The sequence below is a fragment of the Nicotiana sylvestris genome, chromosome 9 (assembly GCF_000393655.2).
Source record: "Nicotiana sylvestris chromosome 9, ASM39365v2, whole genome shotgun sequence".
Taxonomy (NCBI): domain Eukaryota; kingdom Viridiplantae; phylum Streptophyta; class Magnoliopsida; order Solanales; family Solanaceae; genus Nicotiana; species Nicotiana sylvestris.
The window spans coordinates 37892268-37964356 of NC_091065.1; the positions used below are offsets into that span (position 1 = coordinate 37892268).

Sequence of the window (72089 nt, forward strand, 5' to 3'; positions counted from 1 at the left end):
CAGAAAGATGGTTATTAAACTCGAAATAATGAAAAATAAAACTTACTTGTTTAAGAAGATTCTCAGCTTCTTCAAGAAAAATGAGGAATCGGGATCGGGATCTTCTTCGATTCCCGCGAGACACTCCTGAAAAATATCATTCTCTTCGTGAGTCGCTGCCATATCTGGAGTCTCCATGTCCTGGGCATCTCGGAGTTGCCCTTCAAAAAACATCGGGCCCTGCGGCGAGCCATTTATGTTGATTACCCCAAGTGACTCACTTGGGGTGGTATCCTATCTTTGGCAAGCCTAGAAGTTAGGATCTTTGAGCTCATTCACCAAACGTTCCCCGAGGCAAGGTGCACCTTTTCTGCCTGACAGTTCGGGGACTTTGCTCGAGCTCCCCTCTGAAATTTCTTCGGTTCGGGATTGAACCACCTCTGTCACTGTCGGTTCATTAGTCTTCAAAGCATCAGGGCTTCCTCTTTCCTGAGCTACCAGGAAGCAGTCGTCATCCTCTTCCTCTTCCTCCTGATCCCGAAGGCATTGAGCCGTTTTCGGAGATAGGGCCATGATGTCAGCCTTGGGCTTTCGAGCTGTGCTTTTCTTTTGCCTTGGGGTATTTGCAGACGACCCCCTCTTCTTCTTCTTTTCTTTGAAAAGGTTTGAGATCTCTTCTTCACCAGGTGGGGGCAACCGCATTTTGACAGATTCCCCGAGACCTGCATAAAAGATGAAGTAAGTATTGCATTGAGAAACACGAGTAAGCAAACAAGAAAGCTCACCATGGTTGTTTGCCTCCCATCAACCCTTGGCTAAATCGCACCAGCAATGCTCCGCATATGAAGAAGTATAGGCCAGTTGGCGGACCCAACCCTCGAGGTCTTGGACCGCTCCGGGAAACCAAGCGACAACTACACCATTAGAAAGGGATTATATTGATAAAAATACAAAACTAGGAAAGAAAAAGGCAAGCAAAGTATGAAGTTATTTACGCTTCATATTCCATTCCTCGGGGAACAGCATCCTCTCAGCAAGAATCAGGTCAGAGGTCTTGAATCAGAAAAAATGGCTCATCCACCCTTGGTCTTTGTCCTCGTTGATGCTGGAGAAAAGAGATTACAAGGATTGGCATTGCAGTTTTATCAAACAACCCCGGTACAGTCGAGGTCTGTACATCGTGATTAAGTGATCGAGGGTGAAAGGCATCACCTCGACCTAGCTTAAAAACAATCTAATCAGATGAACAATCCGCCAGAACGAAGGGTAGATTTGGCCAAGCGTCACTTGGTATCATTGGCAGAAGTCAAGAATAATCGGGTCTATGGGACCCAGAGCTGGATTTGTCGGGCCCAGCGTGAATGGGTAGGTGTACACGCCTACATACCCTGCTTTATGGGTATTGGTGTCCTCTTCTGAGGAAGGAATCACTACATCTTTGTCACCCCAGTTGCAATCCTTCTTTACTTGCACGAGATCGTCCTTGGTTATCAAAATGACATATCGAGACATGGGCTCACATCGGCCTAGCATCGATACAGGTTTCTCGATCTTGAAATCCGATGTAATTTCACATGGTGGGGGAATGCACTCCTCAATGCGAGGGGCACTATTGATTTACCCTTGGTCGATCGAGAAGATGAAGAAGCATTTTCCATTTGGGGAACCGATTCAGAGGTCTTAGCCATTATAATATGGATGTTCAAGAAAATGGAGAGTGTTGACAGTGAAGAGAAGGGGGAATTCAGAGAAACTAAAAGAGCTAATGAGACTTTGGAAACTATATGAGAATAAAGTTTTCAAGAATGTGAAGTTTATCTATTTATAAAGGTCATTTAAACGTACTAAGGAAGCTGAAAAGCCGACCTTCAGTTGCCTCCAATTAATAATTTTGGGAACCGCACGAAAAGCAGCCTTTCGGTCACTTCAGCCGCTGACGTCACGAGATAGGCATCAAGATCGAGGCATCGAAGATTAATTCATTTTTTATCGATCTATTTCGAGTTCGAGCAAAGTGTTCACTCGACTACTAAGCCCAAGGGCTACCTGAGTTTGAGAAAATTCTCACTCGGGGACAATAAAAAAAGCCTAAGGGCTAACTCTATTTCGAGTTCGAGCAGGTGGTCGTTCGATTACTAAGCCCAAGGGCTACCCAAATTTGGGAAAATTCTCACTCGGTGATTATCTACGAAACCTAAAGGCAAACTTTATTTCGAAGTCGAGACCTTGCTATCACTCAACTCGGACTCAGGAGTCCCGATGTCCCGAGCTCACATCAAATCAATTTAAGCTTATCTCGAAGATTAACAAGAACCTTAAGAGGTGTTATATTGATCAATTAAAAATCTAAGGGTTTATTATGTCCTGAGTCCGGTATTTGGACTAGTCGCTAAAAGTTATACAATTAGAGTTTCCACGAGTAAAGACGGAATGAAATTCAACACGAATTGATATGTAGACAAAAGGATCCTTTTATATTTACAAGAGACGGTTACAAAATATAACCACAACATCCACGAAGGGTAATTACATAGGAATAAAGAAGCGAAAAACAAAAGCCAAGAATCTAATCTACTTTTAAGACCATGTCCTCGAAAGCGTCTTCTTCAGGAATCTCCTTCCTGGGAACCCCATTTTGATCTTTGGAAACATTTGTGTGCCTGAAGAGATTTAGGGAAAAAAGCCCTCGATAAGTGTAACTATATCTCTAGCAGCCAGGATAGAGAATTCCGTTGAAATTTTGGGCCAAAATCCGTTAAAAAAGAACAACAAAAGAAAAACACCAGAAGATGTAGCTTCACCTTCTATCACAAGAAAAACCAAAAGGGTTGCAAGATTCACGAGCAACGATCCAAGAGTGTATATCCTTGGAACATTTTTCCGGTGTGGGATGCAAAAGTTAGTAGATGATAGTGCCACCTCATTCCATGGAAAACAAAAGGAATGAAGTGCCATACCAGGTTGAAGTTAAGAGAGATGAGCAGCAGTGTAAAGTTCACATATTTTTTTATGCGGGAAGGATTCGACGCCCTTCTCTCGTTCTCTCAAATCGAAGCTTCGAAAAAGGGAGCCTTGGCATAACTGGTAAAGTTGCTGCCACGTGACCTTGTGAACACAGATTCGAACCATGGAAATAGATGATTAAAGAAGGAAGTAAAGAAGGGAAAAGATCAAAAGTAGATGAAGATGGGATAAGTAAAGTTTTTTGTTTAGCAAAGTAGCCTCCTATTTATAGAAAGGTAATGACGGAATCGACGGCGCAAGTGGCCGACCAGTGCTGGAACACATTTGATGTTTTGGGGAAGCGTGTTGACATGAAATTTCCGATCATTTCAAGCACCTACATCACGGTCATGACATCATCATGAGAGGTTTGGGAAAATCAAGGTCCAAATCGTTTCTTATCATCTTATTCTAAGAAACGCGAGGACTATCTATATACGGTTGAAATCATAATCCTCCGATTTATAAGCTCGGGGTATCGTCCTGAGTCCGAAGTCCGAGCAAGATCAAGTTCGAGTTTGAGGAACCAGACCAGAGTTCAAAGGCGAAGCACGATGCATACTGAGGTCAAGTGTGTTCGACCACAAAATAGCACCGTTATGAATTTGTACCGAAACGAGTTAGATTCCTGCTACGTCCCCAAAGTCATGGCACGGATCCTAAAATATGATTGTACTATTCCGTACTAGGCGGTTAGATAGCTGTACCAAGAATATTCCTTACTGTAAATAGAAATGTTCCTTATTTAGGGTTCCCCTATTATAGAAGGGGACCCCAATCATTTGTAAGATCATCTTATCATCACTAAGCAAAGAATATACTCTCTACCTTTTTACCTACTATTCATCACCATTGTTCTTTAGCTCCATTGTTCTTGCTTCATTTTGATTACTTGACTGTTCTTACTGCCCTAAGCCACCTCGAGGTCATTAAGCTCGAAGTCACGGTTGCTAAGTAACATTGGTTGAATTCACTTCTATTTTACATTCCTACTTCATATTTCATGATTATTAATTGGTATTGAACTAAATCACGTATCTTTAAAACCACTAATCAAGTTTAATTGTTACTCGTATTTTCGAGGTATAAAAAAGTAAAAATGTATATAGAACTACTTCTTATTGAAACGCTAATCAGAATTAGTAGCAGACTAAAATCTAATCATAGCTATATCTTAAAAAAAGTATCAAAATTGCTTCATCTAAGAAAATTAATCCGTTTACCCTTAAAATCGGATAATAATTAAACTTATAAGTGATTTTAAGGATATGTGAATTCACTTGGCACAAACTTATAAATGTAACAATTAATGATAGAAATTATAGAAAAAATAAGCAAACCATGTGATGAACAATTATGGCCTTTGAGCTAATTGCCCTCGAACTAGCCAAATGAACTATTAAAAATATGAACTGAACAACGGAGCTTGCAAGAGTTAAAAATGTGATATATTGCTTTGATATGCGTTAATGTAAGATGGTTACAAAATGATTAGAACCCTTTCTATATAGTAGAGGAATCCTATTTATGGTACAGTTCTAACTACAGAAGGAAATCCCATAATTAGCTAAACTACCGCCCTTGATTTGATCTGTTCTGAGATCTCCTCCATGATCTTCGACCAGTCACGGATATCTCACATTTTCATTATTCAGTCTTGCTCGACGCCTATCCTGTTCGACCTTGATCATTACTGGTTTCAATTAAACAAGTACCTCGAATTCGAAATCGGCACTCTATACTTATGTCTCGGTTTGATATGTTAAGGGGCTAATCCTCGATCCATCCCCCTAGTCTCAGTTAATCAGTGAAATCGGGTGGGTCAGGTTTTAACCGTATACAGATAGTCTCCTCATTCTTTGGAGTAAAAGGACAAGAGATGAATTGAGTCCTCGATCTTTAACCCGATTCGTCATGATGTAAGTGACAGAGGTGACCGAAACGTCTCGTTCGTATAGTTCTCTAGGAATTTAATGCTTGTCAGTTGATGGTCGGCCATTACTGGTTCTAAACTGTAGCCTTCAACCTATAAATGTACCGTTCTTCATCTTTAAAACTTTACCTTTAACTCTTTCTTATTCCAACTTTCTCAGTTTCTTCACCTTCCTTAGATCTTTGTGTTCCCAATTCCTGTGGTTTCTTTATTCGTTCCGTTGCAAAATACCAAGTATTTCTCCTCATCTTTCTCTTTTCTTCATCTATTACATGGCTAAAACTTTGAAAACCGTTCCTCAAAAGGAAAAAGCATGCTTATTGAGGCCCGCCGGCGAAGAACCAGCAGTGGAGCCATGCCTTGAAGAATTCTTTCCTCCGCGTGCGTCTAGGTTGAAAGACCCCCTCGGTTCCAGGCCGATGCAAGCCAATGTCAAGGTACATATGGAAAATCACTGGTGGCCTTCTAAACTAAACTAAAAAGGATTGCAACTAGGTAAACAAGCACGTGGTGGTGCCCTCGCCTAAGGAGTCAATCACTACGTATGTGGAAGGGTTCCTAAGTGTCTACACCTAGCCATTCACATTGGGCCCACTGGACCCTATTATCGTGGACTTCTACAAGAAGTAAGAGGTCACCCTTGGCCAAATATACCCCTCCTTTTGGAGGATAGTGATACTGCTCTGCTTTTTTGTTAGCCAAGTCGATAGGATTTCTTTCACCCTTGACCATCTCATACGCTTATATAGCCCCCGACTTTATCGAGTGGGGATATTAAAGCTTCAATGTCGGGCCTCCAAGGAGGCTTTCCTGAGGACAAGGACCGGGGTTGGATGGGCCAATTTTTCTGAGTGAAGACCTCAGACTTGATCCCGCCGAAAGTATGCCATTTCCAGAAAATGGAATATGAAACGTAAGTATGACTCCCTTTTTAACTTCTGCTCATTTTTTCATCCTTTCTTACCGACACTTTATTTGATGCAACCGTTGCCTGGATGTCGGGTGAGATCCCCTAGCTCGAGGTGTCGAAATAGACACATGTTGAGAGCGCATGACGTAAATTGTCGAGAGGCCGATGGGAGGCCCAAAACCATGGTAAATTTTCGTATAATCCGATAATTCTGACCAGTGACCAAACTTCTTTTTTTATCTCATTTACCCTTCTTCTGCAGGTCTTGGGAAGGATGTGCCTATGAGGCCCCCATCAGGTAATGAATAACATCTTCCCAACCGTCTGCTCCTAAACAAAACAAGGAGCGGAAAAGGAAAGAGACTTCGAGCTCTATGAAGTTGGATGAGCAAAAGCCCAAAAAGAGGCGAACCTGTAGAGCAGTAGAGGGAGTGTCATCCCTTTAACAACGGACTCAGTCCTCAGGCTACGAGACAAGCTCGAGGAGGGAGAATAAGAAGAAGAAAATGAAGATGATTTCGGGCTGATAGCCCGTGCACGAGCTAGCACCGGGGCTCGAAAAGCTTCAGAACCAGTGGAGATCGTCGTTGATCAGCCTGGGTCTGATGAGGTCAAGGAGGAGACTTCGACCCAAGTCCCCGAGTCGAGAGGAATCGAAGATGTTTTGCCTCGGGGTAAAGAGGAGGTGATGGAAGCCGGCACAGTAAACGAGCTCAGGGCTCCCTAAGATGGAGACAGTGCTTCAAAAGACCCTCAAGGAACAATAGAGATTGGGGATTCTCCCTTGTTTCCTTCTGTCTCCAATTCTTTGATACATGATGCTCAAGCCATGCAAACTTGTCGTGGGGAAGGAGCCCACAGAGAGGAGGATCTCTTCCATGGTTTATTTGCCGAGATAGAAGACGTCATCGGTTCGGGTGACCTAGAGGTTCCGAGAAAAAGCTCGGGTAAGGCTGCCTCGAGTTCCAAACTGACCGATCAATTCTTGGATCCCAGTGTCGATCCCAGGCACAAGAGAACTATCATGATCACGATCCCATAAGATGCTCGTGTTCTTGGTGCCCCCGTAGGGTGGCCAACTACCTCCGAGGTTTGGTCAGAGAGGAAGATTGAGCCTAGATGAACGTGGTAGGAGCGCCTTGTATTTTCAACGAAGCCCAACATGTTTTAAACCGGGTAATCCTATATTCTTCTATCTTTTTATTACTTAGGTTTTTCTCCCTTAATATAAATTTTTCCCTTATATGTTTACAGGCTTCGGCGCTTTATCATGAAGCTTTCCTCCAATTCCAAGGGGAACTGAGCCGTTATGAAGCTGATATCCAGGGGCTCTCCGAGCAGAAGAATGCTTTTAAACTTTTCAATGAGTAGAAAAAAGAAGAAATCAAGGGCCTCCGAGCTGAACTAGCCATGACTCAGAAAGAACAGAGCGAATTGACCAAGCAGGTAATCAAAGTCTTAGATGCTCATGGAATCAGTTTGGGAGTGGTGGCTAATAATTCGATCTCACAAGTCCAGCAACTACACGAGACGATCGGCCAACTCCGTAGAGAGGTAGATGCCTTGAAGGCAAAATCCATAGCGTGGAAGCAAAATATGGACTACCTTGCCTCAGAGAAAGAGGCTGCTCGAGCTCAGTTATCCTCGGTTGAAAGCCAGCTCCAAGGCATGAAAGAGAAGAACTTGGCACAAGCCAAGAAAATTGAGGAGCTCCAGGCTAGGTTAGTCATAGAATTTGCAACGGCGAAATCAAAGGCTGAGACGGCCAAGGCCGATGCCGAGGCAATCGTGGTTGTCTACCGGTCTGACGCTGAAGCCACTCAAGCTTGAGTAAAGGAAGTTAGCGATGCTGCTTAGACTCGAGCATACTGGGTTGTCGATCATGCCAAGTGCCAGTCTCGAAGGGAGACTCTCGAGGAGATTCACACTCGATTCTTTGACCTTGCTGTCGAGATCAAAAATGCAAAAGAGCTTGAAGCCGAAGCCAAAGCATTGGTCTCTTCTGATGATGATGATTCCGGGAGCATGAGTGGGTCCAAAAGCAAAGAATACCCCAAAGGTAAAGGCGTTGCCTCTGGAGAAGATTAAGTACTTAGGATATTTTTTGGACTTTTTGCATAGACTTCCAATCAGGCCATGTTGCTTTTGTAAATTACTTCAACATATATAAAGATCTTTCTTGTGAAATTTCATCACTTCTGCCTTATGAAATTTGCACTTTATTTATTCTCTATGAAATTATTATTCATAGGTTCGAGGTTCAGGTAATTTGGACCGAAACCGAACTAGTGTCGAGTGAGTACTTGCTCGAACTCGAAGTAGGGTAACCCTTAGGTTTTAATTGAGTGAGGATGATACCCCGGACTCAAAACAAAAGATGGCCCTTAGGCTCTTGCATTAGGCCGATGCGGCCTTAGCAAAAAGATTGGCATTTTTCCCCTTTTCGGCTTAAAAAGTTCATACAAAATTTGTTATGCCATAAAACGAAATTAGGAATTGTTTGAGAGTTCAAAAAATTTTGCATTCATTAAGGTTTTTGAGGCTTGATATTATCGAAGCCCTCTGTCATTTTGCTGAGGGTAGCCTTTTTAATCATTTTTTAATAATATTTGAAGGCCTGTTTTATTATGGAATTCGGACGTCTCCGAACCGTGTTAATTCGGCCGTAGCCTTTTTATTTGGGATTTTTCCTTTGAGCTTATTTTCCCGTTTTACTTCGAGCTTGCCCAAAGTGTCAGTCCCTGAGTGGGGTGGTCGTGGCCTGTAAAAATCGAGGGTCGCCTTTTAAGGTCTTATGGTCTCGAAGTTTATAATTAATCTCGTTTGTTTTTTGGATGGCAGTCCCTGAGCGTGGGGTTCTGTTATGATTGGCCCATAAGCCTATTTACACAATAGATCAAGAGTATGAAATTGTAAATTAAAAAAAAATTCTATGGAATGAGATATCGGCAAGGGAAATTACTTCTTTCAATAGATGATTATACATACGTACATGTTTGATGTTAGGGCTCGAGTGACCTATATGGGCATGGTTCATTCTGCTGTTTGGCCCTTACAAATTTTACCTATCGAGACCCCGCTGTTACGAAGTAATTGCCTTGCAACAAAGTTGACATTTGAGGGTAATGCCCCCTAGTATTCGAGGTTGATCGTAAAGAAGCCTCGGGTACTATTGAATTGTTCTAAGTTAGCACGATCAATGGTTGCCTCGTTAAAAACCTCGCCGAAAAACCCAATTGAGACAAAACCGATCTAAGGGAAAAAAGTGCAACGCGTGCTTTTAGACTTAAAGACTTTGTGTTGAAGGATCCACCGTCGTTCCTGATCGAACACCTACAATTGGTTAGCTTAAAATATAAATGAAAATGGAGAAGGTCGTACCTTAGCAGTAGTATCGCTTTAGAAGCGATAAGTTCCAATTGTTTGGTAGTTGCTCGTCGTTCATCATACCGAACTTGTAGGATCCCTTTCCGATAATATTGAGGACTTGATATGGTCCTTCCTAGTTTGGACCCAATTATCCTTCATTTGGGTTTCGAGTATTGAGGGTGACTTTTATTAGCACCAAGTCCCCTATTTTAAAGTGTCCAAGACTGGTTCTTCAGTTGTAGTACCTTTTGATCCGCAGTTTTTGTGCGGCCAATGGAACGAGGGCGGCCTTGCGTCTTTCATCCAACAATTCTAGGCTCGTGTTCATAGCCTCGTTATTTTATTCTTCTATCGCATATTGAAACCTGGGGCTAGGTTCCCTGACCTCGACTAGGATAAGAGCTTTGGCACCATAGACCAAAGAGAACGGTGTTGCCCCCGTACTAGATTTCAACATCGTGTGGTACACCCAAAGAACCTCGGGCAATATTTCTCTCCATTTTCCCTTAGCGTCGTTCAATCTTTTCTTAAGATTTTGAATGATGGTTTTGTTAGTCGATTCGGCTTGTCCGTTACCGCTGGGATGGTATGGCGTCGATAGAATCCTTTTAATCTTGTGATCCTCGACAAATTTTGTCATTTTGCTTCCGATGAATTGCTTTCCGTTGTCACATACGATCTCGGCAGGCATCTCGAATCGGCATATAATGTTATCCCAAATGAAGTCTATGACTTCTTTTTCTCTAACTTTCTCGAAAGCTTATGCTTCAACCCACTTAGAAAAATAATCAGTAATAAAAAAATAAACTGAGCTTTACCAGGGCCGATGGTAGAGGGCCGACAATGTCCATTTCCTAATTCATGAATGGCTATGGGGATAAGACCGAATGGAGCTGCTCCCCAGGCTGGTGAATCATCGGCGCATACCTTTGGCATTTATCGCATTTTTGAACGAACTCTTTCATATTTTTTCCATATCAGCCCAGTAGTACCTTGCTCTGATAACTTTATGAACCAGTGATTCGGCACTGGAGTGGTTCCCACAAGTGCCTTCATGAATTTCCTGTAGGACGTAGTCGGTGTCTCCTGGTCCCAAACATATCACCAATGACCCATCCAACGTCCTCCTGAATAAAGTTCCATCCTCAGCCAAAGTAAACCGTGCTCCTTTGGTGCGTAGAGTCCTCGACTCCTTCGGAACTGTCGGGAGTTTCTCGTTCTTTAGGTATTCAAGTACTTGTTCCTCCAATCCCAGGTCAAACTCGTATATTTTATTTCGGCGTGGCCTTCTTCGATTACCGATCTTTGTATGACAGTCTCCGAGTTGAGTTCGTCATCCTCGATCGATGACCCCAAGTTTGCAAGGGCATCGGCCTCAATGTTCTGTTCTCGAGGTATGTGTTGTAAGGTCCATTCTTTAAATCGATGTAAAGTTACCAGTAGTTTGTCCAAGTATCTCTACATTCAATCTTCTCGGACTTCGAAAGTTTCATTGACTAGGTTTACCACAAGTAGGGAATCACATTTGGCCTTGATGACCTCTGCTCCCAAACTTTTACCCAGCTCGAGACATGCAATCATGGCCTCATACTCGGCCTCATTGTTAGTTAACTTTGAAGTTTTGATAGATTGTCTAATTATGCAACCCGTGGGCGGCTTCAGAATGATCCCCAGCCTGGACCCTTTCACGTTCGAAGCGCCATCCGTGAAGAGGGTCCATACCCGATGATGTACCCGATTTTAATAACATTTCCTTTTCGACCTCGGGTACGAGGGCTGGCGTGAAGTTAGCCACGAAGTCTGCCAAGATTTGAGACTTGATAGTTGTTCGGGGTTGATACTCAATATCATACCCGCTGAGTTCTATGGCCCATTTGGCCAATCGACCCGAAAGTTTGGCTTTATGCAAAACATTTCGAAGGGGATAGGTAGTTATAATACATATTGGGTGACATTCGAAATATGGTTTTAGTTTTCTTGAGGCGCTTATTAAAGCAAGCGCTAATTTTTCTAAGTGAGGATACCTAGTTTCGGCCTCGCCTAAGGTCCAACTGACATAGTAAACAGGGAATTGTGTACCTTGTTCTTTTCGGACTAGGACCTCACTTACCGTTATTTTTGAGATTGCCAAGTATAAGTAGAGTTGCTCGTCCGCTTTCGGGGCGTGAAGCAGTAGAGGGCTTGACAGGTATTGTTTTAGTTCTTCTAAGGCTTGTTGGAATTCTAGGGTCCATGCAAAATTGCGCTTCTTTTTGAGTAGTGAGAAGAACCGGTGACTTCTATCTGAGGACCTCGAGATGAATCGCCCTAGGGCGGCAATGCACCCGGTCAGTCTCTATACGGCCTTCATATTATCTACGACTTTGTATCTTTCATAGCTTTGATTTTATCGGGGTTGATTTTGATCCCCCGATTGGACACCATGAAGCCGAGAAACTTGCCCGAGCCGACCCCGAATGCACACTTTTCTGGGTTGAGCTTCATGTTATACCTCCTTAGTATATCGAAAGTCTCCTAGAAATGTTTCAAATGGTCTTCTGCTCGCGGGGACTTAACAAGGATGTCATCATATAAACTTCCATAGATTTCCCTATTTGTTCTTCGAACATTCGATTTACTAGGACATTGATAAGTTGCACCAGCATTTTTTAGTCCGAATAGTATTATGTTATAGTAATAGGTACCATATTTAGTGATAAATAAAGTCTTTTTCTAGTCTTTCGGGTTCATCTGTATTATATTTTACCCGGAGTAGGCATCGAGAAACTGAGAATCTCGTGGTCGGTCGTGGCATCGATCACGTGATCCATTTTCGGCAAAGGAAAATAATCCTTAGGGAAGATCTTGTTCAAGTCCTTATAGTCTATGCACATTCTAAGTTTATTTCCCTTCTTAGGGACTACCACTATGTTTTCTAACCAATCGGGATATGTGACTTCTTGAATGGACCCTATTTTGAGAAATTTGGTTACCTCATCCTTGATGAATTTATGCTTAACCTCGGACTGGGGTCTTCTCTTTTGCTTTACTGGATGGAACTTCAGGTCCAAGCTTAGTCGGTGGGTGGTGATCTCTGGTGGATCGTTGTGAGGTTTTTGATCCCTTATGCATCCTCGTCGTTGAAAGACAAATTCTCTTCCGGTAAGTACTCCCGAGTCCGTTTTTCTCTTGTGATCGTAACCTTGGTGCATTTGAATACCGGTCCTTGAGGAACATCGACCCCTCGAACGATTATGTGAATCACATGTTGTGTCTCTTCTTGCTCATTTTGCCTGTTTAAATCTCTATTTTTTTGAAATGGTTCTTGGCACAATCACTTAAGAATTCTCGAAGGTGCCCCTCATTGAACAACTGGGCTACTTCCTCTCTTAATTGTCTGCAATCTTCTGTTTTGTGCCCATGGGTACCATGATACTTGCATATTTGATTTGGGTTTCGCTGGGCCAGATCGGTCTATAGAGGTCGAAGCCATCTGGTATCTTTGATATGCCTAATGGCTGATACAATGGCGAAAGAATCTGCGCTAAAGTTATATTCTGAAAGTCGAGGTGCTTCTTTGGACTCGGCATCCCTATCAAAACCACTTTTGCTCATGAGCCTCCGGGAGCTTTGTCCCCGATCATTCCTTCTATCATTTCGAACAGGGTTGTGTCAGACCTGCTATTTCTCCAATCTCTCCCATATGGTTGATATCGGTCTCTATTCGATCGTGGTTCCCGATCGACGTCCCTTTTAACTCTGTCCACGGGCCTGTTGGGATAAATCAAACCAATTGGAGCCCCCAATTGATTGTCTTCAACCCTAATCTTCGACTGATATCGATTATGTACATCAGACCAAGTGACAACTGGATATTCGATTAAATTCTGCTTTAATTGTTGGGAAGCTATGGAACTCCGTTTGTTGAAACCTTGAGTGAAGGCTTGAACTGCCCAATCGTCGGTGACGGGTGGCAAATCCATCTGTTCCATTTGAAATAGAGATATGAATTCCCTAAGCATCTCGTTTTCTTTTTGACTTACCTTGAATAGGTCCGACTTTCTAGTTGCACCCTTAATGGCTCCAACGTGCGCCTTTACAAAGGAATCTGCAAGTATAGCAAATGGATCAATAGAGTTAGGTGGCAAATTATTATACCATATCATAGCACCCTTTGATAGAGTTTCTCCGAATTTCTTCAGCAACACAGATTCGATCTCATCATCTTCCAAGTCAATCCCTTAATAGTGCATGTATAAGAGGTGACGTGTTCGTTTGGATCTATCATTCCATTATACTTTAGAATCTCGGGCATACAGAACTTCTTCGGGATTGGCTTCGAAGCCGCACTTGTGGGGAAAGGTTTTTGACAAACTTTTTGGAATCAAGTCCTTTCAATATCGGTAGTGCCCCCGGGATTTGGTCGACCCTAGAGTTATAAGTCTCCACCTTCTTATCATTTTCCTCGTTCTACTTTTCCCTTGTCTCGATCCACTTCATCATTTCCTCGATCATTTTAATGATAGCGGGCTAGTCTCCGATTCTCCTTCATTCGATCTCTTTGGCACCGATTTGGATATGTGAACAACTTCTAGTGATGGCTCGAGCTCGATCCTACTTGGTGCACGATTTTGATTTTAGAGTTGTGCTATCGCAGCTTATTGAGTCTGCAACATCTCGAATATCATTCAATGGCTAATTCCACCTTCTTCACCTCTCTGTGCATTCTGATCGGCTGCTCGAGTGTCTCTACAGATGCTATTTTCAAGGTCGACGCCTAAATTCCTGTTAATGGAAATATGGGAGCTGATGTCGACTGGGTCTATGGCTGGCAGTCCATCGGGGTTGACTGGAGGTACTCCGTTTCCCAGGGCGGCTATGTTTTCTTTCTTGCCATGAAGACCAAGGCTGTTGTCTCTGTGTGCTGTTGCTACTTGAGAGTTTGATATGTTGATCCTGAAATCAAAAGTACGATAAAAAGCGTAAAGCAATGTGTGTTATGAGAATTAATAGAAAGAATCACTATTATCCTTAGCCCCATAGTGGGAGCCAAACTGTTTACCCTTAAAATCGGATAAAAAATAAACTTATAAGTGGTTTTAAGGATATGTGATTTCACTTGGTACAAACTGATAAATGTAAGAATTAATGATAGAAATTACAGAAAAAATAACCAAACTAGTATGATGAACAATTATGGCCTTTGAGCTAATTGCCCTCGAACTGACCGAATGAACTATTAAAACTATGAACTAAACAACGGAGCTTGCAAGAGATAAAAATCTGATATATTGCTTTGATATACGTCAATGTAAGATGGTTACAAAATGATTAGAACCCTCTTTATATAGTAGAGAAATTCTATTTATGGTACAATTCTAACTACATAAGAAAATCCCATAATTAGCTAAACTACCGCCCTTGATTTGATCTGTTCTGAGATCTCTGGCATGATCTTCGACAAGTCACGGATATCTCGCCTTTCTGTTATTCAGTCTTGCTAGACGCCTATCCCGTATGACCTCGATCATTACTGGTCTCGATCTCAACAAGTACCTCGGATCCCTAACTCAACACTCTATCCTTATGTCTCAGTTTGCTATGCTAGGGGCTGATCCTCAATCCATCCCCCTAGTCTCGGTTAATCAGTAAAATTGGGTGGGTCCAATTTTAACTGTATACATAATCAAACTTTATGAAAAAAAAGTTGAGTAAAAATCTAAAGACTAACACGAAAGATCAACAAAACTTAACAAGAAAGAAAAGCGAGACTACAATCATCAATAATGATCTTTTACTCATGATACTTGATTTTTTGCAGGTACTGAATTATCAAAGGAATTTACACATACATGCCTTGTACTCATACCTAAGGTGGGGTGCCCACAGCAGTTTAGTGAACTCAGACCAATAAGTCTGAGTAACTTCACCTGTAAGATCATCTCAAAGTTGTTGAATCAAAGACTGGCCCCATTGATGCAGAAGCTGATCTCTCCTAACCAAACAAGCTTTATGAAAGGGAGATCAATCACAGAAAATATTATTTTGACTCAGGAGATGGTACATAGCATCAGAAAACCTAAGCAGCATGGAAATGTAGTACTAAAACTTGACATGACAAAGACTTATGACAAAGTTGAATAGGACTATCCATGCCAAGTACTTAGACAGCTTAGATTCAATGAACTATGGATAGACAGAGCATGGAGGACCCTATCAAATGTATGATACTCAATGAACATAAATGGGGGTAGATATGATTTCTTTAAGTCAACCAGAGGAATCAAGCAGGGAGACCCCTTATCACCCTCATTATTTGTCATAGGAGCTGAACTTCTTTCAAGATTGATGGATAGTTTAGTAAATGGTGGATTTATTCCTTATGTTGTTGATAAGAAAGGGACTATTATTACTTATTTATCCTCTGGATGACACTGTTTTGTTCTCCTCTAATGATCCAGAATCTTTGAAGATGATGATGGATAATTTGAAAACCTATGAACAATGTTTAGGCTAATTGGTAAATAAGAAGAGGTCAGGTTTCTTTATGCATCCAAATTCTCCGGATGATACAATTGCAGAGGTGGGAAGAATCACTAGTGTCAGTGCTTCAGAATTTCGTATGCAATATTTTGGGTGTCCTATTTATGTTGGAAGGAAAAAGGTTGTGTACTTTAATAATATGGGGGCAAAGGTAGCTGCAAGATTACAAGGCTGGAAAGGGAAAATGCTTTCTTGTGGAGGGAAAGCTACTCTTGTCAAATATGTGTTGCAAGCACTACCGTTTCATCAGATGTCAGTGCTATCTCCACCTAAAACAATCATTAAACAAATAGAGAAAATTGTGGCTAATTTTTCCTGGGAAAACTGAAGGACAAACACAAATTTCATTGGATAAAGTGGTCTGATTTATGCTACCCAACTTCTGAAGGAGGGATAGGATTTAGATCCATCCATGATTTTTGTAATGCTTTTGCTGCCAAGATGTGGTGGAATTTCAGAACTAACAACTCCTTGTTGAGTAAAATTTTGACTGTCAAATATTGTAAAAGGGGTCACCCTATGTCAAAAAAGTGGAGATATGGCCAATCATATATCTGGAGAAGGTCGATAGAGATCAAAGATGCAGTGGAACCTTCCATTCTCTAGAAAATAGGCGATGGTGATTCCTCATTCTGGTGGAACAACTGGACTGGATTGGGACCATTGGCCAAGATAACAGATGGCAGGCCAACTCCAATAAATATCAAAGTCAAAGATTTCATATCAAATGGTAGTTGGAGATGGGATTTTCTAAGTCTTTTATTACCTGCACGTGTTGTTAACAAGATACAAAATGTTGAAGTGGCTCAAAGCAGGAAATATTGGGCCTACTGGACTTTGAAAAACTCAGGTAGTTTCTCTACAAAATCAGCTTAGCAACAATTAAGGATAGCTAGAAGTGAAACCTTCATTGGCAAGTTCTTGTGGCACAAAAGAATGCCTTTTAAGGTGTCTTTTCTGATGATGAGACTTCTAAAGAACAAAGTCTCAATAGATGAAGGGATTCGAAGAGTTGGTATCATGATTCTCTCAAAATGTAGTTGTTGTACCAAACATCAACAAGAGACAAGCTCACATCTATTTGGTGATAGTAACATTGCTAGACAGGTTTGGAATTATTTCTCCAGTACATGTGGCATAAGGCATACGACAAGATCAGTTAGGAGTTTGGCGATGTAGTAGTGGCTGACTATACCAAAGAACGAAGTGCACAGGGTTCTATTACAATGTCTTCCATTTATAATTTGTTGGAAAATATGAAAGAGCAGGTGTGCAGCAAGGTTTGAGAATTTACATATGTCTAGTAGGTAAATCATCTGGCAAGTGTGTCACTTAATGTCATTGATTCTGCAATGTCAATTCTCTAAGTTAAATTTACTTGTAACATGGGAGGACAAGTGTGCTTATGTGGAGAAATTACAATAAGTTATCCAGAGTCAATCGGTGATATGGTCCAGACCTGAGGATAGGTGGATGAAAATGAATGTAGTTGGTTGTAGCAAGGGTAATCCTAGAAGTACTGGAGGGAATGACATAATAAGGGATCACCGTGTACATATGATTTTAGCATCTGCCAATTACTTGGTCTTTGTAGTAATAATGTGGCTGAAGCTATGACAATTCTACAAAGGTGTAGTATATGTATTGAGAGAGGTTTTTTTAAGATTATTGTTGAATCTGATTCTTTTATGTTGGTTAATATAATCAATAAGAAAGTCAGACCTCCATGGCAGATTCACAGCATCATGGCACAAATAGGGTAGTTGATACATAAGGGATCCTTCCTTTTTGTTCATATTTTTAGGGAAGGAAATGTGATTGCAGACCAAATGGCAACTTTGGGTGAGAAAGTCAGGAACCAGATTGTCTTCACTGAAGATCTTTCCTTGCCTAGGCAAGTTAGAGCTTACTTGAAGCAAGAACAAGATGGCTTCTCAAATTTCAGATTTAGACCAAAGAAGAATCTCTTCTCTGTTACTAATGGCTGAGATGAACAATCTTATCTATGTTATACACTTAAACTGTTTAGCTTTGTGCTTTATAGTTGGCTCTTCAAATATTGTAATGGAGGAGTCCTCCCATATCTTAGTTACAACTCTTTTGCATTTTTGCATAGGAATGTCTAGCAGCACTGTTCATCATGCTCTGGAGGCTATGGTTTATGTCTTCCTCCATGTACTTCTGTTATTTGATTTATATACAGCTTTGGGCTACCCCTAACTCACACCAATCTGGTGGATTTGAAGAAAAAAATACCTACAATCATAAGCGTTCAACCAGAGCAAGTGATGGAGTATGTTCTGTTTTTGCTTTGTAGTTTATAAATTAATCATTTTTTTCCTTTATAAACGACAAGAGAATAAAAATTAGGGTTAACAAAAATTCAGTTTTTAGTTTTTTTTTTACTTATTAGAACTTATTAACAAGCTGACTTCAATGATTTTTGGTATTAAATTAAGAACTAGTTTAGGAATTTTAATTTAAATTTGGATATATTTTCTACGCTTATGCCAAAAAAAAAAAATACTCGTCCAACGCTTAAGTATATTCCCAGAACAATTCGGTTTACGCCACGTGATACTTTAAACCTCCTAGATCGCATCGATGAATTTTTACTATGCCTTGCCCCTAGACTCGCCCCAAAAAACCCATTAACACTGATAAAAAAGTAAATTCTATGAATTTTTTCTGATGTATATATTGCACATCTTTTACTCCAAGAATTTTTGAATTTCACTATGCTGATGTTTCACATGTAAAAGTTTCGAAGTCAAGCACGCTATGCTAGAACTTTTCGCGTTTTAGCGAAAGATATTTTTGTTCAAATTGTGTTTCTGTGCTAAGACGCTAAAATTTGACTAGTTTTTATACATCGACGAATTCTTGATTAGCCGTCAGAAAAGTGACTATTTGTCCATCTTTTTCATCATTTTCTCTAATCAGTAAACATTTTCTTTTGATAGGTATAGGGTGTGTTTGGTATTGAAAATATTTCCTAACAAATGAGTGATTTTATCACATATTTTCTAATGTTTGGTTGATGAGTCAAAATAAATTGTCGAAATTATTTTTTAGAAAATATAATTTAGACAAATACTATGGGGTGTGGATGGGGTGGGAATGGAGGTGGGAGGGACCAAGGGTGTGGGGGAGGGGGTAGAGATGGGGAGTTGGATGGGGTGCGTGGGGGACAGGGGCGGGTATGAGTGGATGGGGTGGTGGGTGGGTGGGGCTTTGGGGGTGGGATGGGTGAGGTGGTGGGTGAGGGTGGAAAATAAGGTGGGGATGATTGAAGAAGAGTCTTAGAAAATGCTCTCTATCAATTTGAGAAAAATATTTTCTAAATATTTAAGTCAATCAAACATAAAAAATTTAAAAGATATTTTCCAAAAATATTTTTCTTCCTATCAAACACACCCATAATTTTGTTACCCAAGATTAAACCAGAATACAGTAATTTAGGGATGAGATTTGGCTGGAAAAATTTAGAATTCAAGAACCAAGATACGTAAGTACCTCATAGACGTCAGCAACACACTTCAACATAAGAGTCATTAGCAGATCTTAAGAGATGACATCGCACACTGAAGAGGCAAGTTTTAAGCTGTTCTATAACCTGACTGATATTTCACTAAACTACTGTACTATATATTTTATAACATCGTTTGAAAAAATTTCAACAGGAAAGAAAGAATTAAAGGATTAAAAACAGGCAACCCAAACATACTTATATTCGGGAGAAATTCAAAAATAGCCAGATTTACAACTGGTCGTTCAAAAATAGCCCAGTTTCAAAAGTAATCGAAATTTAGCCACTTTTCATGTAAAGATAAATTTGAGCGAAAATACTATTCAAAACCCAGAAAATACGCCAGTATATTATGCTGGAGTTCTAGCATAAGTATACTTGAACTCCAGCATATTATACAGAAGTTCCAGGCTATGTATGCTAGAACTCCAGCATAAGTACACTAGAACTCCAGCATAATATACTGGAGTTCCAGTAAGTATACCGATCCGGCATAATATACTGGAGTTTGGAGCACCGGTGCTCTAGTCTCCAGTATACTATACTGGAGCCAGCAAAGTATACCGAACCGAACTCCAGTATATTATGCTGGACCGGACTCTGTTGCAGCAAAATAGTGGCTATTTTTCATTGACTTAGTAAACGCTGAGAGACGGACCCAGGATTTGAGCGCAACGGGGGCACCATAAATTTATATATGCAAATTACTAGCGACAAAAGGCAACTCATTGAAAACGTAAATGATTACGATAACATACCAACAAAATACAAATTTAATATTATCGAATATCATTAATTTGGTATTAATATAATAAAAGTACATGGGTTCATACTTGACTCTGTCAATTTTCATATGCAAAGGGAAAAGGTTTAAATTTTAATATGTAAATGTTTATATAGAATGTCCTGGTGTGATTGTAGCTAATAAAATATGAGCTACATGTTTAGGTATCACTAACTAGAATTGAGAAAATATATATCTTGCTAACGCATAAAAAATCACAACCCAGATAAATCTTTCAAAAAGGAGAAAGTTCTAAGCAAAGAGTGGGTGAAGAATTTGGAAAAAAATAAAATAAATTGACTATTATGAACTAATAATAAACTAATATTTAAAAGATAAAAGAAAAAACTAGTAAGGGAGTAGTAGAAAGTTTAAAAGAGGGGGGGGGGGGACGGAAGCACCGGAAAAGGAATAACTAAATTGACAATTACGTAATAAAAATAAACTAATTCAGAAAAAGATTATAGAAAAAATTATAAATCAATTAACTAGTAAATAAGAAGTGGTACGTATCCATGATTTTTTTTATAAGAAAACGTTACCAAAAAAACAATTTAGAAAACAAACAATCAAGTTGTAGAGTGGGTTTCGAACCCAGGTATACAGGTAAGGAAAGGATCCAGAAACCAGCCTCGCCATTCAACTTTAATGTTCAAGGGGGCCAAGGAAAATATATAAGGGGTCCTCCGTATACATAGAGTCATATATATACATGGTTTTTACCGAGGCTATTTTTGAATGACCAGTCCGAAAACTGGCTATACCGTGCTATTTTTACCTTATATTCTTCATCGACCAGAGGACCAAAGTGTACACAGAATATTTAACAATAGATAAGACTAAAACTATTGACCTCATCACGCTATTCCTCTTTTCACAAGCAGATGACAATCTGAGAAATGAGAATACACAAATCATAGCATTCTTTAAAGCAAGGATTGTAAATGAACATTCACATGGGCTGGGTACATTTGAGCTGAGTTCATCCAGGGTGCTTTGAGTAAATTCTTAAGGAACTTTCTGTTGAAAACAGTGATCAAATAGCAGTCCTGTTTGAACTCCATTTATCACGCTATTCCTCTTTTCCTTATTACTTTTCCTATGTAAAAGGGTATAGTAAACTGACGAAATCATCTTTCTTTATTGTCCTATCATAAGAAAAGGGTTTACAAAGAAACATAATGTAGCTACTTTGCATATACACCGAGTCCTTCACTTGCCCAAGGTAACGGGATTCCTATCATTCCGTTACCGCCTGCAATTGATCAGAAACTAAACAGAGCCCTCTTCAGGGCCTTCAACTGTTTTGAGTTAAAATCTAAAGCCTTGATGTTTGGTACGTTTAGTACAGAGCTTACTGCAAAGAATTTGAATTCTCAATTCTGCTCTCCTGAATGGAAATTTGTTGTGGACATTGGTTTAGAAGGCTGGGTGGAGCGAAGCATCCACCATTATGATTCGCTAAAGTTGCCTCGGGATTCACCCAAACGTCTGATCTAGGTAGCTTAGATGACTGACACTGCATACTACTCTGTCCACCAAAGTAAACACCACAATGGTTCCTGAATGTTGCTTCCGGTTTCAACAATACATTTGATTTTGGGTCTTCCGAAGACTGGCATTGTTGTTGCATGGCACTGTCTGCCATTTCCGATCTTCCATCCTCAGCTATTGTTAGAGTTTTCTTTTGCCTCTGCTTGCGCTTCCTCCATCTTGATCTGCGGATCTTTTTGGGAGCAACTTCAGAGCCTAAGACGTCACTGCTCACCTGGTGTCACGTCATGCATTTTCAAAACCAATAAGATTCCACTCAAGCATTAAGCCAAGTATACAAGGTACTAGGTAACTCTGTACAACAAGGCTTGGATAGATGAAAGAAATCACCTCGTATTTTTAGCATTTATTCACATCCACATAATGTACATGTTTACATTACAATTTTGCAAGTTATTTTACCATCCATCCCTCTTGGGACACATGCAAAGGAAAGGAACTGATTTTTAATCTTTTTTTTTTCTTTCTTTCCTTTTTTATAAGTATGATATTTATTCATATCAAAACATAAAGTGGCGCTGGCCGTATATGGAGAAAAAATGCTAGAAAGGATCACTCACCCTTTTAGCTATGCATGGAGCTAAGTGAATTCATCATAGCATGTACATCATTTATGGTCTCAAGGTTTTAAAATACACCAACGAGCTGATAATTGTAAACATATGTATTTCTAGCAGTGTAAAGCCCTAAATCTACCTTCATTGCGTTTCATGTTCCTTTCTTTCCATACTGCGCAAAAACAAGCTGGAACTTTATTCTGGGTGTCTAACCTCTCTTTGGTGCTTTCTTGTTCCAGATTAATAGGGTGTCTTTTGGTGTATCAGACAAGCTTCATGCATAGCAATCTGAGAAAAAAAACATGCCTTTTCAAGATATGCGTTGTTCTTTCAAAGAATTTGCCAAGACCACTGTGTGACATTACTGCCAGGTTAGAGAGTGTAATGCAGCATGCCTCAGAAGTAAGGGTTCTCCTTTTGTCAGATCTCATCTCATATGGCTAAGTAGTGAGCTTCTTCTTCTCAAATTTTCTGATCAGATGCACCTTACTATCAAGCATAGCCCTTGATAGGAAGGTCTGGAGGTCAAGCATTAGGGTTGTAGGTTAGGGGGTAGTAGAGCTTTCCTTACTTCATACCGGGGGTGAGGCGGGGTTGGATTAGGGTTGATCTTAGATGACTTGCAGTTTATGTTGAATCCACACTATCCTTGCTGTTTATTTTAGCCCCGGACCTTAGATTCTGGTTACTGTTATTGCATGTCATTCATCTTTTGGTTGTTATGCTTTTGTTACTATTACGGTTTCTATTGGAAATACTAATGAATTGTTTTTTCTTGTTTTTTATTTCCGTCTTTATGAGCCGAGGGTCTATCGGAAACAGCCTCTCTGCCCTATCGGGGTAGGGGTAAGGTCTGCGTACACATTACCCTCCCCAGACCCCACTTTGTGGGATTTTACTGGGTAGTTGTTGTTGTTATGCACCTTACTATCAACTTCCTAATTCTGGTAATTTCTCTTGAACCTGATGTCCTAAAAATCACTTGAATAGATTAAAGCTACGGTTGCCTCAGAGAGGAAAAGCTTCACTCTTTAGGATGACGAGTGCTAACATGCATCTTGCTGAGAAAATTGATGGAAATTTATGAGGATGAAGGGTCTTGACATAAAATATAATTGGTCAGGAGAAAGCGTATGACGAAGTGCCAAAACGAATTTTGGTCGATGTTGGGATTCACATTTAAGTATATAAATGTGATAAAAGACATGCATGAAATACCTGTCACAAGTGTGAGCACAATGGTATGACATACAAAAGAGTGTTCGTAAACGTGAGTTAACACCAGGATCTGCATTGAACCCGTGTTTGTTAATTACAGGTGAGCTAACAAATAGTATGCAAGATGAAGTCCGATGGCATATGCTATTGCAGACGATTGTGATAATAATGACGCTAGCTAAAGTGTGAACCAAAACCTTGCACCATATAGAAGCACTCTAAAGAATAAGGGTTTTAGGATAAACAAAAGAAATAATATATGCACTAAAAGTTTAGCCAGCATACGAAGAGTGAGATAGAGGTGAGATTAGGTAGAGGTGAGGTACCTAAATGCAAACAATCCAAATATTTTGGCATGATGTTCCAGGAAAATAGTATGATACATGAAGATTTGAAACATACAACTAAAAAAGATGGTTGAAATGAAGAAGTATTACCAGTATGTCATGCAATTCGAAGATATCCATCAACGCGAAAGGCAAGTCCTATAAAATGAAGGTAAAGCTGACAATGTTATATGAGATTGAATGTTGGCCCCCTATGGTCTCTCCTAAGGTTCAAAATGACAACGTTCGAGGACGAATGCTCCTAAGTGGGAGTGAATGTAAAGCCCCATAGGTTTTGGACATTAACTCGGGTCAATTAAAACTTTAAAGATGTACTAATGCGATCCTCATGTACGGGGGCCCGTACAAGGAATACATGGACATGTTCTTGGTACAAGTTGAAAGTGATTCGGAGGGTGGAAAGACCAAAGGAATCAAAGCATGGAAGTTGGAAGTACAAAACCCCAAGCTCCCTGCAATCCTTTGGCTATGCACCACATGGCTGGAGCATTGGAGACTCAGAAAGATTGCATGCCAACTTCGGATGGAACAGGGGACTTAAGAGTCTGCTGCATACCCATCACATTAGACCTTCGAAAACTTGGCACCCTTGTGCAATGGCTATATGCTGCATAAGTGAGCTCCCAGGAACTTAGGTAATGAAATATCTATGTGTGGCATAGACAGCGTATAAGGCCTGCTCCACAAATACCCGGGGAGAGAGAAAATGAGATGAAATTAAAAGAGGGGATTTGGAGACTTTGAAGAGGGCTTGGCCGAAGGCATTCAATACCCATCAAGGTGAATGTCTTTGGGTGATTTTGAGTTGATTTCAAGTATTAATTTCCATTATTAACACCAAAATATCACAGGAATCAAGATTAGTAAAGAAAAAACTCAAGAACACAAGAAGGAGAAGAAGCTAGGGTTCTTCAAGGTAATCCGACTACACAAAACTCATTATTCATGCGCGAATACACTTATAGAAGATGTTGAGTAGAATTTGTGATATAAAAGTGGTATTAAAGTAGCCCTAAAAGTGAATTTGTTTTTAAGAAGAAGAATGGTAGTTAGGGCCTATGTTGCACAAACTTTTCAAAATCTTTGCAGCACCCGTGTTAACACAACATGGGTGGGGGTGGGGGATCTACACCGGATTTGGTCAACTTACCTTCGGTGCTCTGACTACATCTATGATCGAGAAGCATAGATTGATTGGATATTTGATTCGATTTTGTGCATCTATGTCATATACATATACATATACATATACATATATGTATATGTATACGTATACATATATGTATACATATACATATACATATACATATATACATATATACATATATACATATACATATACATATACATATACATATACATATACATACATACAGATACATACATACATACATACATACATACATACATACATACATACATACATACATATATACATACATACATACATATATATATACATACATATATATATATATATATATATATATATATATATATATATATATATATATAGTTATATAAAGTATGAGAATACTTTGCTATTACACAAGATAACTTATGAATAAAATATTAGGTGTTTATAAAGAATTAAATTTTATTATCTTTAGTTTAATAACTTTAATTAATCGGATATATACTTGCAAATATTTAATATACATTTAGTGGTTGTATCCCAACAGCCGTATGCGCACCCGGATCCATACTCCCGAATCTTAAAAATCATATGATGGAGAATCCAACCTCTAGATTTGCACCCCCACTAGATACCCGCACTGGAATCCGAGTAACATAGGATGGGGCTAGGGAATGATTTGGATAATTGTTCTAATAGCTCTAATTGATTATAAATATAATGGTTGGGTAACAAATGGAGTGGCTAATTATGGGAGTAATCGAGATTAACGGATTCAGATGGCATTGAGCCAATGCCCTATTTGGGTAAAATTAAATTGTTTAAGTTGTTAACGACGGAATCAATGTCAAATATTCTAGATTGATATATTGAATGTATTGAGCATTGTTGAGCTATTTGGAAGGCCATCACAAGGTAAGCTAAGATGTAGCTTCTTATAAGGCTCTTCTGAGACAAATGCATGTTCCTGACGATTTCAATATATAATTTGAATGTAAGCATGGGTTCGTTGGAGCAATAGAGCCATATTTTCCATGTTTTATGAATAAAAAGAACAATATTGATTCATGACCTGATTTATACATGTCATACGATTTTTGGCTAAGTATTGCCTTATGTTTTAAAGTTAATATTTTATGAAAGTTTAAATTATGTTTATGATAAAGTTTAAGCTTATGAATCATGTTGAAATGTTATCACTAGATTTCAAACCAGTGAATTATTTTCAAGTGTGAATGTATTGAGGCATTGATTGTCAACTTCACTTGAGATTGATTTATGAGCCATATGGGCTAGATGTAGATAACGTAAAAGGACCTAAGAGCCACAATGTTCAACGTTAAATGTTTTGGGAAAACCATAGGGATTGTCGACCATGTATCACCCTAGTGGTGCGAGTTTTATTGTTTGCCCATAACGAAATTTTATCGTTCTAGCAAACAGCGTCAATATCCCACATCATTAGGTGAGATGCCTAGGTTGATCGGGAAATGATCAACACATAGCTATGTTTTGGGCACGACTTATTGGAACTCCCCATGGAAGATATATTTTAGGCATGACTTATTGGAACTCCCCATGGTAGACTTATATTTTCTTAAAACTGTTAAAGCTTTTGGTATGGTTAATGCTCATGAAACGTTTGAAATTTTTATCGTTTTTCCACTCATATTTCCTATGAAATGTATGACTTTACGTCTCATGTATTTTTATGTATCGCTAAGTATCACTTCAATCTTATCGACGGAGTCAATGGTACTTACAAGGTACAATTGTATTATTGAACTCAACCCCTTTTCCTTGTAGCCATCATGTATTATATAGATACCATAGCTAGGTTGTTATCAGTTTGATCTCTATCTTTTGATTGGTGCACCACTTCTTTTACTGTGGCTATTCAGTTATAGGACTCAAGATATTTTTGGACAAGCCGAGAACTTCATGTATCGTGTCGTCACTTATGTACATTTTTAGAGGTTTCATGATACATAATGTGGGATAGCTACGTGCATGAGACTTCATTTATATTATTGGTTTTGAGTTATGTATTAAACTCTTGTGGTTCCGCATAATGTTTGATGATATGGAAACTATGTTCATGTTTATTGCAATGTTTTAAAGATTCTAATGATTTATCTAAATGTGTCATGCATGGAATGGGAAGAATAGTGTTATGGTCCGTTTGATGCTTGTTAACAGCATTGGGTGCCGGTCGCATAGTTACCACGAAATTAGGGGGTGACATGAAGTTAAGTTAAATGCGTGGTTATACAAGATTAGAAATTATAATATTTGACAGAAAATGCAAGTAGTACATATAGAGGACAAAATGAGATATTGCTTGATATGGTTTGATCATGTCCCACATAGAAGTCCAAATGCACGATCCATAAGTATGAGACCATAATGATTAAAATTGTTAAACTGGACGGGGTAGACCAAAAATGGCATGACAAAAAATGTCTCGAAAGACCAACAACCTTTTAGAATCATGCAAATTTAGTGAAAAATAGAACAGAATAAAAGGAGAAAAAATATATATAAGCAATACTGACTACTCTATATTAAGGCTTGGTAAGATCACTTTAGCCGATATCTGCCAGGAAAACTTTTTAGGTCAAGTACATTGACAGCCCGTTGAACTTGGCATGATTTTTCATTTCAACACCTCAACTTAGATCTTACCTATTGAACACCTTATGTTGTCACCTTAAACTCAAATCTTACAATTCCAAACTTAGTGCGTGAACATCACTCTCTTTTGACTTGGCAAACAAAAGCAATAAAAAAATGCATGTCAGAAAAAAAAGATAAAAAGAATATGATCAATATCATATCAAACAAATCGGGAAAGAGGAAGTGCTCAGAGGACGAGGAGAAAGTAATGGTGGTAAAGGTGAAGGTAAGATAGGAAGGACGAGTTCTCAATCGTCCTAAAAGTATTGCGGGTGAAGTCCCCCGTTAGCTCCTCCTTTTTTTGGTGGCCTCCCCTTTTTCTCATTGAATCCCCCCATAAGGCCATGACTAATACTGAAATAGCCCTTTTTCTTTTCTGGCTTTCTTATGTAGAAAATTTACATCAAAGATGGAGAAGAAAAGGTGGCTTTTCACCTTTTCTGTCATGGGAAAGAATAAATTAGTTTAGTAGGAATATCAAAAAATGGAGAAGTTCGAATAGTGTTGATGGTGGCGGCAGTAGCGATGGTGGAGGCCATATCTAAGAAAGAGGAGGTGGTGGTGGTGGTGGTTGAATCTGAAGGAGGGAGTGATGGTGGTGGTGGTAGGTACCCAAGTCTAAAGAAAGTGGTGGTGGTGATGGAGGCATGATCTGAAGGAGGAAGAGGAAATGATGGCAGCAGAAGTGGCCGAATCTGAAGAAGAAGGTGGTGTAGTGTTGAAGAAGAAGAAGAATGAGGACAACGAAGTGGAGGTGCCGGAGAAGAAGAAAATAGGTTTAACAGGCATTGCCATAGCTGGATGGTCTAAGAACTAGCATTGTGCGACAGATTAACGCTACAGTTTACCGGTCTCCCAAACAAAAATTCTCGGAATCATCCACAGACATTCTTGGAGATCACCAATGCTTATATTAGGCCAAAGGCCAAACATCCCAGCTGATTATGTTAGGATGCCTTTGTTTCTGCTCTCTCTGTTGGGGCAAGCCAGGAACTGGTTGAAATTTGAACCTCCCTAATCTTGTACAAGTTGGAATGATTTAGCTCGGATATTTTGCAGCTGAGTATTATGCACCGTCCAAGACAGCTGGCATCATATCAGAAACCATGTCTTTTAAAGAGAATAATGGGGAAGAATTGTACACAGCATCGGAGATATCAAGGACCTCATGAGAAATTGTCTGCACGAAAACATTCCAGAGGAAGTTTTGCTACACAAGTTTATTAGTGGGTTGAACGCGCAAACACCGATTGGTGGATGCTGCAGCTGGAGGAATGTACTTTCCAAGAATTTTCAGGATGTGTACACAGTAATGAATAAAATGTCATCAAGCAATCTAGATTGGCAAGGAGATCATAGACAAACAATTCATGAAGCTATCGGAGCTTATGAACTCGATCCAATCACTACATTGACAGCTCAAGTGTCAGCTCTAGCCAACCAAATAAGCAAGACGCACGTTGCAAATGCATCTCCTCAGCCGGTACACCGAGTTAAAAGCAAGCCCATGTAATGTGATGTATGTGGAGAGGGACACTTAAGAGAAGTTTGCTGATTGTATCCTCAGTCAATATATTATGTTGGGAATGTGAATCGTGGTCAAACGAATCAGTATAACAATATTTATTATCCCAACTGGAAGAACAATCCAGACTACTCTTGGGATAGCAATCAAGGATTGTAAATTCAAATTAGGCCTCAGGCACCTTGGAATTACAAAGCACCTCAAAACTTCCAACCACAACAACCAGCTGCTCAACAGAACCAGATGGGAGCGATTGAGTAGATGCTGAAAAAGATAACGGTGGATAAGAAGAATAATGCTACAGCCATCAGAAACATAGAGGCAAATGGGCAAGATTGCTAGCACTCAAAATACCAAGCCCACAGGCTCACTACCTAGCGATACTAAGCCTAACCCTAAGGGCCCAAGTTCAGGCTGTCACACTTACACCTAGAAATGGGAGAGACCCAGAAGATAGTCAGCCGAATAAAAGAAAGCAAGCAGAAGAGCATGAGAAAGCAGAGCTTGAAAAGAAAGTAGAAGAGGAAGTGGTTGAGCAAACCTAGACCATAGTCACAAAACATCACCTCCTTTTCCTCAGAGGTTACAAAATCAAAATGAAGATGTCAGGTTCAAGAAATTCCTGGAGATACTAAAATAGTTAAACATCAACATACCACGGGTAGACGTGTTACAGTAGATGCCTAAGTATGTTAAATATTTGAAGGATATTTTGGCCTAGAAATGGCGGTTATTGGAGTTTGAGACTGTTTCACTTACTGAGGAGTGAGGAGTGCAGTGCCAGAGTTCAAATTAAGCTTCTACCTAAACTAAAAGATTCAGGAAGTTTCACCAAATCCTGTCACTATTAGGGAGCACAGAGTTGAGCGCACTTTATGTGATTTTGGGGCAAGTATTAATTTGATACCGTCATCTGTTTTTTAAGCGTTTGAGACTGGTAGCTGCAAGACCGACCACAGTTACCATGCAAATGGCCAGATCACTCTCAAATCCCGAAGGGGTTAGTGAGCAAGTACTTGTAAAGGAGGAAAATTCATTTTTAACACATTTTTCATCATTTTGGACTATGAGGACGATAAGGAGGTCCTCGTCATTATGTGGCGACCTTTCTTAGCACTGGGGGAGATTTTATTGTTAAGTAGTTAGTCATATTTAGTGTCCCACATCGGGAAATAGATACCTATTATTATGTAATTATTGTATATAAATAGGGTTGTACAACACTTTAATCAACAATAATATTTTTCTCTCGTGCATTCTCACATAGTATCAAAGCAACTGTGAGAAATTTATCGTTGTGCATAAATTCCAGCGGCTCCGGAAAGAGAAAACAGTCAACCGGAAGCCCTTTTCCGGCAAAAAACAGGTCTGTCCGCAAGAATCATACTATCTGTCAGTGTTGTGCAAAAACCAACACCACTGGGAAGTAGATCAGAGCTCGCGACCAACCCATTAAAATATCTCCGGCAGAAAAGGCTGCACGCACCCCACGCGACGCCGGAAGAATTTCTCCGGCGAAGTTCCGACGCCCACGCGCCGGTGCGTGAGGCAGTTTCCGGCCAGAATTTGGTAAAATTACTTCAGGGCAGTGCCTTCTCCTTGCAAATCCGAGCATACCCATCCAATCTAAATCAAATTCAGACCACTTTTATATTTTTCCGGCTTGAACAGTGATTTTTTCGGCGTGAACAGTAATTTCCAGAAAATTTCTGCTTTTTCGGCGCAATATAATGGCATTCGTATCAGAAGCCTTTAACTCACAATCCGTTGGATCCAATTCGTTGAATCCAATCCAGATGGTTTCTTTGTCAGATTATATTGAGTTCCTTCAGTACAAAGCATGTAAACAGCACTACAAGAAATATGATTTTTTGTGACAACGTTTAGTGGCGACTCAACCAGTTGCTACAAGAAATAAGGTTATTGTGGCAACTCACAAAGATTGCTACTAAAGCTGAAAGATTTAGTGGCGACCCTCTTAATCGCCACAGAAAGCAACATTTTAGTGGCGACTGTTCTTGTATCGCCACGAATGCTTATAAAATTTTCCAACAAAATATGGTTGTACAAAGTATTTGTGGCGACCTCCAACCAGTCGCCATGAAAAGTCTTTTGGGGCGACTTTGTCACTACAACAAGTGGAGAAATTGTGGCAACCTTTAAAAGCGCCACTAAATCGTAGGGATTTTATAATTTAGTATCTGATTTGGAAATCCTTCTAGAAATGTAGAAATACATATCTCATTTCACACAAAAAAAATTGTGGCTTTTCAAGCATACCCGACGCCCTCTCCCCAAAATCACATCTCCGGTAAGTTTGATGCGGTAATTTCCCCTCACCCTTCTAAACTCGTCTCTTTTCTCTTTCGTATCTCCTCTCCTTCATCTATTTCCTTCAAATCTAACCAAAATTTACCCAAATACTCAAACCCTAGTGAATCGATTAAATGCAAACAACAGTATAAGAAGAGAACACCAATTTTTTGCTTTATGCTCTAAAGAGGCAAAAGCCCTAACCCCTTTCTCTACCATTCCTTCAGCCATTTTGGTATTCTGGCTGTTGTTGTTCACAATCCCCAATACTTCCGGCAAGGGTTTAGATCTTCATTATGCATAAAGGGTAAATCGCACGAAATCTAGACCGGCAACCTCCCTCTTCCACCTTATTCTATATATATATGTTTTTCATATGTAGTTGATTGATGTTTTTAGAATTTTCATTTTCATATTGGTGAATGTTCTTGAGTAGTGTATGTGTCTTTTTTCCCTTTTTATGTGATGCCTTCTTGATTTGTCTAATCTCCTTTATACTTGTTAGGATTGAAGTTCTTATTTGTCGGAGAAATTTGTTAAATCTTGCTCTTGATAAGCATGTATTCCTATTATTTTAGCCTCTATCTTATGAATGTAAATGATTATATTTTTATCATACTATTTTAAACAAAAGAAAAAAAAGAACTTTTGCTTTTGGCTTTCTTTTCTGACTAAAAGTTTAACTGTTGGTAGAGCATTCCAATAAATATCGTTGTAGGTTCTCATGTGTGGATTGAGGACCAATCAATGTTGCTTGGTTTGATGGAGAAGTATCACAGATAAATGGATAGGAGGTTCAGGTCTATATATTTGATGGGAGGAAGGTAAATATGTTAGTATTACCTTGTTGATTGGTGGTGGATGTAGTTGCTGTTATTGGTAGTTATGGGTCGTTCAAAGTTTAGATACTCTAGCAGTTCTATATCTATATACTCATGAGTTTGTTGTGTCCTTGTTACTTGATGTTCTTATTTTATGCTTTTCTGCAGAATATTGAACAGGGAAAGAGATGCAAGCTGGTGTGTTATGTGCATTCACAAGAATCAATTAATCTATATGTAGCTTTAACCAGTTCAAATAGACTAAAGAAGCTGGGTACTACTTACATAGTGTAAGTATCATATGCTATATATGCAGTTGTCTATATTTTCCAACTTTTCAACCAGTTTATGTGAATCGCATAGCATTACGAGCTGATGGAGCAGGGCATTGTGTGGTTTTTTATAATAGAATCATAGTTAGTATCTTAGATAATATTAACATATTGTAGGAAATAGGATATACATGCTAGTGAAATTTCAGACAAGTTTTTCATCAATAGACCACTATTCCATGATTGTGCTCTTATTTTACTAGGTTTTAGTTTTGCCATGTGCTTCTATGAAGTTCTTCCCTATTTATCTATATAATAATCTTCCATTTGAGCGTCTTTGCTAACCTTGTCCAATATGGATAAATTTATTACTATATATGTCTGTAGGGTGCTATTTTGTCGAAGGTAAGTCGTAGGAACGACATTTCGATGGAAAGAACCCATCAGGCTATGGGTAAAGTGGCATGGGCATTTTTAGTGATGGTTACCACTATGGTGATGGTTATTATCGGGATGTGCTCCCTTAGCTTGTGTTTGTTTTTTTTGGATAATTTATTATATTTTTGGTTAAGGTCAAAAGCTTCATTTTTTGTTAAATTCTATTGCACATGCCTAGTTGATTAGTTAGAACTGTATATGGTATGTATGAATCCTGAGTTCCTTGGTGATGTCTCTATTTAGTAACAGTCCATGTTCTTAAACTATTTGGGTGGTGTAAGGTCTTTAAATGTCTTTTTTTTTAGTTTTGGCAAGCATCTGCCTTTTTGAGTAAATCGTGAATTCTAGAATGTCTTCTTTGTTCTTTACCTTTTTGTTAAAGAGTAATTCCAGTGGCACGAAAGGGAAAATAATGGCCTCCACAACGTGTTTCCAGATTTGGATCTTTGACGATGTACTGGTGTTAGAATGGTTTGGCAAAGATTGCTCAAGTTCTAAATTTATGGTGCCATTCAACAAATGATGTTTTTGGAGTTGACATTATCATCTGCTTGTAGTTAAATATCCTGCATATGGCAGATTTCATCAGTTTCTTTTTCTTTTTCTTTTTCTTTTTCCCTTCTCGTTTAGGTTTCAGACAGAGCAACTTATTTTGGCACTTCGTACGATTAAAGAAAAAAGCAGAGCAGCTTGGTTCAGTTCATCAATTTGTTCAGGTGAGAAGGCTAGTTGAATCTATGCAAGTGCTTTAAATATGAATAAATTACAGTTCCCTATCTGATGACTAAGCAGATACGCGAATAGATGAAAAAACAGTACCAACATCTTTAAGAATGATTACCCTGCAATGGATACATTTGTTGTTTTAATTTTCTTCTCTCTTCCTTGTTATTCTTTCTTTTCTCTTTTCTACTCATAATAAGGATGTGCTATCTTCTAGTTAATGCTATCAGTAGTTTTCAAGATCTTGAAGTGATGTTTGCAATTATTTCATTAAGATGAATCTCATTTGTTTCTTAGTGTAGGTTGGTAATGAAGAACAAATTCATGTTACTATGCACATGGAGAAGATAACCCAACTTTGTTGCGAGATGTTATTGGATGCTTGACAAGTACGAACCCGTTTAGTATATAGTTCCTAGCACTACCTTGTCGAACTTTTCCTCCCTTGTTTTTCTTCTATTAAGATTTAATGGCTCACTTTGGTAATTAGATAAAACAGAGATACATCCGCTGATTATGATTTTTTCGATTTGCTCTGTTTATCGGCACTCTTAAACATATAACACCTCCATTATCGTGAAACTCAAGAGGTTTGTTTCGTTTCTTAATTTTCTCTTTATGTTATTAAGCATATTCTTTTTTTCTTTCTAATTTGACATTTTCTGAAGATAACTGTTATTCATGAGTGTACATATATATTTTTGTAATACTTTTTTAGAACATGTGGCTTTCAAACGGTAGTTGGTTAATTTCAATATATTTGAAGTGTCTTGTTTACTCGGACCCCTACATGCCACAACAATATACTTGATAAATTTGTCTTACCCAGATAGTTGGACACTTATTAAGCCTACATATTTGAAGTCTCTTGTTGAATCTCAAAGGAAAATTGTTTCTAATGCTTGTCAAATCTAAATTGAAACTTGAAATGAAGAGCAAGGAACAAATAAAAGGAATGGATCTTCTCCTAACCAATCTTCAGTTACCTAGGCATTACGATTTTTTTTCCTATTCATTCATATTATCGAAAACATTCTTTATTAGCTAGGTTCTTTCAGGAGAATGTGGTACTAGGAGACCTGTTGTCCTTGAACATATAGCTATGCACTGCAAGACGTAGTTACTCTATTAAAACTAACAGAAAAAGGCTTTAATAATTACAATGTAAAAGATAAATTTTCTTCGTTGTGTTTCTAATAAAGCTTATTTCATTGGCATTTAATTATTGGGTCTTTTGGGTTATGGACTGGGTCGACCCAGTTCGAAATGGACTGGGTCGTAGGGAAGATTGGGCCATTTTTTGGGCCTATAGCTTGAAATTGAAGAAGAGGCCCAATTCCGACTTTCTTTATATTTTCGCTCTCTTTTCTTCTTTTATTTTTCTAAAACTAAATTATAAAAATACTTAAACTATTATTAAGAACTAAATTAAGTTATAAAAGTGCAAATTAACTCCAAATAACAATTAACGCACAATTAAGTAATAATTAAGCATAAAATTGTATATTTGGACATTAAATGCTAAAAATGCAAAAGATGCCTATTTTTGTAATTTTCATTTTTTTGTAAACAAATTTAATTAGTAACAATTATAGAATTAAATCCTATATGCAAATGCGACATATTTTTGTATTTTTTATTAATTTAACAAATAAACAAACACAGACAAATACAAATAATTATCCAAAATATCACAAAATCTCACAAAATTTCACACCAAGGAAAATCATTTTATTTTGAATTTTTTGGGAGTAATTCTCATATAGGGCAAAAATCACGTGCTTACAACATGCTATTCAATTTGATTTTTTCAGGTATATAGATTTTAGATAGACATATACATGACTTGAATAACCTTTAGATTTTCATTCGGCATATATCTAATTTGAATGGAACTTTTTTTCCTTCACTAGAAACTTTCGGTAAAGTAATTATGCATTGTTCTTCCAAACATTATCATGGTGACTAGGGATGTTTTTGAGGCTCGGGATTCTGAGGTCACGACTTGGGCTTGTATGTAGAGTCTCAAGACTTCAAAGGGAAAATAATGCTAGCGAAGGCAGAACTTGAAGACATCTTATTTTGCTTTATTTTGTTTTTGTTTTCATGTGTATGTATAATTACTACATGTTACGATTTTTTATTAAAATTTTTCTATATTATGTTGTTTGACTTATGTCTTTAGTGTTGTATCTTCTAATGTTAATCAGTTTCCCTATTACCTTTGTGCAATAGTGGCAGTAATATTGATGCTACTATTATTATTTTTTTTTTCAAAAACAAATACAATTTGTGGCGACTATGGTCGTCACTAACACTCAGGAAATTGTGGCGATTAAGAGTTGCCATTGAAAAGGTCATAATGTTTAGTGGCGACCACAGGCGCCACTAAAGGTTTTCATCAGTAGCGACCTCACTCTTTCTACAAACTTGTCTTTACTTTTTGGGGCGAGTAAAGTCACCACAAATGTGTGTTTTTTGTGGCGACTCCAAGGAGTCATCACAAATAATATTTAGTTACGGGTTTACTTGCAGCAAACCTAATAGTCGCCACTGAATATTTATAGTGGCGACTTTTTGATATTTAGTGACGACTTTAGTCGCCGCAAAAAGCCTAGTTTTTTTTGTAGTGCAGACATCTTCAAGGATAGCTTGCATTGTTCAAACAGATAGTAGCGTGACTTGTAGCTCCCAATCTTCAACCTCTGAGTCTTGGGTCATTGATTCAGGTGCATCTGATCATATTTCTGGTAGCAAATCTCTTTTCACCGGTATTTCATATTCTCAATCTCTTCCAACAGTCACAATTGTCAATGGGTCTCAAACCATGGCAACTGCAATAGATCAAGCAAGCCCACTTCCTTCCTTACCTTTAGATTCAGTCCTTTATGTTCCCAATAGTCCTTTTAATCTCATAGTCATTAGTCGTTTAGCCAAATCTCTTAAATGCGATGTTTGATTTCTTGATGACCATGTTTTTATACAGGAACGCAGTACGGGGTGGATTATTGGTACCGGACGTGAATCAGATAGACTTTATTACCTTATCCTTGCAAAATCACATGGACTCGCATCTTGTCTTCCTTCAATAACTTGTTTTGTTACTGATTCACCAGATTTATTACATAAACGGTTGGGACATCCTAGTTTGTCAAAACTTTAGAAAATGGTACCTGGTTTATCTCACTTGTCCACTTAGAGTGTGAGTCATGTCAGCTCGGTAAGCATACCTGCTCCCATTTCCCTCGGCGTCTTGATAATAGAGCAGAGTCACCTTTTACTTTAGTCCATTGAGATGTTTGGGGTCCTAGTCGGGTCAGTTCTACCTTGGGATTCTGCTACTTTGTCAGTTTCATTGATGATTATTCCAGGTGCACCTGGATATTTTTGATGAAAAATCGCTCTGAGTTGTTTTTTATTTTCCAGACCTTCCACACTGAAATTCAAAATCAATTTGGGGTTTCTATCTGCACATTTCGTAGTGATAATGCCCTAGAGTATTTGTCTTCCCCATTTCAGCAGTTTATAAACTCTCATGGGATTATTCATCAAACATCTTGTCCGTAAACATCTCAACAAAATAAGGTAGGTGAAAGAAAGAATAGACATCTTATTGAAACTGCTCATACCCTACTCATACAATCTCATGCTCCATTGCGTTTTTGGGGGGATGCAGTTCTTACATCTTGCTATCTTATTAATCGTATGTCATCTTCGCTATCCAGAATCAAGTTCCATTCTCTGTCCTGTTTCCCCACTTACCTTTGTTCTCTCTTCCACCCCGTGTCTTTGGAAGCACGTGTTTTGTTCATAGCCTTACTCCAGGAAAAGATAAGTTAGCTCCTTGTGCTCTCAAGTGTATATTTTTGGGTTACTCGAGAAAGCAAAAGGGGTATCGATGCTATTCTCCTGACCTCCAGCGGTACCTTATGTCTGCTGATATTACCTTCTTTGAAACCCAATCATACTTCACAAGTCTAGGTAATCACTTAGATATTTTTAAGGTGCTACCAGTTTCATCTTTTGGAGATTCAGTCACTATCTCCCATTCATCTTCCTCTACAACTCCAGCTTCACCACCTATTGCTCCAGTTGTAGCTCCACCACCTACTGCTCCAGTTCCACCACCTATAGCTCCAGTTCCACCACCAAGTCCAGTTCAACCTTATGCAGCTCCATCACTCTTGACTTATCATTGTTGTCCACGTCCAGCATCAGGCCCAGGTGATTCGCGTCCTGCATCAGATTCTGCACCTACTGCGGACTTGTCTCCTCCTAGTCAACCAATTGCACTCCGCAAAGGTGTACGATCCACTCTTAATCCTAATCCCCATTATGTCAGTTTAAGTTATCATCGTCCGTCATCACCTCATTATGCTTTTATATCATCTTTGTCCATTGTTTCTATCCCAAAGTCTACAGGTGAGGCACTATCTCATCCAGGATAGCGACAGGCTATGAATGAGGAGATATCTGCTTTACATGCGAGTGGCACTTGGGAGCTTGTTCCTCTTCCTTCAGGTAAGTCTACTGTTGATTGTCGTTAGGTTTATGCAGTCAAAGTCGGCCCGGATGGCCAGGTTGATCGTCTTAAGGCTCATCTTATTGCAAAAGGATACACTCAGATTTTTGGGCTTGATTATAGTGACACTTTCTCTCTCGTGGCTAAAGTAGCATCTGTTCGCCTCTTCTTGTCCATGGTTGTTGTACGTCATTGGCCTCTTTATCAGTTAGACATTAAGAATGTGTTCCTCTACGGTGATCTTGAGCAAGAAGTTTATATGGAGCAAACACCTGGTTTTGTTGCTCAGGGGGAGTCTAGTGGTCTTGTATGCCGATTGCGCAGGTCACTATATGGTTTGAAACAGTCCCCTCGAGCTTGGTTTGTAAGTTCAGCACAGTTATTCAGGAGTTTGGCATGACTCGTAGTAAAGCTGATCACTCTGTGTTTTATCGGCATTCTGCTCCTAATCTGTGTATTTATGTGGTGGTTTATGTTGATGATATTGTTATTACTGGCAATGATCAGGATGATATTACTAATCTGAAGCAGCATTTCTTTCAGCACTTCCAGACTAAGGATCTGGGCAGATTGAAGTATTTTCTAGGTATTGAGGTCACTCAGTCTAGCTCAGGTATTTTTATTTCACAACGGAAGTATGCCTTAGACATTCTTGAGGAGACTAGAATGATGGGTTGTAGACCTGTTGACACTCCTATGGATCCGAATGCTAAGCTTCTGCCTAGACAGGGGGAGCCTCTTAGAGATCCTACGAGATATAGGAGGTTGGTTGGCAAATTGAATTACCTCACAGTGATTAGACCTGACATTTCTTTTCCGGTGAGTGTTGTAAGTCAGTTTATGAATTCTCTATGTGATAGTCACTGGGATGCAGTTGTTCGCATTCTTCGGTATATAAAGTCAGCTCCAGGCAAAGGGTTACTATTCGAGGATCGAGGCCACGAGCAGATTGTTGGGTACACAAATGCTGATTGGGCAGGATCACCTTTTGATAGACGTTCTACGTCTGGATATTGTGTTCTAGTATGAGGTAATTTGGTCTCTTTGAAGAGCAAGAAACAGAATATAGTTGCTCGATCTAGTGTTGAAGCCGAATATCGGGCCATGGCTATGGCAACGTGTGAGCTAGTGTGGATCAAGCAGTTGCTCAAGGAGTTGAAGTTCGGAGAAATCAGCAAGATGGAACTGGTGTGTGATAATCAAGCTGCTCTTCATATTGCGTCAAATCCAGTGTTCCATGAGAGGACTAAACACATTGAGATCGACTGTCACTTTGTCAGAGAAAAGATACTCTCAGGAGATATTGTTACAAAATTTGTAAAGTCGAATGATCAGCTAGTAGATATTTTCACTAAGTCTCTTACTGGTTTTCATATTAGTTACATCTGTAACAAGCTCGGTACATATGATTTATATGCACCGGCTTGAGGGGAGTGTTAAGTAGTTAGTCATGTTTAATGTCCCACATCGGGAAGTAAATACCTATTATTATGTAATTACTGTATATAAATAGGGTTGTACAACACTTTAATCAATAATAATATTTTTCTCCCATGCATTCTCACATTAGCAATGTGAGGGAAGGTAAAATGAAGATGAGAGTACATGATGAAGAGGTGATTTTCAACGTGTATTCTTGAGGTGTGTGACCCTCTCATCTAAAAGCTTAAGTTGTTAGATGGAACACACTTTTATTTACTTAAGTATGTCTTTAACACGCCCTCTCACGTGCGGCTTGACTCTTTTTTGATGATCCAAGCACGTAAAAATTCTTTTTGATATTGGGTGGGGGTGAGACTCGAACCCAAGACCTCTGCGTGCTCTAATACCATGTTGAAGTATGTGATCATCTCATCTAAAAGCTTAAGTTGTCATAGAGAACTACTTTTATTTACCTAAGTATGTCTTCAATATGTATAAAGCACTCAAACTCCCTAGTTTCTATAAATTTCTGCTTTGTGCTCGACTCTTGTCTCCAACTCACTTGTACCACTAAAGATCTTTCCAACTTCTCCTTTAACTCTTCCTTATGTCATTCTTCCTCTAATTGTCCCTCCACTCTCCTGCTTTCCCAAGTCTTTTAATTCGCGAAAGCAAATTTTTTGTATTGGTTTCCTTTATTCCAATTTCCAGTTGCACCTCTCAAGTCAATCCTCAATAACGTCATTTTGTTGGCCAACCTGAAATTAATCTGTCATATCGAACAATACTCCATCCTTGGCTACTACTCATGGTCCTAACCATTTACAGCTTGTCTCACACATAATATTGCATTAGATATACAATCTTTATATAACAACTATGACCCAGTTTCAAACAAGTTGGACTCGGCTATATGAATCCTCACTTCTCTATTTAAACTCAATTCATGTCATCATCATATCAAACAAAAATAAAAGTGTAAAATAATAGTTCTCCAACAACACTAAATCTTATTCCTACTAGTAGATATCATCTTTATCGATTTTTTTCTTTCATTGTGCCCTATCTGTAGTAAGTTTGCATTGATCCCAAGAAATTGTAGGTCTTTTGGGACAACTTCCTTCCATGTAAATTTAGGTCTACCTCATCCCCATTAACACCTTCACTCACCATAACTTCACACCTACGGATTGGTGCATGTGTAGGTCGACACAAGACATGACAAAACCATCTCAAGCGACCTTCTCTCTTTTATCCTCAATGCATGCTACTAGCGCCTTCTTGCAAATGTGGTCAGTTTTAAGAAATGAACTGAGGGGAACTTAGCATCTCCAACAAAGACAAAACCCAGTTAGTCCAAAAGTTTATTACACTTCTAATTACAACATCCACAAGATCCGTTCCATTCTCGTCTCTTGTACACAAAAAGATAATACATCATCCGCTTTTTAGAACACCTATTATTACCATTCCCTTATCGTGTTCAAATTCCGCGATAGTATTTTATAACTCTTGGTGGGTATAGAAATATTAGTCCATCTCCTCCTTGATTTCCCCCTCCTCCCCTTTCTTCCATCATAATTGATTGAGCACACTAATTTCAGCTCCACATGATAATAGACAAAAACTTATATTTCAGATCCAACCTCTTATATTCTTCTCCTTACCATCCTTGTTCGATCTCCTTCAGTAGTGCCAAGTGTTTCCTCCGACTCTAATAAAGTTGGAGAGTCGATTAATCTATCATCAACTTGACCAAAGGCCTGTTCCAGTGGGGTAATATGTGCACCTACTATCTGTTGTTACAGCCCATTTCGTGTCACCTATGAATGGCAAAATGGCTTCTCCATCAATCCCTACCTGTTCTTGATTATGTACTTGAAAGAGGCTCACCGTCATGCATATTGTTGAGCTCGCTCCTCCAGTTTCAAAAATGACTTGGTGTGGATGAATAGCCTCCCTACCTCTTCTCTCTCTTGTTACTGAAAGCAGACCTCAAACATTGGAAGAGCCCATCCTTCCTTTAGGCCTTGCACCCAATTGTCTCCAAATGGTACAGTAAAGATCTTTATGTTAAATTCCATATAAGCTCTTCCTGTTTACTTTTAATGGTTGTCGAAATGTCATGTGTTTTGGGCCCTTTTAATTTATGGCCTAAATTAAGCTGCCTAATCTCCTTCTGCTCACATTTGTTGTGCCCACCGCTGATACTTCTTCTAAATTCATTATTTTGCTGTCAGTAGGTTTGGCTCTCTATTCGAATGAGGGCCCATATACATTCTTTCCTCTTATTTCCGCTTCACATGTTGGGCACTGATAATGGTCCTAAACTGACATTTCACTTCTGGCACATCCTGATTCAACATGATTTTGAATTACAGTTCAAAATACCATGTTGCAATAGACAAGATACAATGATACATAGTCACTGCTGCAATTAACATCTCTTCTGCCTTCCGGTTAACTATACCAGAGATAAACTTAGATCCCTGCAGTCCAGACCTTTTCCATCTAGCTATTGTCTCCTATAGTCCAACCAGCTGATAAAATCTTACTACCAAACATGTCATGGAGAATGGACTTCTCCTTTGTATTCCCGCTTCTGGGATTAAAAATGAAGCAATCAGTCAGCCTGTCCAGTTCACGATTGGCTTCTAGCAACAGGGGTTGGTTATGCTGCCACATCCCAGCAGAATTGTTAGGCATTTGCGTTGACATCTTATTCTCAGGCTACAACGTATTAATTTCTGGCAAGTATGTAATAGTACCCAATCAATAGCTATCCGATAATCCCTAATATCACCAGATACTGCGCTGAAGTTACTCTATGACTTCATTGGAGTTGCACCTGAATCAACTGTAACCAGTCTCGGTATACCGTAACTTTCTATTCTCCTACTTAACGCAGGACAATAATGCTTACTCTCAGTAGTCACATGGAAGTAGATTATTGTCTCGAAGATCACACGATAATTCAAACAAAAGTACACCCAAATTTATCTATAAGTTTTATTCAAACACCAATCCGTCATTATTAAAAGTTGCCTAGGTTAGCATTACACATCACTTCTGGCACAGGGATTAAAGATTACAGGTGTGGCAGAGTAAGCAGACTCACCATTTGCTGAAGAAGATCCTGGACTTGGAAGAGCAGAAAGAGGGGTTACATGCCAAACTTTCTCCTTTCAACAATTCAAAATGCTATAAACAAATACCACCTTATATTACTTCAATCTTAATGTTAATTCTTTTCAACTATCTACTCCATCCATTTACATCTCAAACTGTCACTCACACTGTTTCTTTATCAGAGGCAATACAATCATCCTTCCTTTTTTTTTTTTTTTTTGATAAGTAAAATCTTTTATTAAACTGGTACCAAGATGGTACACACGTCCTTTTTCTTTAACATTTTACTCTTAAAGTCAAAGCCAGGTCAATTTAATGGGACAGAGGAAGTACTGCATTTTATTGGACTAATACTTCATCTTATTAATACAACTGTCACTTCAATATTTTATTTATAATTTTCGTAAATATCTGCAAGTGTTCTTTAAATTTCAACATTTATGTGCAGCCTCTGAAGGAAAATGCACACATCACTCTGTATTGAAATATTCAGATCTGAAAGGTGCCCTACGTGAGGACATTCAAGTTTGAAACTATTGAACCATGATTTCTGAGGCTACAGGATTTTCATCAAGCATGACTTGAACAATCCCATTCATGATTTGAACAATCCCATTGTGAAACTACTAGAGAAGAATGACATAAATTCCCAAGGAAATCAACTATATGTTGAGGAGAAGATATCATATGGCAAAGCCCTCTACTACTTCTGGAAATGGTACACAAACATAAACACATAGAGAAAGAGAGGCATCCTCTGAATGCAAACAAACTCAATAGCTTCTTGATCTACAGAGCCATACCTTCGCAGATTTGCTGTCTTCACATAAAAGATTTATATCTCCATCCTTTCCTTCTTGCAATGTATGATCTACTGCATTATTGGCTTCACTGGAAGGACCAGTCCCACCTGTGTTGCAGCTAAGAGAAGCTGGGCGAATGTTCCAACATAGATTTAAGCAATCCTGCACGGACAGAGGATAAAATAAAATCAAAAATCAATATGCTATGAGCATTGGCTGATAGAAGTTGTAGAAAGTAGCAGATATGACTTACTGAACCTAAATGGCCAAGGTTTCCACAGTTGTAGCAAGATGTTTGCCTTGGTCTATAATCTTTGTAATCAATGCAGCAAAGATGGCCAAAAGCTTTGCAAACCCAGCATTGAATTTTCTATCCAGGTCGGACCATCAGATTCACCATTAGTTTAGCATGAATATTTCTTACCATATACTACTTTCAGAAAAGTAATCAAAATAATGGACTAGAATGTTGCACCCAAGGCTATGGCGTAGCGACCAATAAAGATGGATTGAAAATCATAGGAGACTGAGGCTCAAATCCCAACAGAGAAACAAAAAACTTAAGAGTAATTTTTAGTGTTCCTTGTGAGCCAGGATCAAACTCTTCTCTGAGTATGATTAGGCACTCAGTAAGGAGAAGGCGGAAACCATGTGCTACACTAAACTAGGCGCCACCTGGGATAGCATGACTTGTAATTTATTTATTTACTGTTTATGTCTCTAACATGACGACTTGATGAAATGTAGAAGCAAGTGAGGTAAATGGCTGATATTACTGGAAGGATTTCTCTATCGAAAAATGGTATTGTAAGTAATATTCTTGTTATCAGTTTAGTAGATATTTCTTATATGGTTCATGTTCCGAATTGGGTTCCTACCAACCTCAAAATAGGCTATTGCTTTCGGCTTCTTTCCCCAACCAGTCGCCCTTGTGTGGGAGGGGCTTAGCGTCGCGACTTCTCATTTGGAGAATAAAACTATATTCTCCTTGGTCGGCGGGAGTTACCGAGTACCTGTCCTGCTGAGAGGTTGCAGGTACACAGTAAATAGTCGAGGCACGCACAACGTCACCCAAACACCAAAGTTATTATAAAAAATAACTGACAATATGTTGTTTTAGTTCACAGTCAACGACATAAAATTACAGAAAACATACTTAAGAGGATTTTCTGTTTTTAGAAATGGTAAGTGCACTCAAGAGGATTTTCTTATTAATGCTACAAAATATTAACGAAATCCACATCAACAATTGCACAATCGAACATTAATGTAATAGTCTAAGTAAGAGCTTAAAAGATTGCCGTCAGCAAATTACGGATTATGGAATGACTATAACAAAAACAACAACATACCTAGTATAATCCCATATAGTTGGGTCTGGGGTAGTGTGTACGCAGACCTTACCCCTACCTTGTGAAGGTAGAGAGGCAGTTCCAATAGACCCTCGGCTCAAGGAAAGCATATGCACAACAGTAATGTATGGAATCACTATTATTCACAACAGTAATGTATGGAATCACTATTATTTGTTTTAAAGTCCAAGATAATAGTTTCCAAAAGTAATGACGCAATAGACACCATAGTATAAACTACAATAATTGCCTACTAAATGACGATGTATGCTAATACCAGAATAAAGTTGATAAACCTCACATACCTCAAGATCACTAGAGGAGTAACAATCTTTACAAGTAAACATGTCATGTCCTGTGTCACCGCATTTTAAACAAAATTCACAGGATTGCTCTTGTAGTATCTGTATGTTAGTATCGGGACAGTCTCGGGCTAAATGACCTCTTCTCTTGCAAGTGAAGCAACCTCTGATCTGGAAATAAAAATATGGACTTCATCTTAATATCAGTTCCTTGCCACTCCCTCCCCATAGAAGAAAAGTAAGAGAAGGGGGAAAAAAGGGTAGCATAATAAAGGTAATTTTTTTTTATAAGGAAAAATTCTCTGTCAAGAATCATAATAAAGGTAATGAAAGGTAAAGCCTCAAAAAAGAATAGTAAGAAAGAAGATGAAGTAAATAATTGAGCCAAATGTTGCCTAACTCGCAGATTGCTTCGATTGGTGGAACAAGCACGAGTTCATGATCTGCTATCTAACCGAAAACTTTATTTGCTAAGAATAGGCTTCTTTTACTTAAATTAACAAACTTAGAAAATAATCTTGGTCAAAGAAAAATAATTTCTTAATCCATACAGAATCTATGGATCCTGAAATAGTAAGACTATTAAGAAGTCATCAGTGGAATCACATTTTTGTAAGTTGAATGAACTTGGATTGGTTTCAATTACAAGTAAAATATTTTTCTTAGTGATAAGATGTTATGAGCAGTCTCCCTTGACAGAAATCATTTATTCATTTTTCATTTATTATTGTTTTCATCGCAACTATTATTTATGTAATACTTCTTCTTTGTTGATATCCATGATATGAAATGCCTATAAATGAACATGAAATTGGAACTGAATCAAAGGTATAATACTTCTAGCACAAGAAGGAGTTTCATTAATTTTTCAACAAATGATAAGATAATTTCTTTCTTCATTGGTCATCTTGACCTTTCGTGGAATCACTGAGACCACGACTAGACGTTAACTGAGATGGCTAAAACAATGTGGATTCATATAAATATATCTAATTGATCAAATATATATGAATGTATGTTCATATCAAGGTATCTAATCTGTTCAAGTAAATGAATCTATATATATCATATGCGTCAGAGGTATTAAAGCTTTTCCGGGTGATATGGCACCAAGTGTCTGATTAATAGGCTTCTCTCCCTAAACCAAGTGGTTAACATCCTTATCCTATCTCCATCCCAACGATACTTTTTTTTATTGTTAAAGATAAGTATATTAACTTCAGCAACAAGAGAGTGCTTCAAAATAAGTACAAGAAGAAGCTACATTACGAATTGTGTAATGAGCTATCCTTTATATCATCACAGACTTCTTTTATAGTTATATTTGGTTGCATGTGCTTTCTTAATCTTTGCCATAATACACATAAGCTAGACTGGTGCAATTGAGTGTATCTTCTTATCTTCTTACTCTATTCCGATCAGAGGGCTATATTTATGTTGTTTTATGTCCAAGTTCTAATATAGTAGAATCGTACCTCATGGAAAAATTGACCAATTGGCGTCCTGATCAAACTTTGTCACTATCTTTTTCTTTATCTTCTTCTATTTCTTGTTCTTTTTCTTCTTTTCATCTGTATTAACCTTGGCAAACTTAGAGAAGACTGAATACAAATCCCAATCATAAATGAACCTGCCCAATGATGATTACGTGCTTAACTAGCTAATTCTCAAAAGAACACCAACTTCCAAGAGGTATTAAGAACATGAGGAAAAAGATAACTCAAATTTAAAATATCTCACAAGAAACTAGAAAGGTGAGAGAAGGAGATCAAATGGATGTTAAACTTAGGCTACAGATGGAAATATCACTAACAACTTTAGAGAAACCACAAAACAAAAGATAGAGAGAAGAAATAACCTAAATAGAACTCAATAGGACAAAGTTGTGTGTGTGAGAGAGAGACAGAGAGATCTTAGATATAATTGGACATATTTAACATATCATTTCGTATTTTGCCACTATGGTTAGATGCCTGATATTCGGCCAAAAATGCATATATTTAACCATTGTTGCCTCGTATTCTAGTACTTTCAATCATCTTTTGAGTATTAATTATATTACTTAATGCTTAATATTATATTTTAACTGTGTAGGAATAAAGCGGTATGAAGATGAAGAAATTTGGAGCAAAATTGAATAAAACGCGGAAGAAAAAAAAAAGAAAATAAAAGAATACAAACCGGAGGAGACAAAGGGGGGACACCTTTTGATGTTTGTCCTCCCCAAGTGGAAGACAAATAAAGAAGGAAATCCAATTCAAAGCAAGCTAGGAATTAAAATTGCAAATCGCTACTGCCATCCAACGCTAGGCCAGCGCGACCTGGACCCTGTGTTGCGGGATTTTTCCTATTTCCCCCGGGACAAGGTTATTTCGGCCCTACATGGCCCCAACTCGTATATAAGGGGTTCTAAACCTAATTTGGAGGATATCTAACATACTTTGAAGGAGAACTCACGTGCGGGAACACAAAACCACTCTTGGAGGAGGCTTCCAACTAGTTTTTCTTCTCTTCTAGAGTTGTGGGTGCTACATGAACGTTGTAGTTTGAAGCTTAAATTGTTCTTGTTATTTAATCATATTGGTTTATTTATTCAATATTGCGCTTAATTATTTGATTGCTTGATCACCCATTGAATACTATCTACGAATCTAGAATTGAACTCGGTAGAGGAAATTCTAAATTGCATATAAGATTGAGTAGACAAGATCTTGAACCTGAGTATCGGGAACGAATTTGCGGTTAGGATAGGGATATACCTAATCGCCTTGTTTGGTTACTATACATGAATTATTAGTGCATTCTTGATAATCCTAATTTCATAGGAATATAGGCGTTAGGTTAGCTTTAATAGACCAGTAGTACTTCGGGAGAATACTACGAGTAATATTAACCTTGTCAATCAACAAACCAGATAAATTAATTAGACAATTTAAGTGGAAGACTCAACGGGATTGTTAGCTAACCCATAGCTCTAGAATATTTTCTCCCATTGAATTCGCCTCTTAGCTTGCCGATGTATTTTCTGTAATCGCTTAGTTTGCTACTCTAGATTAGTTTTAGTTAAATATTCATACTTTAGAAAGTCGTTTCAATAGATTAATTGTCTTAGTTTAATTTAGTAAATAGTTAATCACAAGTCCATATGGGTTCGATATCTGGACTTAAAATCCTATATTACTTGTACGACCGCGTAACTTGCGTGTGCGTTTGGGAGCAACAACGCCTATAACAAGTTTTTCTAAGTTACTTCTTGAAGGGTGCAAAGGAACAAAGCCCTGTCAACCAAGCTCTTCAGTTCCTTGACATAATGGGTAGAACATAGATATGTGCATATCATTTGGATCCTTCAATACACATCAGAACTGCACCAAGTTGACCATGCCAGTTTAATACAGGTGCAAACTCACGTTCATCTAACATGGGCGGGGAACAGGAAAAATAACTAAAAGACAGCCCAGGTAAAAGGTATCTCCAAGTGTCGACATAACATATATTAAAGTTTGTCAGAATGAAATTGGTGAAACAATTGTTACCAGACCTTCTTGCAATATTTTCCATTATGCCCATAATGCCCACAGCGAAAGCATGGCCTCTTCTTCTTTTCAAGAGGGCTACAACGTGCTGCTCCATGATTTTCTTCACCACACCTCTGGCATGTTTCCCATTTGCTTCCTTTATAGTCAAAATATCTAGGCGCCCGCTACAAAAGTTGGTAATCTTAAGCCATCACAGTTGTTGGACGCAAGGACTTAAACATGTGGTCTGAATTTTAAGTATACTCACAAGAAGTGCCTGCATCACCAAACTTTCCCTTGCGCCAAATAATTCAGTCTCCAACACCATCACTTGCTTCGCATCTGTTGCAGCATGCACCTGCCAGGCAGTCTCCTTAATAAACCTCTAAATTCAATTGCCAAAGGCTATGATAAAATCAGATATTATTAGGTGTTTTATGCTAACATGTTCTTCACTTCAATGAACAAACGAAACAAATGTTGCCAACTGAAATGGGAAAGAAAACGAAAAAGACAGTGAAGCTATTAAATGTGATCTCATCATTATGTTGCAAGTGGATATCTAAGATAAAAGAATAGATTAACTCAGGGGTTAGGAAATTGGCACCTAAACTATGTTTTCTTCCGCTTCAATCCAAAACTATTATCAGAACTACCCTAAGGTGCAAATAAATAGAAATATGAAATAGAATGTCTTTCAATTTCTGTACCTAATTTAAATAACAGCAGCAACAAGAATATATGTTCTATTGACTCAGCTAAGGCCAACAGGTACACATTTTAGAATATTATAAATAATTCGCACAAAGCCACACCCATTTTACACTCGTTCGGTATGAGCACATCAAGGCAAATGAAGGATCCATATAAAATAAGCATGAACGCCACAATCAGTTTGGCATAAAGGGAAAAGTAGAAAAAACGAACAAACTTTCTACAGCCTCTTCTTCTTCGTTCTTCTTCTTAAATACTGGTTCTTTGGTCAGAGTTTCAAGTGGAGCCCCAAAAGCTCCCCAGATTTCACCGGCTGTTGAAGACTCCACCACAACATCATCACTTTCTGCTCGGGATTATAACCTTCCTTACCATTAGCCTAGAGAGAACCACTCACAAAGAACTTTTGAAACTTGAAAGTAGCATGAGGAGATTCATATTAATAGCTTCAAGTACCATTGCATCTTTGGAATTGTTTTCCATTCGCATCTTTTGAAACTTGAAAGTACCATTGTTGCAAGCCATTATTATAGATTAATTAATAATTCAAATAAAAGTGAAATTATTCCAATATCTAATATTTTATATTCATACCTTTCAATTTTAGCAACATTTAATATTTTATATTTGCACCATTCATTTTTTGAAATAATTATATATTTTTTGTACAATTATAATTTATAATAAAATTAACTTACAATTTTACATAAAAATAATAAATGCACGAAAATTAATTTATCAAAATTATACGTCAAAGTTAAGATGTAAAATTAATATTATAAAGACATTACATAAACATAATTAGGTATATATAAAGAGATAAATTAAAAGATTAAATAATAAAATAATAATAAAAAAGTGATGAATATTAACGGAGGAGATGAATAGTGTAACCCATATTTGAGGAAACACTATTTATCCGCTATTTTGGGGACAAAAATGGGAAGGGTTGGAACTAAATTACCCTAAAAATTGCCCCCGTCATAGGGAATGGAGGTAAGATTGGAGATACCCTTATGTTTCGTAATTAGTTAAGGAAGGAACAACTTATTATTTGCATTTATTTTTGCTCTGAACTATCGTAAAAAGAAACAAAAGGATGCAATTAAACACAAATTCAAAACTGGATCTCCTTTTAACATCTGTACTTAAAATGCTGCTATGTAAATGACGATCAGTTTGGCAAAGTGAAAGGGAGAGTAAAAATTAGTAGACATTGAGAAGTAGGATTAATGACTTACAACAGTCTCTTGCTCTTCAATTCTCTCTTCGTCCACCATTGGTGGTTTCGACTGAGTTTTAAGTATATCTGCCGACAAACCTTCACCACCTTTAGGGGAGGACAAACATTGTTCAGTAACTGTTGAAGCCATTACATCACCAGTAATTCCAGCTCCATCTTTTTGTTGATTATCTCCTTTCCCACCATTAGCCTAAGAGAATTAGGGACACTTTTTTCAGATGCCAAGAGGAGGTTCATATTCAAAACGAACCATGAACTACGTCTCTGACTTGGTTTTGAAGGAAGATCTTTTTGCTTTTTATTTCAGTCCGTCTCTACCCAGAACTAATGCTATAAAGCAGCAGGAAGACACATTTAAATACAAATCCGAGAGAATCTCCCTTGGGTATCCTACTTGAATACCCACACTCAGAATAGGACCAAAAAAGAAAGCTACAATGTGTTTTTTGGACACTAAAAGGAAAGCTACAGTATCACATATCAGAGGTAGGATTAATGAACTTACAATAGCCTCTTCTTTTTCATTCCTCTCATTTTGTAACGTGAGAAGGCACGGGAGAAAATATGATATATTTATATTATGTGTTCAGAGGTCCTTATTTATAGCTATATTATACAAGGACATACTACTCATATTCTAATGTGGGACAAGACTATATGATGTGTATGATGTGCATACACATCATATGTACCGAGCTTGTTACACATGTAACTAATACGAGAACTAGTAAGAGACTTAGTGAAAATATCTGCTAGTTGATCATTCGACTTTACAAACTTTGTAACAATATCTCTTGAAAGTATTTTTTCTCTAACAAAGTGACAGTCGATCTCAATGTGTTTAGTCCTCTCATGGAACACCGGATTTGACGCAATATGAAGAGCAGCTTGGTTATCACACACTAGTTCCATCCTACTGATTTCTCCGAACTTTAACTCCTTGAGCAACTGCTTGACCCAAACTAACTCACATGTTGCCATAGCCATGGCCCGATATTCCGCTTCGGCGCTAGATCGAGCTACTACATTTTGTTTCTTGCTCTTCCACGAGACCAAATTACCTCCTACTAGAACACAATATCCAGATGTAGATCATCTATCATAAGGTGATCCTGCCCAATCAGCATCTGTGTACCCAATAATCTGCTCATGACCTCAATCCTCAAATAGTAATCCTTTGCATGGAGCTGACTTTATATACTGAAGAATACGAACAACTGCATCCCAGTGACTATCATAGGGAGAATCCATAAACTGACTTACAACACTCACCGGAAAAGAAATGTCAGGTCTAGTCACTGTGAGGTAATTCAATTTTCCAACCAACCTCTTATATCTCGTAGGGTCTCTAAGAGGATCCCCCTTCCCAGGAAGAAGCTTAGCATTCGGATCCATAGGAGAGTCAATAGGTCTGCAACCCATCATTCCAATCTCTTCAAGAATGTCTAAGGCATACTTCCGTTGTGAAATAACAATACCTGAGCTAGACTGAGCGACCTCAATACATAGAAAATACTTCAATCTGCTCAGATCCTTAGTTTGGAAGTGCTGAAAGAGATATTGCTTCAGATTAGTAATACCATCCTGATCGTTGCCAGTAATAACAATATCATCAACACAAACCACCAGATAAATACATAGATTCGGAGCAGAATGTTGATAAAACACAGAGTGATCAGCCTCACTACGAGTCATGCCGAACTCCTGAATAATTGTGTTGAACTTACCAAACCAGGCTCGAGGGGACTATTTCAAACCATATAGTAATCTGCGCAATCTGCATACACAACCACTAAACTCCTCCTGAGTAACAAAACTAGGTGGTTGCTCCATATAAACTTCCTCGTCAAGATCACCGTGGAGAACAGCATTCTTAATGTCTAACTGATAAAGAGGCCAATGATGTACAACAACCATGTACAAAAAAAGACGAATAGATGCTACTTTAGCTACGGGAGAGAAAGTATCACTATAATCAAGCCCAAAAATCTGAGTATATCCTTTTGCAACAAGAAGAGCCTTAAGCCTATCAACCTGGCCATCTAGGCCGACTTTGACTGCATAAACCCAACGACAACCAACAGTAGACTTACCTGCAGGAAGCGAAACAAGCTCCCAAGTGCCACTCGCATGTAAAACAGACATCTCGTCAATCATAGTCTGTCGCCATCCAGGATGAGATAGTGTCTCACATATAGACTTAGGAATAGAAACAGTGGACAAAGAAGATATAAAAGCATAATGAGGTGACGATAGACGATGATAACTTAGACCAACATAGTGGGGATTAGGATTAAGTGTGGACCGTACACCTTTGCGGAGTGCAATTGGTTGACTATGAGGAGACAAGTCCGCAGTAGGTGCAGAATCTGATGTAGGACGTGAATCACCTAGGCTTGATGTTGGATGTGGACGACGATGATAAGTCAAGAGTGGCGGAGCTGCAGAAGGTTGGATTGGATTATGTGGAGGAACTGGACATATAGGTGATGGAACTGGAGCTATAGATGGTGGAACGGGAGCTATAGGTGGTGGAGCTAGAGATGCAGAGGAAGATGGATGGGAGATAGTGACTGAATCTCCAAAAGAAGAGACTGGTAGTACCTCAGAAATATCTAAGTGATTACCTGGACCTGTGAAGTATGATTGGGTTTCAAAGAAGGTAACATCAGCGGACATAAGGTACCACTAGAGGTTAGAAGAATAACATCAATACCCCTTTTGCGTTCTCGAGAAACCAAGAAATACACACTTAAGAGCACGGGGAGCTAACTTATCTGTTCCTGGAGTAAGGTTATGGATAAAACAAGTGCTTCCAAAGACACAGGGTGGAAGAGAGAACAAAGGTAAGTGGGGAAACATAACAGAGAATGGAACTTGGTTTTGGATAGCTGAAGATGAATCCCATGCCCACCGGCAAGCTAGCCAAGTGGAAAATCCTGTTGAGTGAGTTTGACATTGTTTACGTAACTCAGAAAGCGATCAAAGGACAGGCATTGGCAGACTACCTTGCCGAAAACCCCGTGGATGGAGGATACGAACCCCTAAAAATGTATTTTCCTGATGAAAGAGGTATTATTCATAGGAGACGACATTGCAGAATCCTATGACGATTGGAGAATGTTCTTTGATGGAGCAGCAAACTTCAAAGGAGTTGTCATAGGAGCAGTCCTAATATCAGAAACCGGTCAGCATTACCCGGTGTCTGCCAAACTCAGGTTCCCCTGCACCAATAATATGGCCGAATATGAAGCCTGCATTTTAGGACTCAAAATGGCCATTGACATGAATGTTCAAGAGCTGCTAGTAATTGGAGATTCAGACTTACTTATACATCAGGTATGAGAAGAATGGGCAACCAAGAACTCCAAGATACTCATGTATCTACATCATGTACAGGAATTGAGAAAGAGGTTCACGAAGACGGAATTCATGCATGTTCCCAGAGTCCAGAATGAGTTTGCCGATGCATTGGCTACCCTATCATCTATGATACAGCATCTAGACAAGAATTTCATTGATCCCATTCCAGTGAAAATCCATGATCAGGCAGCTTACTGTGCCCATGTTGAAGAAGAAGTAGACGGAAAGCCTTGGTTCCATGATATCAAGGAATATTTGGCAAAAGGAGAGTACCCATAACTTGCAAATCCTACTCAGTAACGCACACTTCGGAGATCATCCAACAACTTCTTTTACAGCGGAGGAATCCTGTATAGGAGGACTCCCGATTTAGGATTATTGAGATGTGTCGACGCAAAGGAAGCATCCAGAATATTAGAGGAAATTCATGTAGGGACCTGCAGTGCACATATGAACGGTTTTGTCTTAGCGAAGAAGATACTCTGGGCTGGTTACTTTTGGATGACTATGGAAATGGACTACATCTAGTATGTCCGGAAATGCCACCATTGTCAGATACATGCAGACATGATAAAGGTACCTCTAAATGAGCTTAATGCAACAAGCTCACCGTGGTCATTCGCCGCCTTGGGAATGGACGTTATTGGACCAATCGAGCATGCCGCTTCCAACGGACACAGGTTTATCCTAGTAGCCATAGACTACTTCACTAAATGGGTCAAAGCAGCATCTTACAGAGCAGTAACTAAGAAAGTAGTGGTAGACATTGTCCGCGACCGCATTGTTTGTCGATTCGGGATTCCAAAGTCAATCATTACTGATAATGCCTCCAACCTCAACAGCGACTTGATGAAAGCTATGTACGGAACTTTCAAGATCAAACACAAGAATTCCACAGCCTACAGGCCTCAGATGAATGGAGCTGTAAAAGCTGCCAACAAGATTATCAAGAAGATATTGAGGAAAATGATAGAGAAACATAAACAGTGGCATGGGAAGTTATCATTTTCTCTTCTGGGGTATCGTACCACAGTCCACACATCAACCGGGGCAACCCCCTATATACTGGTTTACAATACAAAGTCTGTCATTCCCGCTGAGGTAGAAATTCCTTCAATAAGGATCATACAAGAAGCTGAGCTCGACGATGCAGAGTGGGTAAAAAGTCATTATGAGCAACTAGACCTTATAGACGGAAAGAGAATGATTGCAGTTTGCCATGGTCAACTCTATCAGAATAGAATGTCCAGAGCCTTCAACAAAAAAGTCAAGCCAAGATAGTTCACACCGAGGCAGTTGGTGTTAAAAAAAAATTCTGCATCAAAGATGAAGCCAAAGGGAAGTTCTCTCCTAACCGGCAGGGTCCATACATGGTTCACAGGGTTTTGATAGGAGGAGCCCTCATACTTGTAGAAATGGACGGAGAAGTCTAGCCGTAGCCGATCAATTCAGATGCAGTCAAGCGCTACTATGTGTAATCTTTATGCTTTCCTTATATGATGTAAATTGAACTACGCCTGAGCTGATTCCCATTTAAGAGGGGGTACGTAGGCAGCCCTATGGGTTCGGTCACAAATTCAATAAAAATTTCATTTACCCCACAATTGGAAACTGGGGCAGAATTTTGAGGAGGACCCACAAAATCCTCCTCAAAATTCCTAAGTAATTTCAGCCAATCGCCGCACGAGCAGCAGTAAGAAATGTCAACCCATCAAACTGGGGCAGAATTTTGAAGAGGATCCTCAAAATTCCGCAGCGGGAGAGGTCACAATGTCCCGAGCTAAGCCACAGTTGTCGGTTCATCTAAAGCTATTTTTAATTATACATTTATGTCATACTTTAACAAAATCATACATGATCGTTATTGAAACTGCTTAGTTTAGCAATGCTACCCCAATGATACAGACCGTATCATCAGATCAAAGCCAGCGGGGATGCGAACTAACCTCCCCCTTACAAAACTCACGATTTTTCTTTGGATGCAGACACTAGGATTGTGAAATTATTAGACATATTGTACGCCCACGGGACAAACATTATTCAAAATACAATTTTCAGAACTGTTGCACTTACCAACATTTGCCATCAGCACACACAAGTAATGCTTCGTAGTCACAATGCTCCCAGTAATCACAATGCCACAATCTGCTATCAGCTAAGAAAACTCTACTGTCATTTGTTATTTTATTTCTTGCATAAGGCTACCATTCTGCCTTCCGAGACTAAACGTTGTCTCCATCTGCATTTGCATTGCATAAGGCTACCATTCTACCTTCCGAGGTTAAGCTCTACCTCCATCTGTATTCGCATCTTTGCATAAGGCTATCATTCTGCCTTCCGAGACTAAAAGCTGTCTCCATCTGCATCTACGTTGCATAAGGCTACTATTCTGCCTTTCAATCTTGTATAAGGCTACTATTCTGCCTTTCAATCTTGCATAAGGCTACTATTCTGCCTTTCGAGACTAAGCGTCGTCTCCATCTGCATTTCTGCATAAGGCTACCATTCTGCATTCCGAGACTAAACGCTGTCTTCATCTGCATTTGTATTGCATAAGGCTACCATTATGCCTTCCGAGGTTAAGCTCTACCTCCATCTGCATTCGCATCTTTGCATAAGGCTACCATTCTGCCTTCCAAGACTAAACGCTATCTCCATCTGCATCTGCATTGCATAAGGCTACTATTCTGCCTTCCAATCTTGCATAAGGCTACTATTCTGCCTTTCAATCTTGCATAAGGCTACTATTCTGCCTTCCGAGACTAAACGCTACCTCCATCTGTATCTACATTGCATAAGACTATTCATCTTGCTTTTCTTACGGGCTAAGTTGTGCCCTTCAATTCGCAAGACTATGCTCTGTCTTGTCCGCATCATATTACTGTATCCTTCATGGGCTGAAATATCACCAACTCATCGAAAGGCGTCGTCGTTCGGAGGCACCATCCTCACAGCCCGAGAACACCATGTCATGGCCTGAGGATCTCTTTCAATCTTTTGCATATCATTATTCAAAAGCATCATGGTTCAGAGGCACCATCCTCATAGCCCGAGAACATCATTTCATGGCCTGCGAATCCTTTATCATACGCTTCATGGCCCAGGATATCATTGTCTGAGGACATCATCCGCATCATCCGAAGAGAACATTTATGGTCCAACGGGAATTGGCATCATGTTTATATTTACGCACAATATATGCTTGTATTGCTTCAATTTGCAGGTAAGCCGGCAAGCAACGGCTACCCTCCCAGCTGGAGCGATCCCGCTCCAGTTTCTTCAACCATATTAAACCTAACCATCCCCATAAACCGTCCACTCACCCAACCCTAGATATTGCGTCCGTTCTTGAAAGGTCTTCGTTGGTATACTCCGTCGATGGATCTTGAACTACATACGAACTGATTCCTGTAAAACTAAGGATATGTAGGCAACTCAGAAGCCACGGTGCAGCCTAAATCTTCCCAAACCGTTTCGCTCGGTCAAAATTGGCCATCATTTCTTTACCCGAAAACTCTTTCATCCTTCCCGGGTAAAGAGGGATACCCAATTTTTCCTTGTATATTTTCAATATGCAAAATACTTTCAAAATAGCATATATATGCATATATAAGCATGTCCAAGGTGTTTATTATTTTTCCCATAATTTTAAGGTTTTAAATTGATTTATTTTCTCCCTTTTTATTCATAAAATCCCCAATAATTATTTCCAAAATTATTGTTTAGATAATTCATCTATTGGATTCCTATATGTATGCCAAAATATAGCTAAGGTAATATCTACATATTTTTATAATTACATTTAGTATTTTTAAAGCTAAATTGTACATAATTGCAATGTTAACCCTAGTAAAGTTTAATTAGGTTTTATATGCATAAAATTGGATTCTGTATTTTGTAAATTGCTAATTATGTATTATAAATCATTTTAGCATTTTTAAATTATTTTTAGAAATTATCTACTATTTTATATAAATTAAATAGGGAAAAACTAGCTATTTTCCTTATAGCCAAAATTGGCTTTCAAATCTAGCCTAAATCAAACAGACCCCCAACCCAATTAAAAAACTCACCGGACCCAAGCCCAAACCCAATCCATACCCGACCCACCTGCCCCATTCAATCTTGACTGTTGATCATTCAAATCAACGGTCCCCATTTCCCCTTCTTAAATTAAACCCAAACGACCCTCCCCCCCCAAACCTTCTCATTCTTCATTCACTCAACTGACTCTCATCTTTATCTCTCTATCTCTGGTTCTCTCTAGAACCTTCTCCCCTCCTCTCATCTCCGATGAACCTTATCCACCTTCTCCGGCCATTTCCTTGCCTGAATCCATTGTGGTCTCACCACCTACCAGCCTTATGGCTCCCTCTTGAACATGTGTCATCGTTTTGAGGCCTTCAAGTGAACTAGAGGCGGTTCACCCGCCTCCCATGGTTTCCCATGCCATTTTCCGGCCATCCATGGCCATTCGAGTAAGATCTGTGACTTTTCCGGCTAAACCAGTAACTTTTCAAGGCTTTCTCACCTTCTCTGGGTTCTCCGAAACCCTAATTTTAAAGATTTTTTGTTTTTCTTTCAGATCTGTCTTAGATCTGTATATATTATGAACCTTTTGGTGTTTTCCTCAAAGGTTTTTTCGATTTTTTCAAAATGACTCTCCATCTCAAGATTAAGGTTTCTTAACCTCTTTTAAAAGACTTCTCCTCTGATTTTCAGTATTGTCATATGATGTTACAATGTTTAAACGATTTATTTATGTTTTCTTCTACCTGATTCATCACGATGAAAACCCTATTTATTTTGGTTCTATCCGGGGTTTTGGAACTGTCTTTGCTTATTTGATTTGTATGTATACCTATTTCGATTGAGTTCTTTATGGTTAGTTCCTTTTCTTTGTTTATCTTAACTAATTCTGAGTTCTCACTGCTTTTTTAAGTCAACTCTGTTAAAACCCTAATTTCATAAAGATTTCTTCACTTGTTACTGTGAGTTTTAAAGACTATCTTTACTTGTTTCTGTGTGTTGGCTTGATCTTCTTTACCTGTTAGGTTGGTTTTTCACTCTGGTTCTATGTGTTAACCATGACTACTTAACTTTGTCGATTGCCATACTTCGAGTGGGCTCATTTTTACTACTAAGTCCTTAGCCTACTCATGCCACTTCTGTATGTTTGTGTTCATCTAATTTGCTTCTTTTGTTGATATGGCTGACCTTGCATGTCTGATACGCCTGTTCATTCTTCTCTATTTATATGTCAAAGTGCAGAATCATGACTCCCTCTTGATTGATCATGATTTCCTTACGTTACGGTTTGATTGCAATGTTTTCTCATAAACCCTTAAAATTTTACTCGTTTTTTTAAGTTGATTGATTTCATTCCTTTATTTGTTGTGATGCTTCATTCTTGCTGAATCCTTTCCCCAAATAAGTGTATTCTGTACTTAGACTAAATCATATGCCCTATACTTTTACTACCCCTTATATGGTAAAAACCAATCTTTCTCAAACTGATTTTCTTTCCTTAATTATCCCTGTTAGTATTCGTTTGAGCTGTAATTCCTTTATTAAAGGGAAGTACTTGTATTAATTAGATTCTAATTGTGATTACTTCCATAATTGTGCTAAACCTTTACTTGTTACCTTATTTTCTACTTATTTTCAAAGCTATAAATACCCTAAGTCTTTCATTAACAAGACACGAACTTGGCTTTCAAAAACCCCTCTCTTACTTAAAAATTATGTGCTATTCTACTAATATTGGCCGGTTGCAAGCCAAGGCTAATCATCTGTAAGCCTTGGTTCTTTCATTTGTTTACCTCTATCTTCACTGGTATGTCCTAGTTCAATTTAAAGCCTCAGCAACAATATGTTTCTATTCATGCTTCAGTTTCTTTTACTTCTGGCCTGCTTTTACTTGTGGTCTTGTTGTGAAGCATACTGACATGACTCCCCTCCCTTTAATTTCATGCAATTCAAGTATGCCTGGATGATTGCATTTTCTTACCTACTGTGTACTTACCATCTTGTGAATCCCAAATCCCATATCCCTCATCTATGTGTTTTATGGCTGGTTTGTGATTATGCCAGTGTCCAACTATCTCTAAGCATGTACCTACCAGTCCTAATATTTTTGTTGAGGTCAGGTGTCTGTAGTCAATATATATATATCCCCAAATCCCCTTTTACCCCATATGTGATTACTGAATTCATTCATTTGCTGTGTGGGGTCTTACCTTGAAGTGTTTGAACTCTGTCTTATTAATACAATTTCTTTCAACCCTTTCTGTTACTGATTGCTTTTAAAATGGACCTGTCAGTCCAGTTTTTAAACAAACTCCTTTCAAACATGTGTCCTACAGTTTCACTATACTCTTAGACCACTAGGTTCTGCCCCTTTTGTGTGAGCCTTGCCTTGGGACCCTTGAGCTTCCTCTGAACTTGGACACGTGAAAGCTAGCCCTTCCACACTACACTTACTCAGTCTTGGCTATGAAATCTGGGTGTGAGCACTACCCGGAATCCCTTGAGGTCCTTAGGGAACTCTGACACACCTACAGGTGAGGAAAGCTATGAAACAATCTTGGGACTTGAGGTGATTGATTACATAACTCAGAGAGGAAATCCTAATCAAGCTTCATATAGTGTAACTTCTTATTTTATTATGTAATTCATTTCAATGTTAGTCTGTAATAACTTGTTGTAAACAAGTATTGTGGTTGACTAGTGAAAAGGGAAGGGGTTAGATATGCATGCTATAGTCATTAAGGGTAGAAAACATGTTATTAGGTTTGTGTTACTAATTGCGCAATAGAAACCATGCTTAGGGTTCATACATGCATTAGAAATCATGCTCTTAGGTCTCATGTTTATTGTTTCGGTATGTGCACCCTTACAAAATCATGTGCTAAAGTCTGCTAATAATTAGCACTCTACTATTATGTTCTACGCTGCCATGTGCATTTAGAAATTCTGCTCTTAGGAAATTCTGTAATCCTGCCATGCGTATTTAAAAATCCTGCTCTTAGAAAATTCTGCATTATGAGTTTTATACATGCATCTTAGATACCATGTTTTAGGATCTCATTCGCACTTGCATTCACACTTAGTGTAAACTGCTGATTATAAAAGAGGTAAAAACAGCTTCACACTTGATTATCCTATTTAAAATAACTTGGGACAACCTCTGCACTCGTATCAACTAGAACAGCATGCTCTTAGGGTAAAATAGTTTCCACACTATTTTAATAACTTGGAATAACTGCTGCACATCACTTTACACCTAGGCAAGCCTTAAGTAACTGCTTAAATAAAAATAGAATTGTCCTTGTTTAACTTCCAGTGTGTTAAAATCAGTAGGCAAGCCTGATTCAGACTTCTTTTCTGAGTCATGTGATAAATCTAATTCTGCTGTAATCACTTAGATACCATGCTTTAGAATTTTGAATTCAGACCTTATCTGTGTATGAGTCATGCTGTCTATGTGCATTATTTGTAGAGGTATACCTGAGCCTTCTGTCTGTTTTTTGTGTTTTCCCCTTTAAATGGAGTCATATGTGTTCTTGTATGTCGCCTAGAATTTTACCTTTAAACCTGAGGGTCTTCCTAGAACCTCCCTCATAGGATATAAGTCCTAAATTCCTCTAGGACTGGTAGGAAGGGACGGGTAACAACATGCAATCGGGGTCGATACCAACCCTCGCTTTAATCACCTTCATGGCGCGGGAAAGGGTAGATATGGATATGATGACCGGTGCGTTAATACCACGTGTAGCCCCTCTTTGAGGAGTGTCATATCGGGTATTGCATTGATGTGATCCATATTACAAGCAAACCTAGGACACCCCTTTACATTCATAAGCATGCTTTAGATTGTAATTCTTTTCAAAATTTTGCCTTTGGCTAATTGTTTTTTCAAACACTTGTGTATTAAACTCAAATCCCCTACTATTTGAGCCATACTTGTTTATTTGCTAATTGCACAAATTCACAAAAAATTGTTTGGCCGGGAACCACATTAGTGGATCTTGAGGGGTGCCTAACACCTTCTCCTTAGGATAATTTCAAGCCCTTACTCTATCTCTGGTTACCAAACATAGTTGTAGATGAACCCCCATAGGTGCCCTAACACACCTTAAAAATCATTAGGTGACGACTCTTCAAAATGCAAACCCCTTCCCAAAAGGAAAAAGTTGTACCATAACCAAAATGTCATGAACCCGATTCCACGGAAGGAGAAAAGGGGGCGCGACAACCGCGTCAGCTGCATCGGCGGAGGAAGTCAGTTCATGGGGAAATTGATCCCCAAAAAATATATATACTTAATCAGCGTAACTACTTACATTTTGTGTTCCATCTTTCAGGGAACGACATCTTCTCCACTAGGATCAGGTCTGATGTCCTAACTCGAACAAAATAACTCATCCACCCTCCATCCCTAATCTTGTTAGTACAAGCAAAAAAGGCTTTTGAGGCCCGGCATCGGAGCTTAATCAGGCCCCCTCGAAGGAGTCGGGGACTGTACATTCTGATCAAGTAGTCGAGGGTGAAGGGCATCCCCTTAATCATGTGTCGCAAAGTACTTAATCATATAAATGATACACCAAAACGATAGATGGATTTGGCTGAGAGTCACTCGGTATCATTCACAGAAGTCAAGGATCACGAGATCTATTTAAGGTGAGGATGGCTCAACCGGGCCAAGAGTAAATGGATAGGTATACACACTAAGGAAGCCGGCCTTATTTGTCGTTATGTCTTCTTCCCGAGAAGGGATCTCCACCAGCACCGCGTCCCCCCAACGGCATTCAGTCTTTACCTTCTTGGCATCTGTTACTAAACTTATGTATTGGGACAGGGGTTCACACTGTCCCGGTTTTGAGGAAGGCTTCTCCACCTTGAAATCAGAGGTCATTTCGCAGGATCATGGGGTACATTCCTCAAGATGAGGGGGTACTACTGCCTTACCCTTAGATTAGCGTGAAGATGAGGGAGGCACATCCTCCTGAGCAACAGAGATGGAAGCCTTCGCCATTCTCGTTAAAAAGTTTCAGAGCAGAAAGGAGATCATAATCAGAGAAAAGGCACGAGAAAGAAGTAAGAGAAACTCTTTGTAAGGCTTAAGGATACAGTAGAAAATAAGGGGCATAGGAAGAAGTATTTATAGAGGCCAAACATGTACGTTAGAACAGGCCAAACGGTAGCCAACCGCTGTAGTTAATTCAAAGGCCCTTCGAAGGCTATATGGATGCGACTTTTAGTCATCCTTTTTTGTTACATCAATCGCGTAATATAGCACGATTGACATCGTGCTGAATGTATCGAAGAAGCACGGATTCATGACCGTTTCTTATTATTTTTCACTCTAAAAAACGCGGGACTATCTGTACACGACTAAAATTTGAGAGTCCAATTTTATGGTCAACATGACGTTCAATATCCCAGGAGGCTCAGGGTAAAGCTCGAGGTCTGACCCCGAGGGTTCCCTATGCTCAATCTCGGGGCAGCACGAATCAACTATTGCCGTCATGGACAAGTGGGAAATTCTCAAGGCACGTGATCAAAGCTGGCAACGCCTACAAGAATAGTGCAAATCCGTACCGGACCTTTAAGTAGCTGTACCAGCTACTTTCCTTTGTAATAAATATACATGTACAATATTTGGATTTCCCCCTTCTATATAAAGGGGACCTGGTCATTTATTGCACACATGACATTCAATACAAAAAACAAGAACATTCTCTGCTCACTAACTTAAATACTCTCTACTGTCTTTACTTTGATTTATTGCTTACATTTATTGTGTTTTACTGATTGTTCTCTATTTAGTATTCATCATTGATCATAAAGAGCCCTCATTGAAGCTCTTAGAACTGTTATTCCTTCATCGGCTACCCACAACCTAATGCTTAGCTCAACCTCGAGGCCCAGTATAGGCTAGCTCGAGCCCCGATTCTCGGCTACTCGATTTGCACAACGTTCGACCTTCAAGCTCTCATTTTTTTTCTAGTCTCACACTTATCATCTATTGCCTAATAACTAGCATAAAAATAATTCACATATTTTTAGAACCACAAAATCAAATCTAATTGTAATTACCATTTTTGAGGTAAACATAAAGTGTTACGCTAAGCATGAATAACATGAATAATAATGACAGTTTGAGAACAAGAAGATGTAAGATATTCTTTCATAAATAACATGTTAATTTCAGTCATATCATGTAACAACTTACATTTCAAAGCATTTATGCAGTACAGATCACGGAGAGTTCCAAATAATTAACATGCACAATTATGCCGAGGTCGTACGGCCCGGTCCAACATAGTATTAAAATGTGCACTGCCGGAGGGTCGAACGACGTGAACCATAGATGCATCTGTTTACTACCGAGGCGTATGACCCATTCTAAAAATAACAATTTATTTTCAAGAAACACAAATTTCTCATTTAAAGTCAAGTATTTTAGGAAGTTGTTACTCATAACCTTAGGAACATAAATATATGATTTCTACAAAATTCCATAACAAATTTCGTGGTTAAATCTCATTTTTAGCAAAACCCTAGATTTTCACCTAAACCCATGATTTTCACTAATTTACATATTATAATAAACCCATAAACTCTGTATTTAACTCACATCGTGTAGAATTTACTCACCTCAAGATGCTAAGTCGAAATTCCTTCTTTGAGAGCTCCCCAATCGCCCAAATGTGTAAAGAATGAGAGAAAAATGCCTAACTCCCATATTTAATGAAGTGCACTGCCCCAGCGATTTTTGCACCTGCGGTCCCGCTTCTGCAGATGAGGGTCCGCTTCTGCGGAGTTGGGCTGGGCCGGCTGGGGATGCACCTATGGACGAATACCCGCTTCTGCGGTCCACTTCTGTGGAAGAAGAGCCGCTTCTGCGGAACCTGGGTTCCTCTTCTTGGGCAAGCGGAACCTAGGCTTCTCTCCTTGGGTCACATTTGCGAGGCTCCAACCGCACCTGCGAGCTCGCACATGCGGCTAACCAACCGTAGGTGTGGTTATGACAACAGCTGGAGCTTCAGCTCTTGCTCAGATTTTTAACTTGGTCACAGCCTCATCCGATTGACGCTCAGGCCCCCCGGGGCCCTTGCTCGAACATACCAACAAGTTTGGAACCATAAAACGGACTCGCTCGAACTCTTGGAATGCCCGAAACAACATTAAAACTAAAACATCCGATTGACGCTCAGGCCCCCCGGGGCCCTTGCTCGAACATACCAACAAGTTTGGAACCATAAAACGGACTCGCTCGAACTCTTGGAATGCCCGAAACAACATTAAAACTAAAAATTACACCCTAAAACCGGTTGAATCAAACTTATGAACTTCAAGTTCTTCAATCTACTTCCAATGCGTCGAAACATACTTATACTACTCGGAATGACACCAAATTTTTCATGCAAGTCTTAAATGACATGACTGAACTATTCATGATCTTGGAATTCTATTCGTACCTCGATATCACAAAAACTCGCTTCAAACCAAATTTAAAGAACTTTTAAAAACCTTTAAGAACCAATTTTTACTATTATGCGCCAAAATGCTCCCGGGTTACCAAAAATCCGATCCGAGCATACGCCCAAGTCCGAAATCATCATACGAACCTGTTGGAACCTTCAAATCCCAATTCCGAGGTCGTTTACTCAAAATGTTGACCGAAGTCAAACTTGGCCTTTTAAGCCAACCTTAAGGAACAAAGTGTTCAGATTTCAACCCAAACTCTTCCAAATCCCGAACCAACCATCACCGCAAGTCATAAATTAGTAAAAGCAAGAACAAAAAGTCTTATTTAGGGGAATAAGGTTATAGAAAGTAAAACGATCAGTCGGGTCGTTACAAATATGATTGTTATTTGATTCTCTTATGTTATTGTATAGACAACTAACTCACTATCTTAGATTCTCACTTTTTTGTCTTTCTACAATGGCTAATTTCTTCTTATTTTGATTAATTTGTTTGGGGTGAAAATCATTTGCACCTCCAACACCACTTTAAAAATTAAATCCTCCCCCTTCCCCTTCCTCAACTTTGAACCATAGGCATTCTCCTCTTTTCCAATGCAATGCCTATTTTACTCTTGATATTTTGAATCCTCCATCTATATATTTTTTATTATGAGTATTTAACCTATATAAATAGATAATCTTTAAGGATTTCTTATAAAATTTGCCTTCACTTTTATTAATTATTTTTTATAATACCTGCATAAAATATGATTATAGAGTTCTCCCTCTGTTTATTTTCACTTATATAAATAGATTCTAGAATTTTGATTTCTATTAATAAATTATTTTTTATTTTGCTTATTTATTTCATTATAGAATGTCATTAACTTATATACTTAATTATTATTTCTCACTTTTCTTTTCTTTTTGTCTTAGAAATAATATTTATATATTTAAAAAATGTTATGATTTTAAAGAAGTGAAAAAGAAAAGACAAAGTTGATAATGTAAGGATATAATTGGTACTTTGAAAGTCAAATATCGTATGAGGAAAAGAATATCTATTGTTCAAAGTTGAGAGGGGAGTTTGATTTTAGAGCAAAGTTGGGAGTATAAACGATTTTTACCCATATGTTTGTCATTTTCCATCACTGATCATGTATTTTCCCTCCTCTTTTTTATTTGTTTAATATTATATTTTGCGTATGTCTGTTTAATTAAAGGTAATTACATTCAATTTTTATATTTCTTTTATATTTAATTACATAAAAATTATCCTTAACAAATTCAGGTTTTTCTCTAAAAGAAGTGGACTTAATCTTATAAATTTCACATAATTCTCTTAACCTTTATAATAGTTTGAAAAATAATCTCCCACATCTTTTGAATAGGAATGATAACTTTTTTGAGTAATATTTTTGGTAAGCTTAGAATTATGATCCAAACAATGGCGGGTTTGATCCTTCTCTTTTTTCCCTTTTTACTAATTCTTTTGTTTTATTCTTTCTTTTGTTAGTCAATGTTCACATGTATTAAATGAATTGTCTAATATTTAATCTATATGTTTACTACATATTCTTTTTATCTATAAATCTTGTATTGGATGTAACAAAAATCAGAAAAATGGAAAATCATGAAAAGTTTATTAATTTAGTATTGATTAATTTGCTTCTACAGTATAAATTATGACATGAATATTTTATTATATATTAATTTTTTTCTTCAACTGCGAGAAGTGCGGACTAATATTCTAGTATCTCTATAAAGATAAGCATGATGACAATAATAATACAATGCTTGTAATAGGAACTAAAAGCAACAGTTAGCAACGAGACACAACAGGTAATAGCACTGTATAGTAAGCTCAACACAGGATAAATCCGGTGAAACCAAATAAAGAAAAACAAATAACAACTCAATAAGAACAACTTCTTTCACACCAGGTTTATCCAAGAATTTTCACGAGGTACCAAACCTCAAAATCACAAATCACAGGCCCTAATTCGTGAACCCTAATCACTTGGCATCCTATACCCACATTACAACTTATAATTGCACGGAAGACTCACATTCCAAGAAGGTGACAATATCTAATATCTGCATGGACCATTCACGTGCCAAAAATAAGAATGATTCAGGACTGCACGGACAACTCACGTGCCAATAGAACAACGCTCACACAGAAGGCAATAACATCAGGATTCATCTTCTTGAACCAATATGGGTGATAAATTACGTGTATTCTTGTGCAAGTGTTCTATCACAATTCAAGCCAACAAGTAAGAGTAGAGAATATGAATGGCACATAAGAAACGATCACCAGAAAATGTACAAGGTAAAACTCACACAAGGTAGGCACACCGCTACACAAATTTCAACAACAACAATGCCCCCAGGCCATCACAAGTCGTCACAAATCATTCCCCGACATAACCCACCTTGTCTCTCCACGTGTGCAATAATAAAGTAAATTCCCACCTTATCTCGTTGCACATGTATAGTAATGTTCCCACCTTGTCTCGCCACATGCACAAACCCACATATATACCCCGCCTTGTAACGTCGCATGTGAAAATATCAATAGTAACAACAGCACAGCAGAAACCTCATGCAAACACCCAAACAATCCTTCCAACAATATCATGTGTGCCAAAATAATAACAACACAATGAAATGATTTTTACAACATGTGCCCATATGCTATAACATTCCCTTAAAACAGTTTCAATACCACAACCAAAAATAGCCCTCGGCTCAACAACACTGAGTACAATATCAATAACAACAATAACACGTGAATACATCAAGTAATCAACTTAGGAACTTCAGAACACAAGGAAACAGTAGAACATGCTCCCAAAGAAAGACACAACGGGGAATAATGGTATCAACAAGAATATCTCAATAAGGAAGAGATAATTGTGCAACAATGATTCTGCAAAAGTACAATTTAATGATAAGAGAGATAACATGATCCAATGATTCCAAATAAGGACAAGCCAACAACGAAAAGGGGTAGCAAAACTTCATTTAAGGCTGAGCAGTTATGGAAGAGATAACAACAAATTCAATTAAGGATAAGCAATTACGAAAAAGATAATAATAACTTCAATTGAGGATAAGCAATTATGAAAAAAAAATAATAATTTCAATTATGGATAAGTAATTATGAAAAAGATTGCATGGCAATAAAAAAGGCAACAACTTCAATTAAGGCACTTAAGAGTTCAATAGGCAACAAGGGTAAAACATGATTAATTAATTTCAAATAAGACATGTAAGGTGAATTTAGTAAATGGAGGATTTAACATGATAAAACAACTTCATATCTAATGAACATAAGATTCTAAGAGCCCTAAACGGTGAAATATCCACAATTATGCCCGAGTACATACTCGTCACCTTGCGTACACGGCCTTCACATGACACAATTAGCACAAATAACTCAAATCCTAAGGGGTAGTTTCCCCTATACAAAGTTAGGCAAGATACTTGCTTAAAAAGAGCTAGACCGATACTCTAAAATGACCTTCTTGTGTAAAACAACCTCTGGACGGCTCAAATATAGTCAAAATAACTTAATGTCATTAATAGAAACCATAGGAAGTAATTCTGAAAAATAAAGCTTCGTTCTTTAATGAAAACTAAAAAAGTTAACTCACAAAGTCAACATCGAGCCCACACTTTGGCACCCGATAAAATTTACAAAATACGAACACCCATTCAATTACTAGTCTAACCATACTAATTTCATCCAATTCCGACTCTGAATCAATGTTCAAAACCCAATTATTATCTTTAGAAAATTTTTGATAAAAAAACCCATAATTCTCCAATCAAAATATGGATAAATTCAAAAACGAACTTATGTAATCATATTAAATTACAAAATTTATATTTAGATATGCTTTTGTGGACCATTTTTGCACCTGCAGGGTCGCATATGCGGACACAACTTCGCATCTGTGAAGCACTAGCACCAACTCTCTTCTCCGACACTAAAATGAGCATAACTCCCTCATACGATGTCTAAATTCGGAGATTCTTTTTGCTATGGCTTCGCAATTACGATACAGATCTAATATTTTAATTGAAACAGAAATTGGATCTTATTGATTAATGTGGTACCATTTATGCTTGAAGAAATGACTTCGAAATATAAAAAACGAGCGCAACACAACACAAACCTATCAGAAACTCACCCGAGCCCCTCGGGACCCCATTCGAACATACCATTAAGCCTCAAAATATAATGCGGACCTGATCAAGGCCTCAAATCACATCAAACAACAACAAAACTATGAATCACACCTCAAATCAGATTTAATGAGCTTATAAACTTTCAAATTCTACAACTAGCGCCGAAACATATCAAATCAACTCGGAATGCCGTCAAATTTTGCATGCAAGTCCCAAATGACACAACGGAGCTATACCGACTCCCAAAATCAAAATACAAATCCGATATCAATAAAGTGAACTCCTGATCAATCCTCTGAATCTTCCAAACCTTCGACTTTCCAACTTTCGTCAAAGTGCATCAAATCAACCTATGGACCTCCAAATCCAAATCCGAAAATACGCCTAAGTCTAAAATCATCATAACAAGCTATTGGAATTATCAAAACACCATTCCGGAGTCGTCTACATAACAATCAAACTCCGGTCAACTCTCTTCACTTAAGCTTCTGAAATAAGAATCATTCTTCCAAATCAATCCCGAATCATCCGAAAACCAAACCCGGCCACACATGCAAGTCATGATACACAATACGAAGCTACTTGAGACCTTAATCCACTGAAAAGAATTCCAATTCTCTGGCTACCATAACTACCTACAATCAAATCCAACACTTGTAAATAACCTTATAACATCTAAAACCTTGTCCCAAACCTTCACAACGCTGATAGCGATGCAAGAAACATGAAGATGCCATGGCTATTTATTCAAATCAACATGTCACATCTAACGCCACCAGGCACACGCCTCGTAAGCTAAAGCCCAATAAGCACAACGCAAATATGACTCGATATTTAAAGAGAAACACATGAGAGAACTATCAAATAAGCTCGACATGCACAACCCCCTATCAATACCATACTACGAATCAATTTCATAAGGTAGAATCAGAGTGTATGAATATATCACAAGGATCTCATCCTAATATAATTCCACCGCGGCCCGCAACCAGGTTCAAACATATCAAATCACATAAAGGCGTGAGGATCCCATCCTCAGCTCTAAATCACAAGTAGTATACACATCGTACCAATCGAAACCTTCCACTAATTCAGTTCCGCCAATAAAATCACAACACATACTGAACTCACACAACGGTAGAGGATCAAAATCACAAATCTTAACCAATCACTCAGAAATCACATCAAAACCTATCGTAATGGGTAACAGAAAGTCACTTCTACTCTCATAACTCTCAATAATTAATAAAAACAAAACGATAGACATAAGCTACCATTATAGAACCTCCAAACAGGGGTAAACACATAAGTGGAGTACAAAATCACAAAACTCACCCATATGTGAAGCAAAATATAAGGACTCACCCCGATAAGCAGAACCGAAACAAAATAGGAATGATTCTACTTTATAACAAATAGAAACTATACCTGTATGACATCATCTGTGCAGCAGCCTTAGCCCTACTATAGAAAGCACATCAACGGGCCGGGCTTCCCTTCTTGGGTGCCCTCTAACCGCCTAACCTACACCCTTAGCTGGCGGTTCAGGGATAACAACAACTGGAGCAGAACTCATAGCCTGAATACCCCGTTGTGACACATCTGTCTGGAGTCTGGAATAATCTCTCACCATGTGGTTGGTATCTCCACACTCAAAGCAAACCCTCTACTAGTGTGGCTATGGAAGTTGTCTAGTGCGGTTGCTATGAGACCCATGGGTATCTGAAATACCATGTGAAGCCAGAAGTGAAAACTGAACTAGCTGACCCACAAAACCTCTAACATGCCATACCCTGCCTCCAAAATAGGTACCACTAGGTCCTTATGGCCTACAAGGCCTCTTAGCCTCCCTGACCTCTTTCTTCTGATCCCACATGCCCTCTAATCTGCGAGCGATCTCTACCACCTGCTGGAACGGAACATCGGTCTCCAACTCCAGAGCCATGCTGAATAAGATACCATGACTTAGCCCTTCAATGAATTTGCGGACTTACTCTCTAATTGTAGAAACCAAAGCAGATGCATATCTAGACAAATAACTGAATCTAACGACATACTCTAACACTAACATAGTGCTCTGGCGCATCTGCTCAAACTCCGCCGGCCATGCATCCCAAAGAGTCCGGGGAACAAACTCTCTCAAGAACATTCTATTAATTGAGTCCATGAAAGTGAAGCTGCATCGGCCGGGCAACCCAACTCGTACGCTCGCCACCACTGATATGCCGCTCCCTTAAACTGGAACGTAGTAAAAGCAGCCCCCCTCATCTCCACAATACCCATTGTGCGGAGAATACGGTGGAACTCCTCTAGAAAAGCATGGGCATCCTCAAAAGACAAAGCAAAAATGAAAGAGGGTGATACTTCTTGAACCTCACAAGTCTAAGCTATTCTTCCTAAGATGCTGCTGCCCTAACAACGGCCTGAACTGGAACA

General features: G+C 38.6%; 2 protein-coding genes across 6 annotated transcripts in view; both read right to left on the bottom strand.

Annotated features, from left to right (window-relative positions):
- Nucleotides 1-681, bottom strand: part of LOC138877458 (uncharacterized) — a 1558-nt gene extending 877 nt beyond the window's left edge. The window contains exon 1 of the mRNA XM_070157068.1: nucleotides 418-681. Within this exon, the coding sequence (XP_070013169.1) occupies nucleotides 418-681 (264 nt within the window). The remainder of the gene's footprint in view (nucleotides 1-417) is intronic.
- A 20244-nt stretch (nucleotides 682-20925) lies between these two features.
- Nucleotides 20926-51059, bottom strand: LOC104240272 (uncharacterized). Of its 5 annotated transcripts, XM_070156502.1 has the most exons (9): nucleotides 50612-51059; nucleotides 48925-49014; nucleotides 48680-48841; nucleotides 45142-45309; nucleotides 43738-43854; nucleotides 43485-43646; nucleotides 23796-23843; nucleotides 23359-23428; nucleotides 22400-22428 (listed from the first exon to the last, which is right to left on the bottom strand). In XM_070156502.1, the coding sequence occupies exons 1-9, from the start codon at nucleotides 50741-50743 to the stop codon at nucleotides 22415-22417; spliced, it is 963 nt and encodes a 320-aa protein (XP_070012603.1). In that variant the 5' UTR covers nucleotides 50744-51059; the 3' UTR covers nucleotides 22400-22414. The 5 variants fall into 5 exon arrangements, with proteins under 5 accessions (XP_070012599.1, XP_070012600.1, XP_070012601.1 ...); XM_070156498.1 differs by lacking the exons at nucleotides 22400-22428; nucleotides 23359-23428 and adding an exon at nucleotides 20926-21797 and having other exon boundaries at nucleotides 50612-51053; XM_070156499.1 differs by lacking the exons at nucleotides 22400-22428; nucleotides 23359-23428; nucleotides 50612-51059 and adding exons at nucleotides 20926-21797; nucleotides 49588-49875.
- Between the last annotated feature and the right edge of the window lie 21030 nt (nucleotides 51060-72089).

Coding starts and splice junctions, on each gene's coding strand:
- LOC104240272 (XM_070156498.1), bottom strand. CDS start 50,743: ATGGCTTCAACAGTTACTGAACAATGTTTGTCCTCCCCTAAAGGTGGT. Junction 43,647..43,737: donor ACCTTGGCCATTTAGGTTCA/GTAAGTCATATC, acceptor CTGTCCGTGCAG/GATTGCTTAAATCTATGTTG. Junction 23,844..43,484: donor AAGACAGCAAATCTGCGAAG/GTATGGCTCTGT, acceptor TTCATTTTATAG/GACTTGCCTTTCGCGTTGAT.